The 72,089-nt window shown below is 26.2% G+C and overlaps 4 protein-coding genes across 4 annotated transcripts; 3 read left to right on the top strand and 1 right to left on the bottom strand.

Moving 5' to 3' along the window:
* The first annotated feature begins 12,018 nt into the window (after nucleotides 1–12,018).
* LOC129613976 (uncharacterized) lies at nucleotides 12,019–14,464 on the top strand. Its single transcript, XM_055528334.1, has one exon. It carries the CDS (start codon nucleotides 12,814–12,816, stop codon nucleotides 13,540–13,542), a length of 729 nt encoding a protein of 242 aa, XP_055384309.1. The 5' UTR covers nucleotides 12,019–12,813; the 3' UTR covers nucleotides 13,543–14,464.
* A 16,856-nt stretch (nucleotides 14,465–31,320) lies between these two features.
* On the top strand, nucleotides 31,321–32,445 carry LOC129613999 (uncharacterized). The gene has a single exon (XM_055528365.1). It carries the CDS (start codon nucleotides 31,406–31,408, stop codon nucleotides 32,069–32,071), a length of 666 nt encoding a protein of 221 aa, XP_055384340.1. The 5' UTR covers nucleotides 31,321–31,405; the 3' UTR covers nucleotides 32,072–32,445.
* Nucleotides 32,446–43,006: 10,561 nt separating this feature from the next.
* On the bottom strand, nucleotides 43,007–44,944 carry LOC129613995 (uncharacterized). Its single transcript, XM_055528360.1, has 5 exons — nucleotides 44,608–44,944; nucleotides 44,215–44,549; nucleotides 43,896–44,159; nucleotides 43,684–43,833; nucleotides 43,007–43,624 (listed from the first exon to the last, which is right to left on the bottom strand). The coding sequence occupies exons 1-5, from the start codon at nucleotides 44,851–44,853 to the stop codon at nucleotides 43,300–43,302; spliced, it is 1,320 nt and encodes a 439-aa protein (XP_055384335.1). The 5' UTR covers nucleotides 44,854–44,944; the 3' UTR covers nucleotides 43,007–43,299.
* Nucleotides 44,945–45,728: 784 nt separating this feature from the next.
* Nucleotides 45,729–48,788, top strand: LOC129613946 (retinoblastoma family protein-like). The gene has a single exon (XM_055528296.1). The coding sequence runs from the start codon at nucleotides 45,826–45,828 to the stop codon at nucleotides 48,466–48,468; it is 2,643 nt and encodes an 880-aa protein (XP_055384271.1). The 5' UTR covers nucleotides 45,729–45,825; the 3' UTR covers nucleotides 48,469–48,788.
* The last annotated feature ends 23,301 nt before the right edge of the window (nucleotides 48,789–72,089 follow it).

The raw sequence follows: 72,089 nt of genomic DNA, 5'->3' as shown, positions 1-72,089 counted from the left end.
ATTCAATACTATAGAGAGTAAAATTTAATTTATAAGGTCTTCATTTTTCATTTTATCTTCAATTGAATTCATCATATTATTATATTTGAAAGATATTTTAGTTTATTATGATTTTTCTATTAGTGAAATGCGACGTGAAATGCATTGGGAAATTTTCACAAAGCACATTCTATATAATATACTTATAAAATATTTTAAGGGAATTTTTGTTTTACTTTATTGTAAATCTTGTTGCCAGTATAACATTTATTTATATATTTTTTGCATGTTTATAACAATAAAAGAAAATACTAGAATTCTATTATTATGGAAAAACTTTGTAATCAAAATGAACTTTTATAATTAAATTAAATTTATCATTGTACAGTTTGCACATTATTCTTAATATTTAGATTTTAAAAAATTTTATTTTAAGTAAATTGAAAAAAAATTTTTGAAATTGTGATAAACTTAAAAAGAATATTCGAAATTTAATTAAGTGTATGCATAGCTTAGCTAGTAATTAAAAAAATTTCAAAATGAATTTTTGAGAAAGTTCTCCTTAAAGTAGGCAATTTTCAACTGGAATGAAAATTAAACTAAAATAATGAAATTTTATAAATTAAATTTTGGAAAAACCTTAATTAAATACTTTTATATTCTACAGCATTCAGAAAAGGTTTAGACTTTATACATGGATATAAAGTCTTTACATATAAATATATGTATATATAATATACTTTATTGTAGTAACTAATTGAATAAAATTCCGAATAAATTTTTTCTGAAATAAGAACTTTGGGATAAATTAATTAAAGTTATTATAATAAAAAAAAAAAATCTCATGTGGTCAGCACATAACCGACCGCATTGTGTATTGTCTAGTTAAATGAAAGTGTTACAGAATATTATAAAAATGTCTGTTAAATACTTCTTTCCAATTTTTAGGACGTTAGTAAGCTTATAGTTAACATACTTAGAAAAATGTAAATTTGGCTCTTAGTAGAGTTTCGCTTTGTGCTACCCGAATTCCTTGAAATGCTCGCCAGTTAGTTTCGGTAACAACCAGAACTCAAATATCAAATTTCAAGAAATTCCATCAATTTGTTCTGTGGATATGGTGAAAAATGTAAAATCGGCCCGCAAATCAGTTCTCGAGCCCTGATCTTTCCAAAAAAGTTATATGTTCATTGCTTTAATATGAGGAATTCATATATTAAATTTCAATGAAATCGGTTGATTATTTCTCTTTGTATACACAAAAGTGTATGTTTGGCCCGTAGTAAACGTCTAGTTGCCGATGCCTGATCTTTCCAAAAAATTTACATGTTCATTGTTTTAATACGGGGAATTCATATATTAAATTTCAATGAAATCGGTTGATTATTTCTCTTTATATACACAAAAATGTATATTTGGCCCGTAGTAAACGCCCAGTTGCTGATGCCTGATTTCTTCCAAAAGTTATGAATTTTTGCGTATGTTCGAGCAAAGCTTATATATGAAATTTTAAGTAAATCGGTTAAATACTTTCTTCAAAATGGTGAAAAATGTAAAATCGGCCCGCAAATCCGTTTTCGAGCCCTGATCTTTCCAAAAAATTTATATGTTCATTGTTTTAATACGAGGAGTTCATATATTAAATTTCAATGAAATCGGTTGATTATTTCTCTTTATATACACAAAAATGTATATTTGGCCCGTAGTAAACGTCTAGTTGCCGATGCCTGATTTCTTCCAAAACATACGAATTTTTGCGGATGGTCGAGCTGAGCTTATGTATAAAATTTCAAGTAAATCGGTTGAATACTTTCTTTAAAATGGTCAAAAATGTAAAACAGGCCCGCTAAAAAGTCCAGTTCCCGAGGCCTGATATATCCCAAAAGTTGATCGATCCGTGCCATGGTAGAAATAAACTCACATATAAAATTTCATCAAAATCGGTTCAGCCGATCTTGAGATACACGCGTGCACACACAGACCGACAGACGGACAGACCGACAGACCGACAGACCGACAGACCGACAGACCGACAGACCGACAGACCGACAGACCGACAGACCGACAGGTTGCTAAAAATAGTTTATTTACACTTCCCTACTATGGAGAAGTACGTTCCCACCGAAAACTCGATATGCAAAATTTGTTGCCATCACATAACCTACCTATTGTTTACACAATACGGTCGGTAACAAAACAAAAAAAAAAATAGAATAGGTATGTGTTTTTTCCATTTCAAATTATAATTTACTCGAATTTGCAAAAACTTATGACTAAAAATTTTTTCAAAACTGCAACAACTCAAAAATTCTTTAATTTTTACAATTAAATTTTTTTTAAACAAAATATCCCAAAAAGTGTTATTGGGATATTTTTGTGGGTCTTTTTGAACCTTGTCGGTTCCAGTCCAAGTCCTGGCGATAGTACTGGCGAGTTTTTTTAGAATGTGTCCGTTTCTAGCCTGTTATTGTCCAGAAATCTTCGTTGCTTATATATTTTGGCCAGATTTTTATGTTAGCCAAGTTTTGCTGTCATACAATAAAGCCGATTCAACACAGGACCGAAATATTCATATCTTGTGCGGTCGCTCTGGATATCTTGCGATAGGAGTTTGCCAACCGTTTCTCTAGTTTTCTTCAGTCTGTTGTGTACAACTTCCTTGACCCCGCCATCATGTGTTATAATGTGTTGACGAACTCTATTTATTTGGCTATTGAGTTTCAGACTGACTGTGTTAGTATGGGGTGGACTTTCAGACAGGCTGTGTTAGAATTTCTAGATCCACATGGCTGATATTAAAAAAACTGAAAAAAAAAGTCATAATGATCGTTACTAATGCATATTGAAACTTAAGTATGATATTTACGTCATGATATTTGTATGACTTGTATGACGTTCCGGGAAATTCCCATCCAGCATTATTCTCGTTACCTATGAGTACGAGTATAGACACCATAAAAAATTATTATATTTAACTAGAAAATGAAAATTTTGAGATATAACATTTTCATTGCAATTATTGGATATATTTATTTACCTTACTGTTTATATTATCGAATTCTATGTATATTAGAATTCTATGTATATATATGATTATGTAAAGTTACAATGTACAATATATACATATTTTTTATAGTTTAATATAAGAATGTAGCAGATATGTAAATGAAAAGTTTGGCAAAACATTAAGAAAAGTTTTCCATGATGAAACAAAGTTCAAGCAAAAAATAATAATAAAAACAATAAAATCTGTACAACATTTATAAATAATTGTATTTGCACACCTATATACATGTATGTATGAACATGGAATATACACATATGGTATATGTATATAATATTAAAAACTTTATATTGGGCTATAAACTTATAATAAAAGGTCAGATATAACTGTAAAAAAAAAGGGATCTCAAAAACTTTGGACTGGTAAGTACTTATGACATGGGGTCAAAGCACACAAAAAAAAAAGTTTAAAAAATTTAAGCAAAATAAAAAAAAAAATTTTTTTATAACACTTTGGATATCTTACGCTTAGTTAATAGTTGTGTAAATTTTTACCAATTTTTCTTGTAAATTTTTTAATGTTTTCAACCTTTTTTTTTCTTTCTTCGATTCTATAAAGAAAATTGGAGAAATTTTGAAATTTCTTGGAATTTACTTTGATAGTTGGAATATTTATTTCTTTATGAATAAAATATAAATTTTAAATACTTAACTTAGCTCCTATACATACATAGGTCACCATGCCATTTTTAGTCTTTTATCCTAGAATTTAAATCGTAGATACCTATACCTTTTTGAACTGAAATTTCATTCTGTTGATTTCATTTCAAAAGAAATTAAAAATATTAAGGTATTGAGGAATATCAGATTCCAGTAAGGTCCTTTTCTATTCTATAAAATTTATTATGAAAAGTGTAAAATTTTGAGAAAAATATTTTATTCAATTAAAAATAATGTAAGGATGTTAAACTATGGATTTGAAACTATGAAAAAGAGATGTGAGTATAAATAAAATTAGCAAGAAACTATAAAATCTAGACAGACTTACATACGTTCATGTTTTATATGCATGTAAATGTAATTTGTATGTGGGCTCGTTGTAAAACGAGTCATTTTTGTAATGGTTTTATTTTGACTATACATTTTATGTACAGAGTGCTCCGGTTCCGATGGAAACGCTGTCTCGGGGTGATTCCTTGGAGTCTTTTAGGAAAGAAATGGTACGGTCGAGTGGAAGGAGAGGAGAAGAGGAAATTCGGACGTCTAAGGATAGTTTTGGAGGGTTAAGAAATCTGATTGAAAAATTTTTCTTTCTGAAGTCACAAAAAAAAATGTCTGTCCCACCCATATGATTTTTTTCCTAAGAAACTTTAAGGAGTAACCTTCCAAAGAGCTTTAACACGATATCCGGACTACCCTGTATGTAGGTTAGAACTCTGTATCAGAATTGAATTCAAAATCTGAATTTAAGAAAATTTTGGAATAATAAGGAACTTATAATTTAGAAATAATATTTGAGATTTAGAGGGTAATAAATTTTCTATATTTAGACTATATTTTCACCTCGGGTAAAAAATATAAAGTCCAAATGATGTAGAATTATTTAAAATTCAAAATATATTATTGACTCTGTAAAGATTGCTTAACCTCGAATGTACATTATTCTTAGATAATGATGGAGTTAAAATTTATGTATAAATATAAATTTTATTTAAATAAAATTCAGTTCTCATTAGCATAGAATTTTTAATTTTGAATTTTAATTGACATATACATATTTAAAAATTGAAAAATTCCTAAAATCAATTTCTTGGGGTTTCTTAATTGCTTGAAGTAAATATTTGAAATTTTTTTAATTTTACGTTTCAGTCCATATTATAATTCATGGCCAAGGCCCAATATTAGGCTCAAATTCATGGATTCAATAAAGAGGTACGTTTAACTAGTCTTATATATTAAATGATTAATTTTTTCGCCATGCCCAGTCGAGACCGATAAAAGAAAATTTTTATAAAAATTATTTAGAAAATTAATTATTTCAAAAAAGAAAAATTAAAATAATGGACAGATGAAAAAAATGATTGCCTAGAAAATCCAAAACTGAGTATTAACAATATACATATGTTGAAGAATTATGAAATTGACGAATAAGCCTATATCGTGTGGAATATTCTCATTACAACCGAGGAAACAAAAACCTAAATTTGGAAAAGCTCTTTAAAAGCAATCAATACGCAAATAAATTCAACTAAAAGCATTACTGTTACACTGAAGTCAAATTTAAAGTTTCCCTATTTTACCAAATTTCAAGCTATCAATGAGTAACACGTAAGTTTCACAATGAGTCAAAGTTAATGGTATACAAAAATGTTCAATATGAGTTGAGAACAGAATGAAACTAATTAGTAATCATCACTTTCACATGATGTTCTTAACGTAAATATAATTTTCGCTCAAATTTTTACAAAAATTAGTAAACGTACAAATTAAGCATTTCAAAGTTAAAACTAAAACTTAATTAGTATGTTTATGTTGCTTTCGGACTTATATATGCTTTTGTATGCTTATATAGCTTTCGGACTTTCTTGTAAAATAACTATATAAGTTTATGAATGTGTGCAAATATATGTGTTTTGCTTCTATATAAGAATTATTTTATATATACATAAGTATATATGTATTTATGTATATACATAATAAAAATATACGATATCATAATACAAATATGAAAACAAAGAATAAATACAACCGTCACTCAATATGTAATTTGTTTCCATTTGCACAAAACTTCTTTGTTTACCTTTGTATTCGAATATTTAACATTCATATCTGTACTATTCATATATATATATACAATATAACAATATATTTATATATATTATATATATATATATAAATGGTATATTTGTATAAATCATTCCTTGCCTCAAAGGAAATAGATATTGTTATACATATAGTTAACTTGAACTATATATAGAAATAGAATAAAAAGTAAGAAAAAGGAGACAAGGTATAACAAGGACATGAAATTTGAAGGTATTCAATTCCGTTTTGGGAAAAAGAAAATCACTTTATTATAGCTATAATATATAAATATATATTTATATATATATATATATATGTCACCACATATATTTATATATATGATTTATATCTATAGTTGTATAAATGTACATAATATTTATGAATACATACATCTGGTCCGGTCATAAGTAACTTGAGTAATATGCTTAATATTACATAGCTTTCTAATATTTTCTTTTTATTATGCTCATTTATTAAAATGATAATGATATTTGAGCGGAGCATATATTTATAGTACTGCTATATATAAATTGTTATACTATATATAATTGTTATATCATTTATATTATAATTAAGCTATAGAATAGTATATATAGCAATTATGTGTAATGTGAGTTGGTAATTAATGAAAATTTTATTGTAATACAATTCAATCAGGGTCAAAGTTAATAAGAAATTTTTGTACACACATATATACAATCATAAACTTATATAATATAAATTGCATAAAATCATGGAGATTTTAATATATTAATGTTTTTTTTTTGTTTTTCAAAGTAGTTTATTATCAAACATATGGTAAAGAGTTCCAGGAAGTTATTATTTGTAAGTTATTTTGCATATAGATAGAATTTTCTTGTAGTATATCGTTTGTCAAGCTATAGATCGTATTTGAGCTCAAAATTTGAGCTTCATCGTATTTGAGCTCAAAATTTTATATAAAATTATACTTTCACATTCAACACCTTGCGTACATACTTTCAAATTCAATTTTACTGAAAAATTTCATGAAAATACTTAATACCTTTAAGTAAGGTTGAATTTTATTTCGACTGATCTAGATGACATTTTTGATTTCCGGGTAAGAGTTTGATTTATACGCACATATATATATATCTGTAATTTGTTAAAATTAATTAAAATATTTTATAGGAGTTGCAAAATTATTCACGAGTAGTTGGGAATGTTTTGAAAATAAACAATTTTTTTTTTTTGTATGGAGATTCTGTAATATAGGAGTGAAAGAAATATAGGAATATGAAAATACCGAACCATCAGAATGCATGTGCGCAATTGTTGCTCTCAGCCACTCTTTTTTATAGAAAGACATAACTATTAGGTAGGTTGTATAAAAATCACCATATATTTTGTTCAATATTTTAATATAAAGATCTTTAGCTGTTTAATTTTTATGATAAAATAGTCGTAATTGCAATAATTAATATATTTTAATTTTTAAACTACATGTTAATTTGCCGTAAGAAAAATTAAAACTCAAAATTCGGGAAAAAATTTTTACACATGTTTTTAATTTACATTTCGAACAAAATTTATAAATCGATAATTACTGTCTTTAATTTAGAATTGAATATTAATAGATTTTTAATTTAAGATATAAAATCTTGCTAAATCTAGAAAGTGCGAAAATTAAAGAAGCATGAACTCAACAAATGATACTGACGTAAAAAAAACAACTTTAGTGATGTGAACTTATTTCCTTCTTATAATAGGTATTCATTAAATCTTAATAATAAAATTATTTTATGTGGTCAAAACATTTTATGTTATTTTATTATGTACTTATTATACAGGGTGTTTCGTCTCGCCAAAGTGCACTGCTATATACCACTGTATAGGCACTCATAAGTAAAGAAAACTTTTGTAAAGGGACGATGTTCACAGCTCAATAGGAGCTACAGGGGATTAAAGTCAATCTCCACTGATTTCTTTACTTACTCTAAATTTTAAATATAACTCCGTGCCTGCGTGTAAGACAGGCGCATTATATACTCTGTATACAATGGTATGTGTTTAATTAAAATTAATTAAAATATATTTTATTCATTAGTAAGTATGACTCTAAATTTTTACAATCATCAGTTTAGCATCGAAATAACCGAAAGTTAAAAAATCCATAATATGCCACAAATTTATATGTAAAAGTTTTCAACTGATATATTTTTATATATAAAAAAAAATAATCTATATACATATAATAAATAAATTCAATAATATTGCGATGAGAAGAGAAAATAAGAAATAAAAATAGTATGACACAATTTTCATCATCATCATATCCGATTTTAATAAATATTTAATTAAATATTTATTAAATAATTCTATTATTTATTTTAACTACATAACATACATATGTACATGTGTATAACAATAATAATATATTTATATTAAATCAATATATATATAAAAATATTTACATCAGAATAATCACATGATGTATATATCGATGTTGAAGTGCAAAAATATGCTAAGGAACAAATTTTCCAATAGTATTTCGAACGGTCGTCCTATTTGTGTGATATAGATTTCAATGCGGTATAAGTATTAGTTTGCTGAAACGAAGGCTAAGTGCTTTCTTAGAATGGTAATGTTACAAAAAGTGATATATTGATAAAACACGAATATGATGAATATATCAATAGATTATAATTAAATATATTAGCAATCTTAACACTATTAAACATTTTATGCTCAGTGCACGATCTCATGTGCAAAAATTCAAATTTTGTTAAAAAAACTTAATTATATAAGAATAAATAAAGTTGGGTCAAACCAATGGTTTGTATTGTAGCACTTTTCCCTTCAACAAGTGAAAATACTGCTTTTAAAAACAATCTATGTATATCCACCACACTATTAAAATTATTTTCATTCATAAACGAAACTATTTCTAGGATTGCATATATTTCGGATGAACGATTTATGCAGTCTTTGAAATAGATAAAAATTAATATAAAGAGGGGTTAACATAATGCTCGATTTTAAGGGTTAATTGTGTGAGTTAAGAAAAATAATTATATTTTTTAATGTCATGGAATTTACCGCTAGCTTTTTGCGTTTATAGAAATTTGAAAAAGCTTGCGGTTGCGGAAATATAAGGTGTCAAAAATTCAAATTTTACGAATTTCAAGAGACGATAACTTGAGAGGGGGTGGAGATGGAAAAAAATTTTCTTCAAACGAAATGAACTATTTGTTAATGTCTAAAAGCCCCTTAAATTTCAAGCTTCTGCAGGCTGGGGTATAGGAGAAAAACGACATCAAAAATTTGGAAAAAAAGGACTTTAGATAACGGTAAATTTGAACGGCCATTTTGTTTTTCTAAAGTTTAGCTGTAGTATACCGCGCTAGGGAAAGTAAGCCGCTGCCTTTCTGAGTTTGCAAAATTTCAAAAATGCTTATGGTTTCATTGCAACAAATAGTTAAAATGGGCCATTTTTGTGGCTTTGGGGAAGTATAACTTCTAGAGGGGGGGAGATAGGTAAAAATTTTGTTCTACGAAAATAAGTTTCTAGTAAAGATCTATGCACATATTAAATTTCAGCTTTCTATCTTTAAGAATGTAGAAGTTTTGTAAACAGACACACGGACAGACGGACGGACGGACGGACGGACGGACTGTCGGACGGACGGACGGACGGACGGACAGAGTGAAACTAATAAGCACTTTTTTTCAAAAATTTTTTGGAAAAGTGCTAAAAATTTAAAAATATAGCGTTACCCTAATTAACTGGCTTCTTTCGTCTTTTCCTCCCCTTTAAAATTTTAAATTTGCTAATTAGCATGACTTTGCGCTTCACCATCGATATATGATATACATATATATACGCTTGCATAAACTTATTTGGACGAAATAAAAGTGCATTCATTTTTAATGAGTTAATTTAGAAAAAAAAATCTCCCTTAATTCAGAAAACATCAAAGTTCTAATAAAATGTGCCTAGGAAATGGCGATTTTTTTACGAGTAAGGTATTTGTTACAGTTATATGGTTAATTGACATTAGTTTCAACGTCTAAATTTTAGCTATATTTTCTGCTGATAATCTTCTGATCAATCCATGACATGAGATAATATCGTAGTTGACGAACACAATAAATTCTTTTCATAGTTTGGAAAGTGGACAGTAGGAGACAATATATGTATATGGAACAACTATTTTGACAGATGAAGAAAGTGATTTCACATTAACTTTTGTTTATTTTTGTTTTAATAAAAATAAACAAAAGTTATATATATACATATATTTATATATTATATATATTTATATTTATATATTATATATATATATATATATTATATATACATATATATATATATATATATATATATATATATATATATATATATATATAAATATACATATATATATATATACATATATATATATATTTTCATGATTAATATTTTGTATATTGATTTTAACAATTGAACAGGGAAGTAAAATATATTTTTGCTATTTATTTAATTAATTTATTCGGAATTTAATTTTGTTGTTAATTAGTCAATATTTTTGAGCTAACTCAAACTCATGCCATAAAAAATATACCACCTACACCACGGTGGCTACACAAAAGAGTATGTAATTTGATATTTTTTATTATACTTTGTAATATGTATAACTGTTTCTATATTATAAAATAGAAATTTGTTAGGAATGCTGTTAATGACAAAATAAACTTTTTTTTTTGAATATGTTATGATAATTAAAATATGTTTATTATATTGTACAAGTGTCTATACAAATATATATGTGTGTATGTATATAGAAAGCAGAAGTATTTGTTTACAACTTCATAAAAAAAAAAATATTAAATTTTATCATACAAAACTTTTTTTTAATACGGGCACATGCATAAAAGAACAAACAATAACCGTACAATATTTTTCAACAAAAAAAATATTTCAAAATGAAGTTTAAAACACTTATTCGTACATATGTAGAACATTTATATAAAAATAACACATATTCATACATATGTATGTATAACACGCACTTGTATAATAATCAATTTTATTATCACCGGCATTCTATTCACTCGACTTTGACTATAAATAATTTCTTTCTCTTATTTTTATATAAATAAAAATAATGATTTTTTTTTCCTCTTTTGCTTTTATTATATTGTGGTTGTCTAATCTTTTTTAATCAGTACAGATTAACGTTATATGTGGTTTAACCTCGAAATGATAAAAAAAAAAAACTTTTTCATTTAATATACAAGCAAGTATATTATTATGTCACTTATATAACAGTTACAAGATTATTATTAAAATAATTTAAGTCATATATGATAATGATAAATAAAAAGTTACCTACCATATATAGGTATAATATTATATAACGCATGCTATGCATATATTATATCTGTTATACATATCTTATATATAATATTATAATTATAAAATATTCAATATATTATTACAAATGTAAACAAAATTCATTTGTTTATAATAGAAAACTTACTCAATACTGCTATTTTTATAAATATTATATATACGTATACATATGTGTGTATGCAATCATATTCATAAATAGCCATATTCATGTAGATATGTGTTATATCATAGGTACGAGTATATATCAGTTTTGGATTTTTTTGTTTTTATAATCATTGACTTTGCATACTCGTATTATCAGCGTATACCATTTTTATATAAGTACTGATTTCAAATGAAATGTGTTATACTGTGAAAATTTCTATATATTTTATACATATATAAAAATACTATATTTTTAACATTGTTATATACTTGTGGATTTTTCATTTTCATCTCTTTTCTTTTTATACATTTAGGTTCTTTTTTCAGTATATCATATTGCTTTATATATATATAAATATATATTTATATATATATATATATATATATATATATATATATATATATATATATATATATATATATATATATATATATATATATAGTGTATATGAGTTTGTAATGATAATGTACCCGCAAAAAAGAAATTTTTATTTTAGTTTTTTCCTTTTCTTTTATCAAAAATAAAAATAGAAAAAGAAAACACAGAAAACTTAAAATGCTATACAGTTTTTACAATATTAACTACAACAAGTATAACAAAAACAGGAACAAGAACAAGCACAACAACGGTAAATATAATATTATCTTACTGAATCATTCAGCAGTCTGTTATAATCATTTGAACTGTTCACATCAAAAAAAAAAAAAATTAAAAAATTCTTGTTATCAAAAAAAAATAAAAAAAGTGAAAGAGAGAAAAGGAAAATTTCGGGTCAAAAATTCAAAAAAAAATATTGAAAGTAAAATTTTGTTTATTTAAAAAGGGTGATAAAAAATTAAAAAAAAATTTATTAATTAAATTTTAAAAAAACTTTGATAAGGAAAAATTAAAAATCATAAAATTTAAAATAATTTCTTTAATTTTTATTCAAATTAAAAAAAGGAATTTTATTAAAAATTTCAAATATTTCAAGAATTTCTAAAAGAAAAACAGAAGAAATTATAAAAATAGAAAAAAAGTAAGAGTAAAAGAAAAGGAAAAGTGAAAAATTGTAGAACACCATAAAAACGGTTTCTTGTTTTCTATATATATACAATAGAAAAGCGGCAAATTAATTTTTATGTCCTTCAATTGTTGATGATTGTTGTGCTATAACAATTGAGTCCTTGCAGAGATAAAATTATAAATACAAAATTTTTATTTGGTATCACACATATACTAACATATATATATTTTCATATATATACACCTATTAATATATTGAGTGTTTACATACATATAGGTTGATTTTATATCGAACAAAGAAAGGAAAAAAAAGTTACATAAGTGATTTTTTTTAATATTCTAATAAAGGAAGAAGGATATTTACTTCATACAGTGTTCGAGTAATACCATTAATAAATTATTGAAAAATAAAAATAATTTATTATTTTCAATACTCTTATAATCAATTATAACTATAAATATTTACATACATATATAACATATAATAAAAAAAAAAAAGGAAATAATAATAATTGCGATTATGTCATCATCAACAAGTAATAATATTAAAATACGTCTTGCAACAAAAGATGATCATGATCTAATATTAGATTGTTTTCGTAAATGGTATTGGCCAGAAGAGCCATTATCAGTTGGTTTTCAAATAAAAACACCATCATTTGTTGAAGAGGAAACATTTTCATCGATACCAGAAAAAGGATTAAGTTTAATAGCATTTGAAACAAAAAATAATGAAAATAATTTAAATGATGATAATGGTGCTGGAGGAGGTAATAATCAAACAAATGATGATAGTAATAATGAAATACCAATTGGATTTTTAGTTAATGGTTTAAGTTATCCAAATTTAGGTTTGGAATTACATAATAAATTTAAAGATTTAGGTTGTAAACGTATGATGGCATTATTAAATTTAATTGATGTTATTGATAAAAAAGAGGATATATTTAAAAAATTTTCAACTGAAAAAACATTTAATTTAATAAGTGTTGCTGTATCACCAGAATATCGTGGTAAAAATATTGGTTATCGTTTATTTGAGAGAGCATTTCAAATGGCAAAAACATTAGGTTTTAAAATTGCAAATGTTGATTGTTCAAGTTATTATTCAGCAAAAATTGCTGAAAAATGTAAAATGCAATTAATTGCTGAAATAGCATATACAGAACATAAAGATTCTGATGGTAATCAAATATTTAAACCACCACCACCACATACACATATGAAAAGATATGCAAAAATATTGTAAATTCTATATGTAATATTAATGTATAAATAACTGTACTACATTATATACATAATAATAATAAAAAAAAAATTAGAAATATTAAAAAAAAAAAATAAAAATAATTGCACTTAAAAAAATATTGTAATTTTAAATTGTATATGGGGTTGTTTTGTGTGTGTAATAATATTTAAAATTTAAATAAATTATTTAAAATATCTATACGTAATATAAAAAAATAAATGTATAATAAAATTTCCGGAAATAGAATTTCTTCATAAAATATATGATATACAATGCACTATTGATTTACTCTACATAATGATATAATATACCCCTATAATGTTATACAAATATAATATATGTTTTAAATGATAAGTGATTAAATTTTTAAAATTAGCAAAGAAATCAATCAATAAATTAAATACACAATGAAAAATAAAAATAAATCAGAGTTTAAATAACAATTTAATTATTTAAATGTACCTAACTTACTATATAACAGAAATTCTTAAAAAAAAACAAATCTGATATAAAGTACATAAACTCATATAATATATACTCATATGAGTACTCATAAAATTAAAAATACTTGTGAAATTTTAAATAATTTCAATCAAATTTCGAATAGAAATTTTCAATAGAATCTTAAAATTGGTGTTAAAGTGGTAAAATGTACAGTACTGAGCACAAGTATAAGTACACAGTGAATTAATTTCATATAAAATAAATTAGTATATATATATATATATATATATATATGAGTGTTATTAACATAAAATGATATATAATGATATATATATATTATGTAGATAGAATGTGTAAATGTCTCATTTTTACTTCCAGTTCCAGAATATTATATTATGATATATTAATTATATATTTTTGTGAATATATTAATTAAAAATGAATTTACTTTACAAATGGGAATAAAAAAAAAATTATATACACGTACAGAAATGTAAAATATGTATATATATATATATATATATATATATATATATACATATTATATACATAGAAGTATTCAACCATATTCAAGTTTAATGGAAAATTTTTATTATATCGTATATGAAATTTAATTTGCAGCTTGTACGCCACATTATCTTAATTATATCTACAAACCTAATATATGAAATGAGTTTATATTTAAATTAATTTGCTGTTTTTGTTTGAGTTCGTATGGTATTTTAATGGTTTGTATAGGGTTTGAGTTAAAATATTTATTTTAATTAAGTTTTCTTTCTCATGTTCGCTTTTAATTATTATGATCTAAGCATATACATATATTTTATGTATATATAGAATTGCAGATGTTAATTTAGAATTTTAATTTTAAATTTTTACATACAATGTATAATTTTAATTTAAAATTATTTATTATATTTATTATTTAGAAAATGTACTCACTATATCATACGAGTGATATTCACCTAAAATATATTAGTATGAGTATAAAATTTTCAAAATCAAATAAATTTTATTCATTCTCTTTAAATTTTGCGAATGTTAGCGATTTTTAAATTATTTTCTCGCAGAAATTACCCAACAATTTTCAAATTTCACTATAGGGATTTTGTTGAACGGAAACTTAATTTCGTACAAAATCTCTTCTTTAATGATTTTATTTAAAAGCTAGTATAATGTCGATTGTGTAAAGTCCACTTTTTATGGGCAATTTCAATTTCTAGACACTCTAATACGCTCAAATATATCAATAATTTTCTATGAGTTGGCAAAATATAGATGATCTTTTTAAAAATATACTTTAATAGGCCCATAAATTCATACTTCTCATATACCTTATTAGTTTCAAAAAGAAAAATTAAAACTGTTATACATATATAAAATTAAAAACTGCCAAATTCGATTAGTTTTGCTTGTATCAACAGAATTATTTGATTTATGATTAATTACTAAAAATTATTCAAAAAATATTTATAAATTTTATATGAAATTAATTCCTGAAATGATCATAAATGTTCTACACATAATTATTAGGTAATCCTCAAAATTTAAAAAAATGTTTTTATAAGTAGTTGATAGTATTAATAGAAAATGTTAATAGTGTATGTATATGTTTATTATTAGATTCTACATATATAGTTTTCTATATATTTACTGTCTTATTGAAATACTCTTCTACAAACAAACAGAAACACAAAATATTTTTTAAATTTTAAATATTAAGAGAAGAAAATTCTTTAAAAAACAATAAAAGAAAATTTAAAAATCTTAATTGATTTAACTAAAAATTTTTTGTTAGTGAAAATTATTATTATTGTAGTGATATTATAAAAAAAAATTAAATGATATCCAATTATGGTGGTTCAATGTATTAATGATGATACAAAATAAATTGAATATAGAATAGCTATATACAAAAAAAAAAAAACAAAAAATAATGTTCAAAACAGCGTTTCAATTAAAAAAGTTTCTTGTTGTAAATGATATACAAAGCATAATATGACTATCTTTTATTGTAAACCAAAAACACAAAAAAAAAAAAATATTTTAATATTATAAAAATAAAGATAATTTGAACATTTAACTGTTGGATTGTTAATTTGCATGCTCATACAAGTATTAAATGCATTAAGATCTCATGGGTTTGAATTCATTTCATTTGATTTATTGATTGCAAACACAGATTCTGTACTCTTATATGAAATTATAAGCCCAAAAATACCTACAAAATTTCGAAAAAAACTCAACCACTTTACAGGCACTTAACACATCAGCCATTTAATTTTATTTCAAATTCTATAGGTAAAATGAGGATATCGTATAAGCCTAAAATAAATAATATTTTAGGTAGAAAGGCAAAAATTGATACACAATTAGATCAGTCGAATGGCCCTCTCCGCTTAAAAGTTATGCTCTCAAAAAATTCTAAAAATGCCATCTTTTGATTATTTTTCATATAAAAACTACAAAATAGCGATTTCAATTTTGTACTGCGAAAAGCGTAAGCAAACATTTTAATGACAAAATGACTAAAATTACAGAAGTCAATTGAATTTTTAATTTTACCAAAACTGCGGAGTTTCTGTTTTCTCAAAATTTCTATAAAATTAAAAAAACTGTTACCATTAAAAAATTTTGTTATCATAACAAATTCGAATGTTTTTTCTAAAACTTTTTTTTATAATCCTAAAAGTATGCAATAATTGTTAAATGAGTAAAATTATTTTCGGTATAACTGACTAAGTGTTAATGAGAGTAATTTTATTTACATAAAAGATTGTTTTTTAACCAAAAAAAATATTTTAATTTGTTTAAGAAAAATTGGGTGGTTTAAAAACCATTTGTCCAAGTCATTTATTTAAGGTTTCTGAAAGAGCATATAAGTGCAAATTTTTATATTAATGAGAAAGATTTCTTACATGCTTGATTTTAATAGTTAATTTAACAATGATTTTTAAAATTTTACGTTATTACGTTATTTATACGATAAAAAAATTATTTAATTTTAGAAGAATCTTATTTACCACTTCCATGTTTTTGAGCCTTTTCTGCTCAATCAAAATTAGGCAACATAAATATGTTAATAGACTATTATAGTATTTAATTGGTTTTCTTATTATGTGTACATACTTATGTATAATACACAATATAAATATAAGGATTCATTGTATATAGGTGTTAGTTTAAACTATGAATATTATTTCGTAAATAGAAAATAAATTATTATTTTGTAAGTTTTCTAAATTAATTTCTTTTGTATTACACATTTATAGAAAGAAAACTCTTTAGAAAATATTTTACAAAGATTTGACATTAAGTCTGAATAATAAATTACGAGTGTAATCATGTGATAACCATATAGAGGTTAAAGTTCAATATAATTCAATTTTCTAAATATACGAAAGTAAGTATGAACAAATATATTCTATATTATATATATATATATTTGGTTTTATTGAAATAAAATTTTGAAAATAAATAACTGGAAGGGAGAAAATATTTCTTTTTTTTTTTTTAATTAATGCCAGACCATAAGCCTGAGGCTTGAATATTTAATGAGCTATAAATTACTATGAACGTAAATAATAAATAAAAATTTTTTTTTTTTGTTTTGGTTATTGTGTTACACTCAAAAATCGATTTTTGTTAATCAATTTAATAATTAAAATATCTATTTATATATATATTATGTATTTGTATATAAGTAAGTGTTTAAGTAATAACATTTGTGAAAATTATTAGCAAATATTGGGTGTGATAATAAATTATAATTGGAAAAATTTTGAATTTTATGGTAGACAAGGATGTAAATTTTCCATAAATTATAATTCTAAGTATAATTTTCTAACTGTTATAATATCATAATTAATAAATATAATGTTGTAATTTGTTATGTAATCATGTAATTATATTCCATTAATTTTTCTTCAATTTGATTTTTATATATTTTAAAAAGATTAATTATAGTTATTCAATCAAAATGAGAATTTTGTATTCCAAGAAGAGCAAAAAATTTATTGGAAGAAAATTGTTTATTTTGTTATAAGACAAATTGAGAGGAGAACCATGTATTTAATTCTCACAAAATTTTTACAAATAAAAATTTAACTAAGGTTAGCTTAGAGTAGATACCGGTGCACCCACAAAACTCCTCACCCTCTCAAAAACTGGGCAGAGCTTTTTGAAAACTGGCCAAGGTCCCTGGCATTCACATTCGCCAGGTACGTATTCTGTAAAAAGAAAAATGACTCATTTCCGCCTATTCGTCCGCTAGAGCCGGACATGAGCAAACGAGATGGGCCACCATTTCCCCCTTCCTCCTCCTAGTCACAGCAACTCCGGCGCATAACCTAAAAAAAATTGTTTAATTAAAGTTATTTGTTTCGTCTGTCAGTGAGTCTGTCTAATAAACCTTTATACACTGTTTCAGATAATAAGGTAAAATTTTATGTTCAAGATAAGAACCTTTTTGAATAGGTTTTCCTATAAGGAAATTGTCACCTACTACCATCCTTTTAAAAATAGCAATACTTTAAATTTCGATACTTCAGTTTGAATACTTAATTGAACATCAAATCCTGAATTGAAGTAAAATAAATGCTTAAAGTTCTCATCCTAAATTATATGCAATATTTATGATTTAAATTAATATATTATTGAGAATAATTTGAGTGGAAAATATTCAAGTGTTCATTCATTCGTTAGTAACGCAAATGTGCAATTTTACATATCGGTTCATTCCGAATTTATTAAACATTTCAAAATAATTGAATATTTTATTTTCTTTTTTTTTGTATTGAAATTTTTAATTAAATTAACTATATTTAATTTAAAATATTATTCCAAATATATTTTTTCCAAAATCTGTTTATAATGAAATTTTAATAAAACTATATAAAATGGCTTTCGATGTGATTCAATTTGTTACCTTTTTTATATAAAAGTTATTAAATGGAAATTAAAAATCTTAAATGATTGATTCTCATATCCTGTGTCACATATACTTGAATGGTTCATCTTCAAATATATTGTATAGTCGTTTATGCATAAATAACTAACACACATGTTTTTGCATATTTAAATCGAGTTATATAATATGAATACATAACGATACAAATAAATGGACATACATATAAGTTAAATGTAAGTATGACAACTCTTGTATGTCTTAAATTCAATTATCCTTTAATAAAGGAATCTTTATATTATTTTATACTGAATACTATATAAATTATATTTTAATTGAATTGAAAATATTTTTCGGAGTCCTTTTTTTTTTTTGCTTGTTGTTTTTGAAATGCTTTTCTTTCATTAAAATTTTATGATTTTTAATATATGTATTTGCCAAAAATGATCAAAAAATATAATTTATTGAAAATTAAATGACAATATAATTTTCTGGAAAATTAAAATCAATTTTCCATAAAATATTTGTTGAATTTTATGAAAGAAAATTAATTTTACAGCAAATTAATTCTTGAAGCTCATGAAAATTTTTGATTTAACCTTGAATAGAATATTATAATAATAGTTTAAATGTACACATATATGAGTGTATATTTACAAGGGTGACCAATGTAATACATGTTAATCATATAGGGTTAAGTGTGTTTCTTTAAACTAATTAGAACAAGCTGCAAAATATGTTTGAAATCTCATATAAAACCAATAGTTTTTTTTCAATATCCTTATTTCTATGTTTATATTGCATACATTACGGATGAATACAAAAATTAAAAAACGTATTTACAATAACTGATTGGAATAATTTTTTACTTTTAAAGAAATTCGGAGAAGTTTACTACTTCAAAGAAATAAATTGCCGCAAATTAATTAAAAGGCTATTGCCTGAGAAGGAGAAGGAGAGCAAAATTTTAACAAAATTATTAATTTAAACAGCCATTTTGTTATAGAACAGCTTAATTTTGTAATTTTATGAAAAAAGAAGCAGTGAAGCCTTTTAATTTTAAAAATGAACAGAAATTTTACAAATAGATTCAAGGACGGGCCAATAGAAGTTAGATAATTTATTTGCAATATATCCCGAAAAATTTTAAAATAATTTTTTATAAACAAATGTTTTTGTGAATGTATTACAAATTATGTACAAATTTGTATAACAAATTAAAATTTTTTTTTTGTTTTAAAAATATTATAAATTATAAATGAAATGCGGTTAAAAAATAAAATCAACTTCAAATGAAACCACAACAGAAAAATTAAAAAAGTAAAAAATCTAGATTACAATCATAAAAACAAAATTTTTATATTTTAAAAATAATTTTTTTTAAGAGCCAAAAATTTAGTAGGTATTCAAATTTTGGTTTTATGATTTTTTTAATGTAGTAAAAAATTTTGGCACAATAAAATGAAAGCTGCGATTTAGAGTAAAATTTAAAATTTTCCAAGAAATTTTACTCACAAATTTTGTCGCCAAACGCCAAAAATTATATGGAAATTACTTTTGCTTTCTGATTTTCTCAAATTACATAAATAAGAAATTATGCATGGGTTTAACAACGTATACCGTAAATATATCAATAAAAAATTTCATAAATTTAATTTAATGTTGGTCCTATTCTAGGTATTTTTCATATTCTTGATAAAAATTTTTTATGTTTTTGCATGATGTTGTAGAAATATGGGACAACTTTTCTTAAAAATTATTTATTGAGTTTTTAGAAATATTGAGTTCAAAATTGTACATACATATATATATATATAGCTAAAAGTTGGAGAAAAAGTTTATGTAAAATTGATTTTTTTGTTTTTTATTTCTGGTACTTTTCCAATACTTCATATTGCACATAATAAAAACGAATTGAACTTTTTGTTGTTTAAATTTTTGTTCTACAATTTAATAAAAATAGAATAAATATGCCGTAAAAATTGAGAATTATGTGACCATATTGTTGACGTAATCTAATCTTGATTGTAAAAAAAATATGAATAATATGTTTACTTTTTCATGAATTTCTTAAGTACCTGTACGAAAAATCTAATAATTCATGTATTTATGAATTACATGATTACTGATAATATCCTACAGTAAGGTGCTTCCAAGTCTAATGAAATTATAATAACGCACAAAAATAAAGAATAAATTAGGGTTTGTATAGATCACAGACTGTAACAGCAGCGTGACAATGCACTTCCAGCAATTTTTGTGATACTCTATTAAATACAGATGTGACGTTTAGAGAACTAGAGTCCAGGAGACATATATAAAATAATTTATAAATAAATTGGAGTATCTGGAGATGGTAATTGCTAAACAGTCTTCTGCAGCTAAGACAAAGTCACACATGCACTCCATTCTACTTCGAATGAAAGCTTCATAAATTATGTTGGGTTTACAATGTTTATATAAAGTGCAACAAAGTTATGATCTAAGAGTGCAAAAGTACTATGCTCTCCCTCAAAAAACATTATAATAAATTTCGAATTGTTTAATTAACTGTACAGTTTCAATCGTTACTTGGGTGCTTCTTTAGTTTTTTACTCTTCTCCTAATAATATGCAACAAGAAGAATTTTTATCAATTTTAGAATACCAAAAATTGGATTCCATTTTGAAGACAACAGTTTTTTAATGGTTTAAAAGAAATTTGCAAACTTACAAACCTTAATTCAATTCAATTCCATTTTTTGTTAAAAGAATAAGTAAAATATTCGAAAATAAGTTTGCAATTAAAATATTATTAATGACAAATCGTAAATTACGTATTAACGAAATGAAAATAAAATTTTTTTATATTTGTATGAATTAAAAAATTCTTGTTATCTTTTAATGATATTATAATAAATTTTTGGAAATTAAATCTGTTATATATGTCACAATTTGTGTGTGCGGGTATTGTACGTAATTTTCTCTTTAAATTTTGTAATTATTGTTTAAGCTTCCGTATATTTCAATGTTTCAGACTATAAAAAAAAAAATTTACATAAAAAAATAAAAAGGATTGAAGTTTCGTTATACCCGTACGAACGTATATTCGAAGAATATACTAAATTTGCCATACCGTTTGTAACACTAAGAAACAAAGATATGAGATACAGACTCTAGTATAAGTTTTGATCAGTGTCGAATTTTGAGTTCCAAGGATAACTCAAAAGGGCTAATAAAATTTTCACAAATAATTTATTATAATAAATGCCAGAGCCCTATTTGAATTGGAGCGCTATATGAGTTACTGGTTTGTATAGCTGCCATACAACTTCAAAATTTATTTGGCTATATTTCAGAAATTATACAAGCTATGGCACTGAAATTTCGTACATGCGAATATGTTAGTAGAACTAATTGTGTTTGATTAAAATCGTTGAAATTGCTTGGCTCCTTCTGGTAGCAGCCATACAACTTGAAAATTTATTTGGCTGTATCTTAAGAACAGATCAACTTAAAGTACTAAAATTGTGCAAAAAAAAATGTGGTAATAATTACAGCTATTAGTGTTTAAATTTGTTTAGATGTTATGAACGCTTGTGATAGGTACCATACAACTCCAAAGCTATTTGGCCAGCGCATAGTTTTGAAAATTTGGTAGCTGCTATACAACTTCTTAAGCTGTTTGCTCATAGTACAGAAAACTATTGAAGCTACAAAACTGAAATTTTGAGTAAACGATTTTGATGATGTGGCGGTAATTTTCTGGAAAACTCTTTTAGATTGTATGATTTTAAATGGTAACTTACATATTTTTATAAAATAGCACTAGACATAAAATCATTTATTCGCATGGATATCATAGAGTTGACACGGCCAACTATATCCTATTCTCATTATTTATGATGGTTAAGAATAATGAAAAAATTTATTTAAATATTATATATATTAAGAAATTGTAAGAATATAATTAAATTTTAAATCATTAACATAAATTGTATAAAATCTTTTAATTAAAATTAAATTCATAATAAAAATATTATCTTAAAAAAATTCTTGGAATTAAAAATTAAAATATTTTTGTAATTGAAAGTTGATATTTTTCTTTTTTAATTGTTCTTACTAAAAAAAGAATATCCTGGCAATAGGATGTGCATGTACAAATGTATGTACATATATTAAATTACATATTTTCCGATTTCTTTTTAAATCCTTTAAAATATTTTAATAACAATTTATTGTTTTTGAATTATTTGCAAATTCAATAGGATTGTACCCAAATATATAAAAATATTATTATTTTTCCTCAGGAAATCGAAAGCAAAAAAAAATTAAATTGCCTAGATTCGCTATATATGGTTGATCTTTTTCTTTGTTTTAGGATGAAAGCAAAATACAAAAAATACAAGTAAGTTTACAAATAAACAAAATATTTTATTATATATATATATATATATACACATATTTATTTAGTGATTTTTTTTAATAAAAAAAAAATTTTTCGGGAAAAAAAATTTTCAATTTTCTGTAAAAAATCAACGTTTGTTTTTCCTCAACATTTTATAAATACAAAGTGTTTTGAGATTTGGGAATATAAAGGAATGGTGAGAGTAAGTATGTATATAAAAAATGATTGTGTATACGTTATAAGTCCAGTTTAAAAATATTGACATAAAGGCACATTTGCTAAAAAAATGAAAATAAGAAATTTAATAATTTTAATTTTATTTGTTCAAATATTCTAATAAAAAGATGAGTGAATTTAGATAGAAAATTAAATTCTAAATCTCACCTTTAAGTTCAGCTTATATTCTGAATCTCACTTTTTTGAGTCGCTCATTTCGTAACTTTTCAAATTGGATTATTATACCCGTACGAATGTATGTTCGAAGGGTATACCGTTTGTAACGCTAAGAAATAATGGTCTGAGATAACTGAGATAAACTCAAGTGCATGTTTTTGATCAGCGTCGAATTCTGAGTCGATTTAGCATTGTCTGTCCGTCCGTTCCAACGATAACTCAAAAACTAATTGAGATAATTTCACCAAATTTTCACAAATGGTTCACTATAGTAAATTTCATAAATAATTTAGGACGGTACTCACAAGGTGGCAGATTTAAAAGATCATGCCAGTTTAGATCACGTAATGCAGATATACTAAAGTTTTTCTGAACCGCCTCAATTCTCTTTATGTGTACAAAATTATAGGGTGCCTAAACCTAACTTGCAGATTCCAAGTTTGAACAAACTATTGATACATACAAAAATCTCCAAATATATGTATTATCGAATTCCCGATTCCAACTTTTTACAAAAGCGAGCATTGAGTTGGCCCTATTGATTATTGAATTCAAATGAGTCCCAAAAGGCGACTTTCCGTTAAAGACAATGCCGAGGTCTTTGAAAATTGTCAACTCTTCCTATAAGCTCATCGTTAATAATATGCTTCACAATAAAAGGAATAGATCTGCGAATGTAATTAACAACCGCACATTTTTATTAACATTAAGAAATAAATTGTTGTATATTAGGAAGTTTCTCATTTTTGGGCGATATATTACAAAAATGTTAAAATATCGACAAAATTTCTCAATTTTTTAAACAAAATGACTAAATTATTGACATAACATATACTCACTGTTTTTAAACAAAGAGAGACACGTAACTAGTAAAATATTCTTCTCACTTGAAAATTTTGTATTTTACGTCAATGCATTCGTTCTTATTCACTGTTTCCATGCTCAGTAAGTAAAAAAAAATGAGATACAAAGAATAAGATCTTTAATTAAACTTTTTATTTAATATCACAGTGTTGTCTCTTTTAAATATTTCATAAAATTTTAATTTAATCGGAATAAATTTCTTGTTTCTTGTACATTCAATTATTCAATTAAAATTCATAGTTAAAACTATACTACCATACACCTACTTTCATCTATATATAAATACATGCGATATGAATACATGTGTGATAAATATGTTGAAATCAGATTGGAGGATTAAAACGTGTAGTTCTACAAATATAATTAAATTAAAAAACAGCTTCTTTCATGATATGAACTATACATAAAATTTGTAAGTATTCTTCCTTAATTTTTATTACAGAAATTTCATCTTTGATGCGAAGGAAATCACAGTAAATATTATAATTAATGCTATTTTGCACCTGGAAAATAAAATTAATTTTGATTTTAAATTTTAAGTGATTAAAATTTCAATAAAATTTTATAATGGAATGAATGTGAAAGTATTAATTATTTTGAGATAATTTAAATTTGATTTTATTAAATATTTTAATTAAAATTTTTAATTTTTTAGAAAGCGTTTCAAAAATTATTGGTTTTCATTAAAAAACGTCATCTGTGCACAAGAGACAACGTGTATTATTAAGAATTCAGTTGCAATCCGATCAATAGGCGGAGGTAAATACGATGTAAGTATCGCAGATGAACTAAAAGAGTTCTAAGACTTAAATATGCTGTACATATACGTGTCTACTGTGTATATGTATTTTAAAATTTTCGCATAAGAAACCAAAAATATGCTAAATTTTTAAAATTTTTGAATGTTATTATATTGTATGTATATAAATACATTGAGCATGTGTGTATTTATACATATTGAATATTAAGAAGTGCCTAGAATATATAAAATATTTAGAATAAATTCAATATTTCTGTTAATGCAAAAGAAAACCAAAAAAATAAAAAAATAAATATGTTTACATCGGTTTTGATCCCTTAAAACAAGGAACATTCACCATAGGGAAATAAGTAGGAAAACATAAAAAAAAAGAAGCAAAATGGAAATTGAATCAGTATGAAAGAAAACGAATTAAAGGAAATGAAAAGGAAATCCTAAACATTTTCTTTAATGTCTTATGTATTAAATATTTTTTTTTCTTACATTTTAAATTCACATATATGTATATGTATATATATATATGTATATTTAACACAATTATACTTTTATTAAATTGTGTTTCATTTACAATATTATATAACAATCTTATTTCGTATATACATATATAAAAGGAAGGAAATTATTAATAAAAAATTTAGTAATACAAATTTGTTAAAAAGTTAAAAATCTTTACTATTTTTGAGGGTTATTTTGTATGGATTTGTAATATAGAAAGTGGTTAAAAGACATTTTATATACGAAAAAAAAAAATTGAATTATCTTAAGTGAAAAAGTGTTTTAAAATATCAGTGCAACAGGGGATTTTATTTTTAAATGAAGAAAGGATCTTCTATTAAATATGAATGTATAAAATTGTTTGAAATCAAACAATTTTGAATAATCGAATTAAGAAAAAAAAAGTACATAAGTTAGTTCTCTGAATTATAGAGAAAATTAAGAAGAAAATTAGAGTGAGGAGAAACTGGTTGAGTGCAGACTTTGTAAATACTGTGAATGAATGATTCTGGGAAATAAATAATTCATTTAAAAATATTTTAACTTTAAACATTGATAAAGTTACTAAAATAGTTCATAGATTAAATTTGAGCGCAGTAGCTTGAACATATACTGGGTTATATGTAATTATTCTCGATTTAATTTGAGTATTTATAAATCAAGAAATTTTGTAGCAGTTATCATAAGTACCAATATGTGATCTCGATTCTCGACAATACATATAACAAGAACAAAAGCCCTGTTACTAATTTCCGTTTGTGCAGTACTGTTGCCTACAATAGTTTCTTAAGCACAATTAAATAAATTTTGAAGCTTAATTAACTTAAAATTTAACATTAAGTAAGAAAATATCTACATTTCCGTTTATACAGATCATTATTTCTAAATTTTATAAACGAAATCGTAAATTTTTCTAATACCTTAGGAAAATAGCTCGTAAAGGCATAAATCCAGGGGCCTTACCATATGTAATTCGATTTTCATATTTTGAAAAATGGTACTCAATCAATTTGTATGGTACTATACCTTTCTATTTCTGCAAATACGGAAATTGAATTACATATAGTAAGGTCCCAGGTATACAAATTCTTATATATATATAAAATATATACAACCGTTTAAAAATAAAGAGAGAATAAAAAATGTTTTATTTTCAATTGCAAAAAATATCAATTAAAAAAATATAATTAAAATAAAATTAAAATTATAAAATCCATAAAGAAAATTACCCGTAAAAATAATTACAAAGAAAAAAGGTTATAAACTTGCAAGGTAAGTCGTCAAAATTATATTGAAAAATTTTAAATGTTTTAAAGGTGATTTTAAAGGTAATTTAATAAGATTAAGTACACATACATATTATGTTTAATAAACAAAATTAAAAAAGGATTTTTATATACAAATGATTGTTGCATATCCTAAGTCGTTTCAAATATTTTAATTTTTGCTTTATATTTAAAATTTTGATATTAATAATTAAAAGATGGGTGAAAATGTTTAACTATAAAAAATGTAAAATTTTATTAACACTAATTTTGTAATTAAATCGTGAAATTTTTGTCTTCAATTAAAAAATTTAAACAACCTTAAATTTTAAGATTGAATCGTTGAAAAATTCTTAATATAGAATTACATTTCGCGGTTAGATGGTTTTACAATTATTTTTTTTATTAGAAACGATAAAACCGAAAAGGGGGTAAAAACTTATTTAGCAATTTCAATAATTAAAAATATTGTTCAAGTACTTTTGCTTACCATTGTAACCAACAAAAAATTTGTAAATTTTTACCCTCAAGGTAAATTTAATCCACAGACTTATATAATTAAAATATTCCTTAACTAATTATTAATTAAAATTCAATGTAATTTTCATTTATTTCCCACAAATAATAAGAATTCGTAATGAATTTTATACAATTTAAATATAATTGGGAAAGCTTTCTTTCAAGGATCATAACTTCCTTATTGATTTAAAAAAAAAAAATATTTGTTTAAAGTCAAAAATTCAATTTCAATTAAATTTTTAGTAGATTAAATTATTTTAAAATTCCAATTGCAATTAAATAGTAGCAACCATTTTGTGTGAATAAAACTGCACAATTTTTCAAATTTAGTACTACACCTGAAAATTTGTATTATGTGTGTACTAACATCAGTGCTTATTAAAAAAAAATTCAACACAATAAAATAATAGCAGATAAGTGTGAACATCAATCCATGCGACATATACCTACATTTGTGTATATGAAAAGCATAAAGCAATTAAATTGCGTTTAAATTAAAATGAGTGTATAACAATAAAATTGAAAAAAAAAAGGAATGCTGTGACATACACAATATTATTCTACATGCATATATAAAATAATTTTTTTTTATCACAACTCCATTTTTATTTTAATTGATATTTTTTAAGCTTCTTAACGGTTCTATGCACATTAATTATAACGGTGTATAATATCCTTCTTTTGGAAGGAAAAAATTGTATACTTATAGAACTTTTTGCTTTAAAATTTCAACAGGTTTGAAAGCATTTATAGAATAATTTTATAGACGGTGCACATTATAGTAAAACGAGGAGTTAAAGGTAATTGCTTCAATTTCATTATATATACAATTATGTGGTATACCCGCGAAAATTATATTGAAGAGTTCTAAAACATTTGTTCAGGAAAATTCTTAGGAACCTACTAATGACACACGTCCTTTACAGAAAAAAGTTCATATTTCGTCAACTACGTACCGAGTTATATCCGAGAGTTACAGAATTTAATTTATTTCCCTTTAGAATTTTTACTCTATACGTCATGACGCAGTGCTGCAGTTTTGTGAAATAATTATCTCTCTTTATTTATTTTACGATATTATATTTTTCATTATATTGTGTATATTGTAAGAATCAATAAAAAAGATCGCTAAAAGCAATTACACATTTACAATAAACTATAATCGTTAATTAGTTCATCAAATGTTTACTGAATTCTTTGGTTTCGCTGAAGCAAAAAATTCTTCAAAGGTATTTTTTTATTTCAATACAGCACACATACGCCATCTATATAATGAAGATGAAATAATATGTGTACATCTTATTTAAGTGAGTTAATCTGGTGATTAACTTCATTATGTCAAAACAAAAAGGAAAAAAATTTTTTACTTTTTAATTTTTAATTTTGTGGATGGTACTTATTAATATTTCCTTAAGTTCTTAAAATTTCTTTATAATATACTTAAAGAATTTTGTACTTGAGTCTTCTTATATGTATATATGTATAAACATAAATGTGTATGTATGTTTGTATAATAATATAAATTTTTTTCTTTATATATTTTTTTTTTCGTAATTTTTAATTGAATGGTTTCCTGGAAAATAATAATAATCTCGGTAAAGGAGATTTTGTACTTCTTGTACTTTTTAAAGAATTCTAAATTAAAAATGAAATAAAATGAAAAAGAAATTTTAAACGCATCATAATAAAAACCTCCATATAAATCTTGTATTAAATATAAACTTTAATTAAAGAGTTTGACATGATTTTCCAAGAGGATTTACAATATTTTTACGATATAAGAACCATTTAAATACCATTTTAAATTTTGGAAAGCCTCAAAGATTTTTAAATATTAAGAAATTATAAATAATTAATTTTTCTTTTATATTACACTCAATTCTCTTTCTTCTCAGTTTTTAAAATGTAAGGGGAGTAAAAGTGTAAGTGAATATTAAACTTATAACATGTACTTACGAAACTAAAGATTATTTAATTTTCCAGCATAAACATTATTTTTATAGATCCAAAAACATTATTTTCCTGACCACCATCAATATTGTTTTGGAAAGCAACACATTTTCCAACAATCAAATCTTCTTGCATAGTTTTAGGAGATGAGCAATAATTAGAAGATGCATAATATGTAAATATAATAGTGTAGCAATGACGTGGTTCATTTATTCGCAATAAACATGATGTTCGAGTGCTTCTGAAGAAATGTGATAGAATGGGCTCATTTGCATGTCCTTGATTTCTAGAACAGTAGGTTTTCTAATAAAATTTCTGTCAAAAATAAAGAGGAACTGCTAAGCGCATTTTTTTAATTTATTTAAATTGTGCTAAATTTTTAATGAAACTTCTAATTTCGATGCTTGAAATTTTAGTTTTTGAAAAAGTTTCGTGTATTTTTTCTTCATTTTTCCAAAACATTTATTTGAAATTACTACAAAATATAATCAAATATAATAAAAATGTTAATCTCTTATATCCAGGAATCCCTTATTTATATTAGAATAAAGTAATTATGTATTATTGTTGACTTTTAATTAATTAATTAAATAATATCAGACATAAATTTATTTCCTTATCACATTAAATCGACATTCCGTAATCGATATAACCGCGATTGTCAATATTTTTGTCTGTTTTACATGTTCAGATATATATATATGTACATGTTATGCATATATATTTATATATAATATTTAATTTTGATAACAAAATTTAATAACATCGCATATTCATAATATTCATATTGGTTGAAATTTTATAATTAAAATTGTTTACAGTTTATAATCTCTTATATTGAAAATATGTTATTAATAAATTCGAAATCAATTTGTTATATTTAGTTTATAATAATTTCTTCATATAATACAGGATAAAAATCAACATTTCTTCCGCAAAGGGAATTATCAAGAAGTAAGGAAAGTAGGTATAACACAAGTATTATGACAGGTCACAATAAACAAATGTTAAATGTGACAGTTTGACATTTTAAAATTATTTAAATTTGAAAAATTATTTGTTTTAAAACACAAATAAAATACGTAAGTTGCTGACGACACTGACATTCAATTTTTAACTCTGAATGCCTATGTTTACACGACTACTATTCTAGTCGGAAATGAAACGCATGTCAACCATTGATTTTAAAGTCGACGTGTAAACGCATGAAATTTTAAACAATTATTGTCAAATTCTTTCAATATCCTATAAACGGCAGTTGCTTTAAAAAACCATATGTACGAACGTATAATACATATATTTTTTATACATATATATGTATATAATAAAATTTCAATATTTTTTATTTTTATTTAATTTTGAGGGCATTAGTCCACTAACATATATAATTTTTTGTTGTTTTATTTAAAGCTTTATTGTTGTTTATTAATCTTACTAATCTTGAAACAAATAAAAATCATATGCATACACACACATAACACTGTTAAAGAACTGACATAAATCGCTCATAATCATGTAATTTTGAATACAAAATAATTGTAATAATATTTTCATACGAGTAGTAAAATAAAATGTCATCTCTTACGTTTTGTGGATTAAGCGTTCAAGTGCAAAATTATTTATTAATAATTTTTAATTATTGAATTAATTATTGATAAAATATAAAAATAAAAACAGAAATAAACAGATAGTATAATTTATTTATTTAAAAAAAAAAAGTTTTCTTTAAATTTTTATTTTTATATAAAATAATCAAATAGTTTTTCTAATATTTCATTAATAATTAAATTGTTTTCTAATACGGTCACATAATATTTTTAATATTATAGTTTTTTTGTTAAAATATTTCGCATTTTAATAAAATATAATTAAAATAAAATAATGTCAAATCGAAATTTTTTAATACGTTCAGCAACACGTTTCGATTACGGTCTAATACGTTATGGTTTAAAAAATTATTTTTGGACATCGGAACCATTATCAACTGGTTGGAAAGATCAAAAAGTACCATCACTATTAGAATTTCGATGGACAATGACAAATGTTATGAATGGTTTAAATACAATATCATTTGATCCAAATCATTATTATAATTTTATTGGTTTTACTGTTAATAATAGATGGAGTCGTAAAGATACAATGGAAACATTAAAATTAGCAAAAGAATCAAATGATCAACGTTTATTTGCAATTATAGGATTACAAAAATTAGCAGAAGATGAAACTGATTTATATAATAAATATAATGTTAATGAAATTTTCTCATTGGGTAATATTGGTGTTCATCCTGAATATTTTGGTAAATCATTGGGCTATCAAATGGTTTTATATTCATTGAATCGTGCAAAACGTATTGGTTTTGAATTAGCTATGGTAAATGCAACAAATGATTATGGTAAAAGAATATGTGAAAAAGCTGAAATGGAAGAAATTGCTAAAATACAATATTCAAGTATTATTGATGAAGATAGTGAAGATAAAAAGAAAATATTTAATTCTAGTTTAGATGATAAAAAAGTTTCTGTATTTATAAAAAAATTTAAATAAATTTATGGAATATATAGGGTAATGAGAAGTGTTATAATAAATAGTTTTTTTTGTTTAAATCAAATGAATATTGTGAAGGATTTTTTGTCCAATTCTACGCAGATTTCCATGAATTAATGCAAAGTGCTTGTATAAATTAAATCAAGTGTAATTTAATTCTGAGATTGGTCTATGAAAACATTATTCACTTTATTTATTTTTTCACAATCCCTATAATGTCGACTCATCTTGTCAAATGTATTTTTTATATTATTCTTAAAAGATTCCTCAATTCAATTTATAATAAAAATAATTCTCAAATGTAAACTAAATTATATATGTATGTGTATATATATTTGTATATAAATTAAAATAAAATATAAAAATTAAAATTATTTCTTAATAAAGGGCGAAAAAGGATTATTGATTTGGTATTATAAAGTCTGTATACCAGATATACTCTTAACATTATTTACGTATAATCTATATTTTTTATATGTACATAATTTGTTTATTTACAATTCTTAAATTTATTTATAATTTAAATTTATATATTTGACACAAATTATACATAATATTTTATAGTCTATATGTGTCTATATATAGTATATATGTATAAATTAAAATAAAATAAAAAATGATAGACAGTTTTGAAATATTCATCGATTATAAAATTAAAAAGAATATCACTGATTATAGGGATGATTGAAATTGATTACTGTTATTGTGAAAGGTTATACCTACTATATACTTTAAATTAATAAATAGAATAGTTATAAAATGATTACATAAGAGACATTTTTTAGTTGGAATAAACATCTATATGGGTTGTATGTATGAGGCATTTTTAAAATTAATTTTCCCTAAAAATTAAGGTAATTTCATTAATATGTCAAGTGCAATCTAACGTGTCTTGAAAATATTAATTCAAATTTTAATTATTAGCAATATGTGGCAGGTACTGCAGATTCACCGCACATCAATTAGCACAAATATGCCATTTTTCTACCACTACCCCGTGATTACTAGCTCGTCATTGAGCGTACGATTACAGTTGGCCTATCTAAACCACCCGGTTCTTTTTAGGTTTTGTTTAGGCTGCAGTGAAGGCGTACATATATGAGTAAAACAATAAAAGTACTTTCTGCTGCTATATCTAAATACACGCGATATGGGATATTCAAAATCAAAATTCGTTCCTGTGTTTAAAATAGTAAAATCATAGTCAAACGAATCAATTACATAATGTCTTCTGAAAGTAACCGTTATTCTAAACTCGTTTTTTTAAATTAATTGTTTTAAAAAAAATATAATTGAATTAAAAATTAGTTTTCGAGTTTAGTACCTTTTGCTATAATGCTTCTTTTGTTAATTTTTCTTGTCATCCTAAAGGTATGCAAAAAAATCTATACATTAATGACAGTGAATTAATAACTACAATATTCCAATGCCAATGTAATTTTAATAAATTTTTTTTTGGAACATTTTTTCTAGAGAAAGTTCTATTTCATATAAATTACTGGATTGATCCAAATTTGCTAATATTTTCTATAAATTTTCCATAGTTAATATTTCCCATTTCCATAGTTAATTTAAATTGGAATTTTTATATAACTATTTTCATACACATATTTATATGTGTACAAACATGTGTGCATATACAGTTATTGACATAGTATATGTATAATGACGGCGTAGATTTTTACGGGACAGATTAATATTTTAATAATTCATTCAAATAATTTCTTTACCCCGGCTTTAGTCACTCAAAAATTTTCAGTTATTACACAATAAATTGCGAAGCTTTAAATTTTTTCTACTTATTTTTTATTATAATAGTAATTAAATAATTTTACTGTTATATAAATACTATGTTTTATGATTAAAGCTTATCCTTACGCTATAAAATGTACCATCATAATCACATATTCGTATCCATAGATAAGATTTTATTTCTGGTTTATGTTTATTTAAAGTATATACATACTGTAATAACAAATTGTTCACAAATTAGATATTTTTATATTCGTTCATATATACATATTTATATGAGCCTATGTCAAGTACAAACATAAAAGTAACGATTTAATTACAATAAAAATTTTTAAAGCTATAAAAGAAAAGCTAAGTATCGCCACGCTTATTCATAAATTATTTAAAGGGAATTTATGCCGTTCGTGAATTAAGCAAAATAAAAAACATACACTTGTATATATATTTATGGGATTTTTGGAATAAGATGAATAAATTGCAAAGATTGTTAAAATTAAATTATCAGGTTTAGAACAAGGATTTAGCACTTACAATAACAGAGCAAAGGTAAATTATATTTTAATCACTATAAATTTATTATAAGTTTGTTGACAACACTATTATCTTATTAAAACACTATTATAATTTCTGATAAAGGGAAGGATATGATTTTCTGAGTAAGTGAATTATGGATTTACTAGTAATTATGCGTTCCAATCAGTAGATCACAAAATCTTATAATTCTTGACCTGTTTCTATTATAGTCGGCAAAATATTGAAAAATATCAAAAAGTATAATTGAATCTGGTAAAATAGAATATCATCTACTTTCCGATAAACATGTTGTACAATTGAACAATGAACTTTTTTATTAATGTATTAACCGTAATTATACCAATAGTCTATACAATTACTTCAAAAAGCACTCTAATTGTAAAATTTACTTATTAATTCACAATAGTGAATTAAATAATTTTTTACAATTAATAATTTTATAATTTTAATTATTTTATTATACGACAATACTCATTAAACAATAATATATATACATATAATTTTACGACTATGTATCAGGTCTGGATTTCGGGAACAGGGCACGGGGAACAACTTTTTAGAAAACTAATTAATTATAGTAGTTAACGCTGTTAGTATCCTTAAATTTATTTTCCTATATTTTAATGAAGTAAAATTTTTCTTTGAATATGAAACGAATTCATGGGTTCGATCCTGTGACATACTCCTAATTCAACTTTCCAGATATTAAATTTATATAAAACATATTTCCAAAAAATCCAATATAGTATCCTCGATTTTATATAGTTACAGTCTTTAACTAATTCAATAAAATTTTTTATTTAAATTATACAAAATTTCCACATTTTCAATAACCTTTAATGAAAAGCAATAATCGTAATGAAAATTCTATTATAATAATTTCATACGTAATAAGAATTATAAATTTACTAACATACATTTTATGTACATACATTTGTACATATACATTCATACAATCAATATTTTATATACGATTTTATTTGAATCATATTTACATTTTATTTGCTTACGTACATATATATATATATATACACTTGTTCGTTTTTAAATATCGCATTCAATAAATAAATCACATAAATTGTAAAACTCATATTTTTTTTTTTAATTGTGAATGAGCAAAGAAAATTTTATTTCAATCATAAAAAAATTACATAAAAATCACGTGTGCATACACAAAATATGAGCTAAGAATTTATGAGAGAGAGAAAAAAAATTATATTTTTTTATAATATTCGGATTAAAAGCAGTCTTTAATATTCGATATTGTAAATGTAAGTATGTATATACAAATTATATTTCATATGGTTTACTTTTCGAACTATTTCTACAAAATTTAAAAAGTAATATAACTAACAACCCAAGGAACTCTTATAAATACTTTGGAGAAGTGTATATGTATGTACATGTAATATATATACAAAAAGGAATATTATGCAAGATCATAGAAGGTTTATTAGGAATTTTCGATGATTTAGTTTTAACTTATAGGTCTCATGAAGCACGTAAATAACAACATGCAAAGCAAAGCTAGCATGTTCGACAAATTTCTATTTTAAACAAAAAACACGTTCGGAATTCGCTGTTGTACTCAAAAAAATTATTTTTAAAGCTTTTTTATAATTACTGCAAAATTTCCAAATCTATGATTACATGAAAACAAAATTTAAGATTTTAGTTGGAATTTCAATTGTAATATTTTAATTCAGACACAATGTTAACGAAAATCTTCTAATAACAACTTTCAGTCTATACGTGGTTGACATTTTACAATTGGATTTTATTTGATTTTTGACCATTGCGGCGACAGTACTTGTCGATTACTTTTGGAATTATTTTATGTAACCAGATATGTTGCAATCGACGCCAGTTTTCGTTAGTTACCTCAATAACAAATTCATATTACAAGTGACAGCTATGCCTGAAGGAGACCCAAACACAAGTGATTAGGAAGTATATTAACAATTGCTGACAATAATGAATTATATTATCGTTAGAACCGGTGATAATTTGAAAACTTTTAATAACTATAACTGTACTATAGCTGTTATAACTTTCTCTTTAGCTTTTGTTTTACTCGTATATCGTTAATGAACGTTTTTTATTTTATGAAAATTTTAAATACACACACATACATTTGCATTATAGTTCTTATTTACTCTTTATTTATAATAGAGTGGAGGATACCAAATTTCATTCCATTAAGAATTTTTCTTCGTAGCATAATTTTTTTTTTATGTTTTTCTCTTTCTCTTTTTCTTTTATAAAGATTATTAATCTTTTCACCCAAATCAGAGTTGATTGTGAGAAGTGCATGCATTTTATATAGTCCCTTTGTTTTGTTTTGTAACAGTTAAAAGCAGATTAAGTGTAGAATGAAAAGAGTAAAAAATATTAAATCTCTGTTTGTGATGATGCATTTTTGTTTTATAATTGCTTTTCTTCCTATTCATGTACATACATATATATATATATATACAAGTCTGTGGCATGATTGAAAACACGTAATCGTTAAATGAAAAATATTTTATTAAGTTACTATCAATATCCTAAATTTGTGAATTATTTAATTTATTAGATCAATTGAGTATAAAAATAATATTTACTTTCTTTTTGAGTATATTAATAGTCTGAAACTAGTTTGTCCTTTTGCTGTGTAAAAATCATACAAATAAAAGTTGAAGCTAATCAATAAATTTATATTTAAGATTTTAAGTTTAGTTTTCATATGAAAATTTTTAGCCATCTACTCCCCTCAATTACTGTTTTATGTATAGACTGTTTCATCAATATACAAGTGTTATATTTGCAATATATCTGATGGTTTGTTATACATATATCTTAAAAAATACGCTTTATTTCAAGTAAACTCATTGCTATATCATTTTATAATATCATGTTTCAATGAAAAGGATTACTAGGATATAGCATAGATTTGTTTATACTGCAGCGAATTCGATTTGAGAAAGACTAATCCATGGAAAGAAAAGCTTATACAATTTAGAATAAACAAGCATTAAAAGTTTTATGACATAATAATATCTAGATAACTACGACGTTACTTTAATAATTGTTATATGAACAAATTCAGCTTAGGCCATTAAATTTTCCTTTTGAATCATTTTTGTGAAAACTACGATTCGAAACATCAAATCAACATTACAAAGCGTAAAATTTTCAGGAAATAGAAGGAAAATTCAATGTTGCAGCCAAAACGACAGCACCAGGTGAAATATTGTGCCAGATTGTCCGACAGTGGATATTTTCTATAATTTACTTTTTGTATATCATATGGTTCATACAGATTGCATATTGAGATTTCGTAACTTAATAGTAACAATGTACAAACTTTCACATATATATATATATATATAAATTAGTAAGTTTAAAATTTTAAACCTTTTTTTTCTTTCTTTGTATAACAATTTTGTTTTAAAATGTAAACACAAATAATTTATTTTATAGAATTTAGTTATAAAAAAATCTCGGAGTAACTAACATGTTACTATCGCCTTTATATATAACGTATATATAGATAAAAGAAAAAGTAACTATTATAAAAGAATTAAATTGAGAATTAAAATAATTGAGAAAGGTAAAATTTTTTATGTTTGTTATCGCAATTCTGTTATATTTTATTAATTCCATTTTAATGAGTAATTTACGTTGTAATTATTGTTATGTGTGTACACTGTCATTATTTACGTATAATACTCGTATGATAATAACACATATATATGCATATATAGATATCAATATATGTGTTATACATATATCAATTTTAAGTGAAATTTAGAAATTTAATTATTAAAATTGTTAAGAAAATGTGTAATAAATTAAATTAAAATTTTTTTTATTTTGGATTTGTTATTAAAAATTTAAATTGTAGAAAATGCGGAATACCAAAATATAACTATAATTTTGTAGACTGGATGATGTTATCCTCAATTGATAGTTTTCAAAAATTTTTAGAAAATATAATATTATTTCCAAATTAGATTTAATTTTTTAAAAAGTTACATTGATTTGGAAATATTTAAAAAAAAATTAAAACAAGAATTCAAATTTTTATATTTATTTTTTCTAAAGTAATAACAATTGCGGTTTATCATAGTTTTCTAAAACTTTTTTTTTAAAATTCCAAACTAATTTAAAAAATTTTATACTTAAATAATTTATAGGTATTGTTTGTTAGAAATAATAATAATAATATTGTTGTTGTCATTAGCAAATATTATTATAATTTAATTATTGTCATTAGCATTATATTGTTATATTTGTGTTTATGTAAGTAACAGCTCTGTGGTTACAGAGAGAAACTTACTGTATAATCAAAAACAAGTTTTGAAGCTCTTTATTACAATATTGAAAATTTTAATTTGTGATATGAGATTTGATTTTTATGGTTACTATCTTAGATATAAGAACTATACAATTTTGTTTTAGAATTAAACCTAAACTTTAAAATAAAGTTTTTCCGACTTCGGTAGTTTTTCTCTAAGATCACGGAATTTGTAAGATTTATATGAAAATTAAGGATTAAAGAAAATCCTAATGTAAAATTTTTCATTATAATATGTATAACAGAATTTTTGTTACTGTTCTAAAAAAAAATTTGTTATACAAATCGAAAATCTAAAATTATCCAGTTTGCTGGTAACATATAATAGGTAGAATAATTAATACCTACAACAATATTCTTACATACATACGTAGTGTATATCCATCCATACATAAAAGTGCGAGTATAACGCTTGTTTTTTTTTTCTGCTATCAAATATTAAAATCTCACTATGTGTATTTCATTGTGCAAATAACTGATAACAATTATTTTAATTATTATTAATTTATAAGTATGTACGAGTACATTTTATATAAATGAATAAATTATGTAAACATTATAAAAATTATTTTTTATTGTTATTCAAAGCTTTTGCAATCTATATGATAAAAAATAATATGAAAAATATGAATAAATTGTGAAAATTTTTAAATGATCCTATTATGGTAATTACGAATTTTAGTTTTTTGATCATCAACTATAAATTTTTCATATATTAGATCGTATGTCATCCTTTTCCTCATGTTTTCATATGGTAATGATATGTCAACGTCAAATTTACTTAGTTTAGTTTGTCATTTCACTGTTAACGGAAAAATATACTGCTGCTCGAATATGGTTTCCATCTTGTCAAATATGAAAATAAAATTACTTTAATTTAGCCATTGATTCAATTTTTTTTGACTTGTAATTACGTTCAACTTATTACTTATGCCAACCATTTGTTGTCGATTGCAGTATTGGAAATCAATATTAAGCCGGTAAATGATATAATATTCCCGCTGAAATTTTCAAATCAAAAAGTAGCTAAACATTTAAGTTTTCTAAAGTACCGACGTTTTCTAAAGTACCCACATTTTTCCATGTTTTTATTTTTCAGGTTTAATTTGTAATATTTTGTAGCCGAACTTCGTATTTATACGGAAAATACATGACATACAATATTTATGTTTGTTTCATATAACTGCACATAGATTTTTGATTTTTTTTCGGCAATTAAATAGTCAAAATTTTAATATCATACTTTTAGTAGGTTTTTAGAAGGTAAATTCTAATAATATTATTGGTTGGTAAAATAAGTAATATTTTAGGTGTGAACAGAACTGCACAGAATAGACAAAACAATGCACAAAATTAGAAATCTAGTATGTACATATATTAACCGAGTATATATAATAATGAGAAACATATTTGGGTACCTTAGGTTTTACATTTTTAATTAATAAATTTTTTTATATTTCAAAATAAAATTCAGTAGAAAGCAGAAATAGTTAATGAATTTTTTAATTCTACCTTTGTATATGTATTTAAGAGTAAATATGTGAAAAAAACTGTAAAGGAAATGTAAATTAAAAATCAAATTAAAATTTTATCAGATTGTATAATTATTGTATATTTATAGGCGTAACTCTTTAAGAAGTTCTAAAATATATATAACATACTTTGATATAATTTAAATCGTATAACACTATTAAAATGTAATACATAAATATATTCGAACAGTTCAATGCTAATATTAAACAGTTTTAAATTTTAAAAATAAAATATTAAAATAATTAATTGTTTTCATTTGAAATTAGGTTAAAATTTATTACTTGATCTTTTGAACAAATTTTTGTATTTGATTCATAAAAATTAATTTTTCTCGCGGAACATTGCAGTTTATCAACTTACCTGTATTATATGAAGTGTTATACAGGTGACTTACTATATACTCGTATACAAGCGTATAATATGCATACATGTATTAAAATGCTTACTATCTTAAATTAATAACAAAAAAAAAATTATTTACGATTCATTGACATTTTTTGTTATTGAAATCTTTATCTACTCCAAATTGAACAGAAATTCGAGTATGTATAAAAAAACACTTGTATTATATTAGAAGAATATGCGCATGCTAACTGTATTTAAACAATTTTTTATTTATATAATTATGTATGTATATATATATATATATATATATGTATTATATAGCTATTAACATTTTTATTATTATTTTGATTATTCTTTTTTTAATTTCTATATTGTAGGTGTAAAGAACGAGAAGAAGGAGGCAAGAAGAATAACAAAATACTTCCATATTATGTACTTGTAGTAAAACAATATTGAAAAAATATACTTGAAATTAACAAACCCTCTTGGGCCCCCTATCGTACCAAAAAGCTTTTTTAAAAATTTTAATTTTTGATTTTGCCTTTCATTTCTCAAGTTTATCAGAATATTTATTATACAAGTAAACAAAAAATAAAAAAATAGAATTATGGAAAAGAATTTAAGTAAAAAAATCAGTTACAAATTAATCAACTTCGAATATAGAACTGATATGATGAATACACCCGAATATTCACATTTTCCAACAAGTTATCCACGTCGTTTACCATGTGAACATTGGAAAAGATTTCCAATAAATCCTGTTAATGATATTGTTGGTGTTACTTCAGCTAAAAATTTATCAACACAAGATTTATTTTGTGAACCATGTCAAACACAACGTCACCAGCAACAAATCGAACAATATCAAGAAATGCAAGAGAAAAAACAAACACCAACAATTATAAATGAAACTGAAATTATTGTACAAGAAAGGAATTTAATGTTTCAACATGACGCTCATATATATCGTTTTATGAATCGTCAACCCAGTATTTCCAAAACATTAAATAAATAATAAAGAGGATTTACGAGTATAACTTAATTATAATTGATAAAATAATTGATTAAAAGAGTTTGATAATGAAAATGCATAATATTTCGAAATATTAACGAAACTATAGAAAACATTTTTGAATGTTGAAATCTGAACAAAATAATTTTTTTTTTTGATAAAAGTTTACTAAAAATGGTAGAATTACATATATAGACTATATTATTTGTTCTATTGCTTAAAATTTGAAAATATTTTACAATTTTAATGAATTTATTTGCATTATGTACCTTAATATAAGTAGATGTACTTATAAAACAAAATTTTATTTATCTTATATATTTTCGAGTAACTTTATAGTGTAAAATATTTTTACATTTATAATAAAAAACATAAAATAAAGTGAAATATCAAACAGTTTTTTAATTATTTCATGGTTATTACATATCTCATGTATTTATGCAATGTAAGGCTTTGACTAATGCCTGTTATTCAGGGTACAAGTCTGATGTCTGTTATTCTAATAGTAACTAATTTTTTAAAAAATAAAGTGAAAATTCAATTTATATTCCTGTGTAAATTTTTGTAGTAGTAGTGTGATAACTGATTGCCTTTGAAAGTGATTCAAAAAATGTAATTGAAATGTGAATTAAATAATTAAAATCAATAACTTTCAAGCTGCATTACAGAATTTGACATCGCTCTAAATATATTATTCAGTGGTGTAAATCTAATTAAGGTTGATTTATATAATAAACGAGAATAGAGCGAGCATATATTATGTACTAGCACTATCGATTTTTTTCAGATGGTGCTAAGTTAACAACTCATTTAGCTATAAATCCTCTGAATTACCCCAGTGCGCCAAGAATGAATTAAAGAAGAGGTATATATCAGGATTTTTAAATAAAGAACTATCAATGAATCATATAGATTTGAGCTTTTCTAACAAATAGAATGCGCCTTTTGATGAACCTTTCAGTATTTGGAAAAAAGCAGTTTAGATTTCATATTTATTAGTTACAAAGACTCAAAATCTCTTTTTATTACATCTTCAAATTTTAAAATATTGAAAATTAAAATTTTTATTTAAGAAAAAAAGAGTATTAAATAACAATTGTTTTATAAATATAGAATTTAGTTTACATTTCAATTTATTAAACAAATATTTTTATTTTTAAAAAAATTTGATAATTATTGTTTTATTGAAAGCTTCTCCTACTTTCTGATAGCCTTTAAGTTATTTAAACAAAAAAAATTATTTGTATTTATATATATGAAATACATATATATATGTACATATGTTGTATATATAAAGTTACATAAAACATTTATTATATGAGAGAAATTCGTATCTTTGTTTAATTTAATTGCATCTTTCGAATATTTCGGTATTCTTAAAGATGCACACGAAAAAATAGAATACAATGTAAGTTTTTATATATTTGTTGGAGTTGCATAGGTGAAAAAAAAACATTCGAATTTGAAACTGGGAACTCTTTAGGGATACCTTCAAATTTTCATTATAAATTCCAAACAAAAATTCGGAATGCAAAGCAGATGTTTCTTGGGTCATCTTAAATTGTATGAATGATGGTTATAAAAGACATTTATTTTCTTTGTTATTTTCAAACATTTTGCTAGTTTTTTTATTTTTAAGTTAAGCTTAAGAACTATACAATTTGAAAAAAAAAAATGTTTAAAATAAAAATGCTAGATATCGGTTACTTAAGGCTAAGACTCATTTTGTGTGTCATCTTTTTCTCTATCGATGGTTGCCGTTAATTCAATGAAATTTTTTTGGAAAGCCTTGTCATCATTTATTTCTATCGATGAAACAAATGCATCAGGTTCTAAATCGAGTTCACATGTTTTTATTGGATATTGGAGATGACAATTAAGACATTCTGCTAAAAGGCCACCTTCATTGGTATTATTTAAAAATGTTACGTTAGTTTTAAAATTATTGCGACATTCTAAATTAGGACATCGGTATGCTTTATCAGATAGTTCAGTAAAATTTTCACTTTCACCGTTGTCATGATCTTGATCTCCAGTACTAAAATTTTATTTAATATTTGGAATTGAATTTATTATATTAATTACATTTCGTTTTACCTTGTATCTAAAATATTTGCTAAGGCTTCTTCGATAGAATCAACTTTATCCGTAATATCAATTTTATTTTCTGTATTTACTTTATCATTTTTAATTTCAAGAGGGTCCTTGTTTTCAACAACTTGCAGGTTTGGTTTTTTTTTATGAGTTCTATAAAGCATATATACATGATTAAAGATTTATTAAAGCACTATTTCTTAAATTTTTCTTACTCTAAGTGCACCTTCATTTCTTCTCTATTAAGTTTAACTTTGAAACATATTTGGCATACTTTTCTTGTATTTTCGCCATGAAATTTTAACATATGTCGTGAGCAACTGGACCGGGTCGAAAATATTTTCGGACACAACATGCATGGTGCATACTGAATCCCAGAATGAGTTGTTTTTAAATGTCTTTTTCTAGCTTTTTTTGTTCCAAAAGTTTGCTTACAAAAGCAACATTCAATAATTTCAGGAAAATCGGGAGTAAAGGGTCTGGAAATAAAAATGTTAATTTCGAGTTATATGAAGAGAATTCTTTTAAAATTACCTTTTTGTTTCTTCACTTTGATTTGTTTTTTCATATGACTCTCTACTTCCGGCAGCATTTGATTCATTTTCGTATTGATCTAAAGTTTCAACAACCTCGTAAGCTTGTACATTATCTTCTAAATATTCGACCTCGAAATTATCACCATATTCATCAATTTCCTCAGAATAATAATTTTGCCCATCATAATCTAAGTAATAATATTTCATTATTTGTCGTAATTCTTTATACAAGTAATCTATCTTATGACACTGAATTTGAAAGGCATATAATTCTCCAATTCTAACAATACATTTTCGGCAAATTTGTTGGGGCATGTCTCTGTCTCTAAAAGTCTAAAACATAATTATATAGACATGAGTACGCATATGTTTCGATAAGTAAACAGCTTACACTTATAGGGAGACCTATCACATTTTTTAAAATAAATGAAATTGATTGTTTATTGCTAAATTGAGTTCCAATGGTATCAGCCATATCAACTTGTATAAAGGAATCTAAATTATCTTGATCTTCGCTTTCGAACATACATAATCGGCACATCTTTTTAAAGTTAACAATATCCCTAGATATACCAGCGACAGACGCGTATTTAAGCAACCTTTCAAAGTAACCACTGTTGTTAGGGTATCCACTCATTGTAATTTAAAATCCTTCATAAAATTTAATACTTTAATTTAGATAATTTAAAACTTTTGAAAAAATAAGAAGCCTTAAGTTAAAAATTTTCTTTTTATGCCAATATTGTTTTTACACGTCAAATTTTAAATGTCAGTTTTTTGGTCAATTAAATGTCAATTTCCTTCATTCACAATAGTGTAGCATTTTATTGAAAAGTCAAAGCAATTAAAAGTCAAAAAAATTAAAAAGTGTTTATTTTGACTAAATAAGTATCAATGTTTAGAAGTGTATTAAAGTTATAGAAAATAAAAGTTGACTTCCTCTTGCCTCCCTTACAGAATCACGTTTCAATACACAGAGCTAAAGCTAAATAAAGTAGTTGTGATAATAAAAACGAGTACTTTATGTCAAAACTAAAAAATGACAAATGTGATCAAAATACAAATAGACAAATAGCTACACCAAACTTGTATTAAATTTTTAATTGAACATTTTATTAAAAACGGACTTAAAGCATTTTGTTTAAAATTAAAACGACGAATTTACCAAATAATTATATATAAATATTAAAAGTAATTCACGAAAAGCTTAAAATTTTGTTTGTATTTTAGATGGTGGATTCTAGATTCTGTTACAAACTGATTTTCAACAGTATTAGATCAATGGCAGTATAAATTGAAGACAGTAAATTTCATCTTCATTTTTAATCGCCATTCATATAAAAATGTAAAATTTTATATAAAAACTTGTAAACAAACATTTAGTTGCGTGAAAAATTAATATAGTAACAAAATGTGACGGGCGCTGCTGTATAAAAGAGGAAAATAAATGTCAAAATGCACTTTTATATTGAAATGTACATTACTTTTGGAAAGTACTAAATATTTTTAGCGGGTGGAAGTTGTCAAATTAGCATTAGAGAATTTTTTATCGACAAAGATTTTGTAAAAAATAATTAAAATCAATATCGTGCATGTATAATTTATCAAAATGACTACTGATAAAAAAGACATAGAGAAAATTTCTCAAAAATATGTTAACATATGTAGAGAATTAAATATGGACAAAGAAACTGAACAAAAATCGTGGAGGACATTTCAAGAAGTTATCAAGACAAATAATTTGGAAGGAGAATCAAGTCACTGGCTTTGTTGTGCTCTATATGCTGCTTGTCGGGACTCTTTTACACCCACTGTTGGATCTGCTGGGTCAGTAATTAAAGGAAATTGTGTTTCCTTGACGAAGTTATTAAGGAGTTGTCAAATCAGTATTAGTGAATTTCTAACAAAGATACGAAAGTGGATTGAATTTACAAAATTATCCCAAAGTTTCATAAATCAAATTGAAAGATTGGAAAGAAGTTTTGGAATTTCATGTGTTCTCTATCATAAGTATAATGAGACGTTTCAAAAAATGTTTATTTTGCCAGAAAACGACAAGAAGACGAAGAAATCAAAGCCAGGAACAATTTCATCTTCCATGCTTTATGAATTTTGTTGGTGTTTATTTTTAAGTGCCAAAAGTGAGGATCCAAATCATACACTTGATATAGTAACATCGTTTCATTTATTACTTTGTGGAATGGATCTGATATATTTGTGCATATTAAGGGAGAAACGAACTGAGCTGATTAATGGAAATTTTGCCGAAACTATCAAATCAAAATTTGCTGACGTTGAAAAAGAGTTTCGAGTTTTACATGAGCTTTGCCAAATGCATGATGCACAATACATAGAGGCGAAGGATATTAAAATGTATTCATTTAAAACAATTATAGAAAAATTTTTGAAAAACAAAATACTGCAAGGAACTGACAAAAATTTTTTGGATATTTTGACAATGCAAAACTTTGAATATAATTACAAATCAATTAATAACTCGTACGAACAATATGTTTTAAGTATTGGAGAAATTGATGAAAGAATTTTGCTTAATAATATTAATGTTAAACAATCCAATACAGATATCGATTTCGAGAAAAGCATTAAATCATTGATTCCATGTACACCTTTAACTCGCAGGCATCATTTACCTAACAAAGAAACATCTGAACCAATTTTCAACGCTACACAAAACGTTAAAAAATTAAAAGCTCTGGGTGATCGTCATTTTTCAATAGAATTTCTAAAGTATCTAAATCAAGCTGGAATATGTACAACAAAAATAGAGGAAAGAATATCTGTGATGTGCAACACTTTTTGTGAAAAATACCCATCGAAATATGAGGACTTAAATAAATTTAATTTAGCGAAAAATATTTACTATAATTTGTTGGAGAAAATTACCAGAGCTGAATTAAGAAACAAGCCAACTTTAAAGTTACAAATTTTGTTAGATAACGAAATATTGCATACAACTTTGATTGCATGCTGTGTTGAAATTGTTATTGCTGCTTACAATTCCGATGTAAAATTCCCTTGGATATTAAAGTGTTTTGATATTCAGGCATTTAATTTTTATAAAATTATAGAAATTGTTGTTACAAGGCATGAAGATATTCTTACCCGATCTCTTATAATACATTTAAATACAATTGAAGAGAAATGCTTAGATTATTTATCTTGGAAAGGAGTATCACCATTATGGGTCCATATTAAACAATTGAATGGTTCCATTCCGCCATGGTCTAATGTAGATAATCGTATTAATGTTCATAGTGTTAATTTAGAGAATGTTAATAACCGACAAGTTATTCTTTCACCAATTAATTCTGCATACGAATGTTTCAACCAAGTAGCAACGGGTTCCGATTGTGCTCGTAGAGATTTATTTAATGTTGGTAAGGCAGCTGCTGCAGAAGTAACAAAAACTAATGAAAAAATACAGCACAATACCCAAAATAAACTGCAACAGCAGGAAGATACTCCAAAAAAGGGAATCAATTCAGTAAAGTTATTTTTACGAAAATTTTATAAATTAGCTTATATGAGAATTCATGAATTATGTAAAGAATTAGATTTACAGGACGATATTATTTTAAATCAAATTTGGACTATATTTGAATATTCCATTGTAAACAAAACGGAATTAATGCGTGATAGACATCTTGATCAATTAATAATGTGTGCAATTTATGTTTTTATTAAAGTAAAAGAAGTATCAGGCAAAACTTTTACAGATATTATGAAATATTATAGAAATCAACCACAAGCTGCAAGTAATATATATAGAGAAGTTTTAATTAAACCAGCAATTGAAAAACCAAATGGTGAAAAAGAGCCAGCATTTTATAATGATATTATAAGTTTTTATAATGCTGTTTATGTTCCAATGATGCAATCTTATGTATTAGGATTTGGTGAAAATACACAACGTGGTGTTAATTTATTATTGTCACCACATCCTCCAGAAAAAATGATGTCTCCTAGAAAATTGACTGCAAATCATCATTTGTATATTAAAACATTAGAAAAGGCAAATATATCACAATCACCAGTTAAATATACATTCAATATATATAAAAGTCCAGCAAAAGAACTTGAAAAAATTAATCAACATATTAAAGCAGGAAGACGTAATTTACCATTTGACAATGATGAAGTTTTAATAAAAAAGAGACGTAATGAAAATACATATGTAACAAAAAAAATTCAAGATTTTATAAAAGAAAGACAGGCCGATGATAAAAATTAATACAAAATTTAATATATTTTAAAATCACATGCATATTAATGTCTATTTAAGCAAAGAAAAAAAAAATTATAATTTTATTCATTTTAATTTTTCTTAAAATGATTTTTTGTTTTTTCTTCTAATAGAAATAATTATAAATTATTTTATATTATTTATGAAATTTTTTTTAGATTAAGTTTAATAACTACATATGTATGCACGTATGTATGATTTTATTATGTATATGATGAGAAAAAAAAAATGTTAAATATGTGTTTACACATAATATACATAAGTATAAATATTTATACATATATAAATGCGCAATTATATGTTTAGTTTATGCTATTTTTTTTTAGTATTGCATAAAACTATAATAATTTTTGGAAATTATACCTGTATAGGATGATATATAAGAGTGATAATTAATTTTTAAATACATTTTTTAAATATATATTTGAGATAAAATATTATTTGAATTTTTTTTTATTAATTTTAGAATTTAGACCACAATGTTTATAATAAAAGGATTCAATGTTCAATTAACTGTGTTTCTGATTTTAAATAAATTTACAGAATTTAAAATAATTTACAGAATTTTTCGGCCCTATGGCTTTTGAGCTGTATATTTCTTAACACTATTATTAGTTGATTATTTTTTAAAATTTTCAAATATTAACTAGAAATATGAATATATAGTTGGTTGGCTTAACTTCGAAGAACCGAAAATTAAGTATTAATCTTAAATATGTGATATTCGCCAAAAAATTCGATTTAATAGCATTAAGAAAGAAAGAAGTGGAGCAAGAGGTTTTTACAAGGTTTTTCTGGCTAGACTTTCAAATGCATCAATCATATAACATTTTTGATTTTATTAAATTTGTTTTAAATCATAGTACTAAAATAATTCGGATAAAACTGGAATGTTTTATATTATTATTTTTAAATTACCATTCAAAAGAAAATATTAATTTTGATATTTAAATTCTCTTTATTTAATATTTCGGATAATTTATCAAATTACAAATGAATTGCTTTTATTTTCCTCATACTTTTATATAAAATAAAGCCTAAATCACGGAATGAAATAGAAAACAAACAAAATATTAGGTAAAATAAACTTATTTAATCAACCATAATTTGTTTTATATACAAGTAGTACATTTTATTAAAATCAATCTCTCAGAACGAATCATAAATTTTATTGTATTATTGTATTATATACATATATATATATATCTCAGAATGTTAAATAAATATATGCCTATAATAGATTTATATTATAATATTGTTCGTCTAGACATTTTGAAGGTCTTACATATTAATTGATTATTATGATTTTTCAAATATTAAAAAGCACCATCAGATATTATAAAAACTTATGACTTTAAAAGCATGAACCAAAAAAAAAAACAAAACAAGAAAATTTCGAATTCGATCAATAGATTATCAAAGTGTGACAAATTATATTGAAGTGCTGTTTTTGTTGGTAATAGCTTTTCATAATAAAAATTAACAATAGGTAAGACGAAACCGTAGATTTATACATACTTGTAAGGATTTATGATAGTGTAAATATAAAAAAATTCTAGTAATTTTGTTATATTTTTAATATTTATTTTTGAACGGTATTATAAATTTGTAATTTATTTCGTAAATCTAAGGAAGATTTGTCCCGTTTAGATATATTATTTACATACACACATATTATACTAGTTCGAATAATTAAATTATAGCATAAACCATATACATGTTTATTAGAATGAGGCGTGTAAGAAAATCGGCTTTTCGTATTTGAAGAATCTCAATGCATATTTGAATGTACAATGAAATTTTAAGTTAATTATAATTAACATACAATGTTTTTTGTAAATATGAATTAATAATATTTGTTTTTTAAGTTAGATGGTTATGAATAGAAAAAATTTATTATTGCCTTGCAAAAATTAGATTGTATTTAGGGTTCGTAGAAATTATAAAATATTACGTGTTGTTTTCTAAAAAAAATTTTAAAATCAAAAAAAAATTTCTTTTAATTCCCAAAAAGATACTTTATGCTGATATGTATTTCAAGAGCAAGATAAGTATTTATATCCAAGTTAATTTGGCTCGCAGATACGAGAAAGAAAGGCTGGAAAAGCTGAAGGCCTGCGGATCGGTTGTTGTGGCCGACCATCCCCAAAAGAGGGAAAGGTCGGAAAGCAACACCCCTGATGCAGGGCCCTCAAAGAAGAGGTCGATGAAGGGAAATGTTGAGGAAAAGGTCCCTGGGAACATTCCTCAACAAAACCCGAAAATGACTTCTTATCGGGATGCAGTAGCACAGGTCAAGGTGGCCATCACTCATAGACTGCATCCAGAGGAAAGGCTATCCGAAGTCCAGATGGGGAAAATCAAAGTAGCCATCATGGATGAAATGGATAGGGTTGTGGACTCTCATCCACAATTCACTGCAGCGTTGCAAAGGGACGGATGGATATCCGTAACATGCAACAATCAAAACACCAGGGAGTGGATAACCAGTGTCTGCAGGAAAATAAAGCCTTGGGACGGTTGCGATGTCGTGGTACTGGATGGCGACAGCATGCCCAAACAGCATGTCTGCGTCACCTACGTACCAAAGGACGAGACAACCGTCAGTCTCTCCAGGGACAAATTTCTAAGTAGGATAGGGAAGCAAAATCCCAGCCTCAAGATAGGTTCCTGGAGGGTGCTGAGGATGGATAAGGAAAAGGACGGGGGCTGCTCCATCACCTTTTCCGTGGATGATTCCGGATTGGAAGATCTACGGAAAGCGGAGTTCCGACTTTTCCTGAATTTCTTCCGTGTTACCGTTCGGGTTAAAGGAAGAAAATCCTCTCAAGGTGCTGGCGGCAGGGCAGGACAAAATAAAAAACCAGTGCCCACCGCAACAACGACGAGCACTTCAGGCCAACCAAAAGAGCCAAAACTCATTGGAAAGTCTGAAGTCGCTCCGAAAATGGCGGCAAGGGAAACGGAAGGACCATCGACCAGCACGCCAAATACAAGCGTCCCGGGGGAACCAAAAGGGCTCAAGCCCATTGGGAAGCCCGGAAATGCTTCGGTATTTGCTGTTGGAGGGGCTAGCGTGGCACCTGGGGCGGCAAAAGAGGCTGTGGCAGGGCAGGCGCCCACCAAGATGGGTAAAAAGGGCGACAATGGGAGGTAAGGCTCATGTAAAGCCTTTGTCTAAAGGGCCAAAGCCCATAGACAAGAGCCGGAGGAAATAATATGGCTGTGAGGTGCATCCAAATAAATCTACAGCATGCTAGGGCATCTACTGATGTTCTGACTCATAGATTTATGAAGGATCACCTCGATATCGCCCTTATCCAAGAGCCTTACATAGTGAAGGATCAGGTTAAGGGCCTAACAGGTGAGCTATTGTATGATAATACAATTGGGGGCAGGCCTAGGGCTTGCATCTTGTTTAGTAAAAAGCTAACGTATTTTCCCATTCCAGATTACTGTTCTAAGGATCAGGTAGCTGCGTTGGTGAAGGTGAAGTCCTGCGGGGGCTGGACAGAGTTCATTGTGTGCTCATCCTACCTCCCGGGGGACTGTGCCCACCCGGACGAGCAACTGAAGGATCTAGTGGACTTTTGTGGAAGGAGGAACTTCCAACTTATAATAGGAAGTGATGCCAATGCCCACCACACCGTCTGGGGAAGCAGCAATATAAACAAAAGAGGTGAGTGCCTACTTGAATTTATATATAGCAATAAATTAATGATTATGAATGAAGGCAATAGGCCGACATTCATAAATGCAATTAGGGAAGAGGTCCTTGACATCACCCTTTGCACTGAATTTATCGGCAGTAGGGTTGGTGGATGGCATGTCTCAAATGAGACATCCATGTCCGATCATAGGCAGATTAGGTTTGATATCATGGTCTCCGGAGGCCTGGCAGAAGAAATTTATCGGGTGCCCCAATCCACAGATTGGAGTCAATTCGAAACGCTCCTCATGGATGGGATTAGATCCGTTCCTGCTTCTGTCAGAACGGTGATGGATATCGAACTGGCCAGCGAGGCCCTGACGGCGGCTATTACTAATGCCTATCACGGGAGCTGCCGTGCTAAGCCGAGGCGGAGCAATAGGAAGTGCCCGTGGTGGAATGAGGAGCTTTCAAGGCTTAGACAAAAGACCAGGAAGCTATTCAATAAGGCCAAAGCGTCAGGTTCGTGGGAAGAGTATAAGGACTCACTCACAAAATACAATAAGGAAATTAGGAAAGCGAAGAGAATCTCGTGGAGAGCGTTCTGCAAGGGCATTGATGAACTCCCCAGCAGTGCGCGTCTTCACAGGGTGCTTTCCAAAAAGTATGCTAGCAGGTTGGGCCTAATGGAACGTCCTGATGGCTCCATGACTGAGAACGGAAGGCAGACGTTGGAGCTTATGGCGTCAACGCACTTTCCTGACTCGGAGATTCTTCGGAATCACTCAAATGCAGTCATCGAACCGGGGGCACCCTGGCCCAGGAGGGATGACTGGCAACGATCCCGTCTAGTCTTCACGATGGGCAGGATTAGATGGGCTGTTTTCTCTTTCAGGCCCTTCAAATCTCCAGGTGATGACGGGATATATCCTGCATTTTTGCAGAGGGGTTTCCAACATATCGCTAGAGCACTGTTGGGAATTTTTCGCGCCAGCTATGCGTGGGGTTACATCCCTCAGGCATGGAGGGTGGCTAAAGTGACGTATATTCCGAAGGTGGGTAAGCGACCAAGCAACCACCCAAGGTCTTTCCGTCCAATCAGCCTTACTTCTTTTCTATTGAAAGCAATGGAAAAAGTGATTGATAGATTTATACGGGACGGTGCACTGGGAAGCAATCCCTTGCATGAATCTCAATACGCCTATCAGTCGGGAAGGTCTACTGTACTCGCTCTGCAGAGTCTGGTGGGGGTCCTTGAAAACTCACTGGAGGTGCGGGAGGTAGCAGTTGGCTGCTTCCTTGATATAGAGGGAGCTTTTGACAACACCCCATATCATGTCATCTGTGAGTCGTTGCACAAACGAGGGATTGATGCGACGACTAGCAGATGGGTCAATCGGATGCTACAGGATAGGATTATTAAGTCCACCATAGCTGAAGATATACTCTTCATCTCCGCTGCAAAAGGATGTCCGCAGGGCGGGGTTCTTTCGCCCCTCCTGTGGTCCATTGTAGTGGATGATCTAATAGCTGCTCTCAGGGGCTCCGGGGCGCGTGTCTGGGGATACGCTGACGATGTGGCCTTCGTCGTGCGGGGAAAATTTGAGAGCACTATTTCTGATCTTCTACAGCAAAATTTACGTGTTGTGGAAAGGTGGTGCAAAGGCGTTGAGTTAAATATAAATCCAAGCAAGAGCACTTTGGTCGCCTTCACCAGACGCAGAAGCAGGGACAGGTTAACGAGCCCAATTCTGTTTGGTGAACGTATTAGTTACTCGAGGGAGGTGAAGTATCTGGGGGTAACCCTGGATGATCGTCTCTCTTGGAATACCCATATCGATAGAGTTATCGGGAGAGCTACGGCGGCCTTGTGGACGTGTAGGAGTTTCATCGGGGGGACCTGGGGAATTGGTCCCAGAATAGCACTGTGGCTATATACGGCCCTTGCTAGGCCCATCGTCACCTATGCGTCGATTGTATGGTGCCGTAAGGCTCAGCAGGCGGGTGTGCGGGCCAAGCTGGAAAAGCTACAGAGGCTGGCCTGCCTGGGAGTGACCGGGGCGATGCGGACGGCTCCCACCGCTGCATTGGAGGTGATGATCGGATTGCCGCCACTGCACCTCCATATATTGAAGGAAGCTCGGCTGGTGACTTACCGACTTCTCTCTGGCGAGGACGGGGCAGGGCTAAAGTTGGCCCACAGAACTCACAGAGACTTCATTGAGGGCGATCCGATTCTAAGGATAACCATGTCAGATACCTGTCTGCCGCGGTACAACTTCGACCACAAGTACAGGGTTCTGTTTCCTGATCGATGGACGTGGGATCGGGGTGGTCCGGTACTTAGGTCGGGTTCGAGCGTGTGGTATGCGGACGGGTCCAAAACGGAGTCGGGGGTGGGCTCGGGCGTATACGGTGTCCGCCCGGACACGCGTGTATATGCAACCCTTGACCCGTATTGCACAGTGTTCCAGGCCGAAATACATGCAATAGAAATCTGTCTGAGAATCAATTTGGAAAGGGGGTATAGAAACCGCACCATCTATGTGTTCTCAGACAGCAGGGCTGCACTGCTGGCGCTCCGTTCAGCTCAGGTTACATCCAAGCTGGTCTGGAGCTGCCTTGCTGCACTTATGGAATTGGCATCGGAAAACAGAGTGATGCTCATTTGGGTGCCGGGCCATAGTGGCCATGCGGGCAACGAAGTTGCCGATGAGTTGGCGCGGAGGGGATCTGGGGCTGCCTTTGTGCAGCCGCTGCCTTTCTGTGGTCTGCCTTCTTCCGCCGTGGGGGCCAGGCTTGCCTGCCTACTCGCGGCGGAATGCAGTCGTCACTGGCGGGACACGAAGGGGTGCCGTCATGCGAAGGTGTTTGTTCCGGCGTGCTCCGGCGGATTCGCTGCGGAGTTGCTGGGGATGAGCAGGAGCCGGGTTCGCACTATTGCGAATTTCTTCACGGGGCACTGCCCGGTGAAATACCACCTGCACAGGCTGGGGAAGTCGGGCTCCCCCCTGTGCAGATTTTGTGGGGGTGGCGATGAGACCGCCGTGCACATTCTCTGCGACTGTCCGGCACTGGCTGTTCGGCGCCGCAATTGTCTTGGACATGGGTCCCTAAGTGTTCGGGAACTATTGTCCAACTCCCTTAGGGATATCGCCGGCTTTGTGATTGGGACGGGGATATTATAGACGGGAGAGTGGGGTGGCTACAATAAGTCAAAAATGGCTGCGGTGGCTTGGGGGGATGCTCCTGTCCCACTCGGTTCCCTTAGAATCTACGATCTACGATCTTGGTTCGAGTCCAGTTCAACGAGAACATTTTTTTAATTTTTCTGCCTTGACTCATTCCTTTACCAGTCCCATCTGCTTTTCAGTTGTGTGAAGTAATTTTTATTGCTTATTGTATGTACACGCTTGAAATAAAAATTTGTAGCTTTAATTATAAAAAAAAATTGAAAAAAAAAATTATGACCTACCAATCGAAGGTTGCTTTCTTCCAAAAGCAAATCGTATTTCTTTTTGCTGAAATTTTCAACTTTTGATCTAAAAAAAGAAAAGCACATTTAAATTATTAAATTAAAAGAAAATGGAAGTATAATTATTTATTATAATTCCTTTTTGAAATGTGGTACAAGTTATACATACATACATACATACATATATATATATAATAATAAAAAAAGGTAAAATATGAAAAATTAAATAAAAATAAAAATAAAAAAGAAAAAAACACTGCTATCCTTCCTCCTCCTCCTTTCATATTTTGGTGTTATTGAAATTCTTCTTATTCATTTTTATTTATGTGCATAAATACGAGTATGTATACTTAGTTAACGTGGATATAACAGTATGTATATAGCAACATTTACAAACTTACAAATAATAATATTAAAAAATATCACGTCAGAGAACATTTTATATGTATATATGTAGGTACTCAATTGAAAGTTATCGATGCGTATAACTTTTCTGAAACAATAAGCAACAAAGAAAAAAATATAAGCAGAAAAAATTTTCAAGTTAACGACATAAAAAGGCAAACATTACACCATCGTCATCATCATTACCAACTAAAATCCGAAAAAAAAAGAAAAAGAAAGTAAACAAGAACAATAAAACAAATGTATGGATGCAGGAGCGAAACAAAAAGAAAAAAATATGCTTGTTGTTACAATTCTAAAGGACTAAAACTGCCTACTAAAAATTTAGCCGGATTTTGTAATTTTTTTTCTTTCTCTTCTAGTTTTTTTGTACCTTAATATCAATCTTTTAGAAAAGAAAAGGAAAAACTTTGAAGCAGAAAAGTGTGGAAATTAAATTAAAGCTGAAAAACAAGAAGAAAAAAATCAGAATAATAAGAAAACATGGACAAAAATATGTGCTCCTTATTAAAGCCATCGTCCATTTTTAGTTTATATACGAATAATTGGAAGACCTGTGTTATGGTTGTGTTGTGTACATTAAAAGTATGTATGTATATTGTTATAAATCTCTTGATTTTCATTATTATTAAAGTATAACTGATATAATTCAGAAAAATCTGCATATTCAAGGTTTTTAAATAATAAAAATTGAAATATGAAATTTTTTTTAATGAAAATATAAGCGTGTATGCATATAGTTTATAAAATTATATCGAAATTTATTTTAAAATTTATGAAGTTTTTCATGATTTATTTGAATAATAGAATCAAAAACAGCATATTAATAATAAGGGCGTTTTCAGAAACGCAGATCTAATGTCAATAATTTGACTTATTCAATCATGAATTTGTTATAATATGAAAAATGTTATTTGAATGTCAATCAATCAATCTATCGATTGGATGGAATTTAAAATTGAAGTGCTTGTAGTTAATTTTGGTTTTTCATTTAAAACCCGCGCCCCTATGCAGATGCAATCAACGTTACAATAAAAGTAATCGTGTCTTGTTGCAGAATTAATTAATTTATTATTACTAATGAATCTAAATTATGTTTTTGTTTTTACTATAATTCTTCGGACTTTAATAGTAACATCTTAATTCAGACAATTTTTTAAGTATACGTTAAATCTACATATACAAATATGTACTTTTTCATTTTTTTTTTTTTGTAAGTCATTATAAACATACATATGTATATAAACATTGCATTTATATATTATTATATAATATGAAAGCTCAAAAGTCCAGGCTTATTTCACTTTTTTATGGTCATACTTTACTTTATTACTTTGTTTTATCCTTTTGATAAACAGATTCCGTTTTATTTTTCTTCAGTTGTTTTCTTTCTCATTCTATTTACACTTATAGTATATACGAGTATGTATGTATATACCAAAATATATACACATACACTTTCTATATTGTAATAAAACATTTTCAAAATATTTTGTTGAAAAAGCAAAACCCTATCAACACCATTGTACTCAACAATGAAAAAATCCTTAAGTGTACTATAGTTCTCTCTCAAATGTAATTGTGTAAACATCTTGTATAATACAATTATTTTTAAAAATATTAAACCATAAAAATTTAATTACATAAAGATTTTCAGTTTGAATTTAGTATATTATTATGGGTATAATTTATATAAATGTGTTAAATTTAAAAATCTTGTTGTAGTGCTATATGTAATTCAAGCAAAGAAATATCGCTCCTATACCTTAATGTGAATGCAAAGTGACTATTTGATTCTTTTGGCAGTGGGTGCTATTTTAATAACTTAAGAAAATGATTAGATTGCAGGTTAGTTTCCATTTATTAGGTAAACCTATTAATCGGAGTCGCTTTATATAAATTAAAGAACGATTAGTTTAACTTACTTTAATCGAATTCGCTGAAAGTGTTGATTGAATTTCATTTTGAATTTATTTTTATGAGCTGAATATTCTCCCATATTTGAATTTGCCTCTCATTATCAAACCAGAATTTGGACGAATATTATATTCATTTAAAAATCGTTCTAAAAATTTAAATTTTCCTTGATTATTCGTTATATTATTATTCCTTACATTATTCGTGAAAAGTGTTTCTAAAACAGCTCATTAAGAACAACAAGTATTAAATATTATGTGATAAATTTTGTTATGAGTCAAAATAATTTTTGACATTTAATTATTTGACATTCAATTATTTGACAATTTTGACAGTTTAAATACTTTTCTGCGTAACTGTTAATTTCTATTTGTGTATAAATTTCTTTTATATATTTTGTATACAAATATGTACTTACTTTATATATACTTATGTTGTATATACATAAAGTAGATATATATAAATCATAATATACTTAAATGAATGAAAATATAAATTCATAAATTTTAAGAATCTTTTTCAGATTGTTGTAATAGTCGTTGAGAGTTCTGAAACATGAAAAAATAAACTATCACTGCAGATTTTCTTTAACATCTTTCTGTTTGTAACAATAAGGCATCACACTGTCCATACATATATATATTCTTTTGTTATATATATATAATGTAGTTTATATTATATAATTACATTAATTTCGTGAAGATTTTTACTGTACATTATGTTCACGTGCGATGCGATATTTCTTATGATTTAAGATTTTTTCCTCGCTTATATAAAAAAAAAACTTTAATATAAAAAATATAATTTGAGCTAGAAAAACAGTAAAACTGAACAAGAAACAGAAAAGCAAAAAAAGAAAAAAATTCAACACAACAAACAACTGCAGAAAAAAAAAGGTATAACGGGATAAAGTTCCTTTGTCCTTTTTCTTAGAAGACAATAAAGCAAATAAGAAAAAAAAAGTAAATAATAATTCATGGAAGCATATTTGGAATATGAAATTTTGGATATGAAAGTTTTCTTGTAATTCAAAACACAAAAAGAAAAAAAAAATAAAAGGAAAATTTTCTTAAACTTCCCAGAACTCTTTAATATTTTAAGAGAAGATAAACGCCCGCTTTTAATGAAATTTTTTGATTTAAGTAAAAAAGTTTATATAACCTTAAAAATATGTATAGGTATATACACTTAACGGTAATGAAATTTATTTTTAGATTCTAAGAATGCATTTTGAAAAAATATTTTTATATTATTTTTTTTTCTCTTATGTATAAATGAATACAGGATGTTATTGTAGTTTTTTTTTTATTTATTGTTACATTATACAAACTTATTATTATTTAATTCAGTAAAATTCAAGGTCACTGATCCTTATTATATATGTATTTATAAAATTAATTCATGTATACATATATGAATATGTGCATATATGAATTTATTGTTGTTTTATGATTATAAATAAATTATAATATTTTTGGAGTCACACATACATACATAAATTTTAAATTTACGTTCCATGTTCGTACCTATTACATTTTATAACAATGCTGTAATTGTTTTACAAAATATATTATAGCAATTTTATTTTGGCTTAAATTATATTTAAGTACAATAATTTAAGAATAAAGCAAGGAAAAAACACAGGTCAGGTTTTATCCTAAATATTCAATTAAGTATATTGTTTCCATTAAAAAAAGTGTGGGTGGCTGACATAAAAATATTTTGGAAGGTAAAAACTAATTTCTGTTTTTGAAAAATAAAAAAAATATGATATTGAAAATTAAAGTTCAATTTTTAGTATTTTGTAGGAACACAAAGTATAACGATAATATTTTGGTTTTCCAAATTGTTTCAACAGAAAAAACCTACACGAACTTTGTTAAGAATGGATATTCACTGCTCAAAAGAATGTTGTCTGTTAAATGGGTCATATTTGATGTCATTTTGATTTACGGGTGAAATTCAAAAACTGTTATATTAAAAGGCGCTGTAAATTTCAATGTCTTAAATTTCTGACAGTTTTTTTTTTTGATTTTTTTTGCATTTTAATAAAATATTTTAATGAAAACATAAAATAGTAATAATTTTGAATACATATCTGATTTATTCGATATAACATTCGAAATATATTCGAAATTTTACATTCGAAAGTTAAATAACAATTTTTAAATTTTTCATAAAAGGTTATCTAATAAATATGTACAGTGTATACTATGTACATATATATATGTATACTATGTATACATAATATGTACAGTGTGATTGACATTTATGCGTAATAATTTTTTGTGTAGAATTAATTCAGGGTTCAAAGTAAATAAGAATAATTGCTTTTCATTAAAAAAAAAATATTGTAAATTTCAATGATTTTAAGGTTAAATTGCAAATGGTGTTGTCCTTTTAACTAACTTTTGATATTTATTTAATATTAAAATTTCAAATCAATTTTTACTTAAAAGCAGAAAGGTATACATATATATAGGTTATGTATGTACAAATATCTATTAAAAGTTAGTCATCCAAAATATTTCCAATTACAGTATGGAAAAGCAATAATTTTTTTTTCTTTTTTTTTCAGAAAATTTGTTAATTACATTTTTTTTTGTGTTATTTTTTTTAACAAGAAATTTTCCTTTTCCTTTTAACATTTTTTGAGCAAGAATTTCCCATATTTACACACAAAATATCATATTAAAGAACATATATGTATGAAACACTCGTCATAATTTATCCAAACCGTATATTAAGGCTAACCTTATACTTTGTAAATATATACGTAGTTATAAAAATCTCATGTGGTCAGCACATAACTGAATGTAATTGACAATACATAACATAAGTGAAAATATTAGAAAAGCTTATGAAAATACGCTTTTAACATTCCTCGGAAAAGGTAACTTCAACGTTCCTGTTAACTGTTACCTCTCGGCTGTCAACGATCATCTGTCAACTGTCACCTGTCAACGGTCATTTGTCACCTGTCAACTGTTATATGTCAGCTGTCACCTGTCCCCTGTCATTTGTCACCTGTCAACTGTAATTTTTCACCTGTCACATACATACACATGCCGACAGACAGGCCAACATATCTCTAAAAATAGTTTATTTTCTCCACATTGGAAATTTGGTGTCATCACAGCACTTCCCATATTGTTTGCAATGATGTCGGTAATTAATTCATGAATAATAGATATTCTATTATTCCTTTTTATCGATATTGATGTTTCTTTATGACTTTGAAATTTCCTAATAATTTATGAGCCTAAAATATGTAAGAAGTGTAAAACAAGAACTTAAAAATAAAAAAAATTAAAGTTAACAAGAAAAATAAATTTTGTACATTAAACTATTGGAAGTTAAGTGAGAAATGAGATGAAAATAGAAAATATCAAAATAATAAACTTAGAAGAAAAAATAATTCACAATTTATACCATTCTATAATAGGATATTTGAAATTTTTATATTAAAATTTTTAGTATTATTCCAAATAGTGTTTTATTTCTGAAGTAAATATGTATATGAAATTCTATGTATATGTTTACATAATTTTGAGATTAAGGTGAATTAGATGCTTCACTCTTTCAGTGGTAACTATGTAGAAGTTCGTAATGTGAAAATGTGTGTCTGCCTGTCAATATTAGTTTCTAACATTTTTATTCTTCTAAATGAATGCTATCTCGTAGGAATTAGAGTGAATAATGTAGAGGTAATTGAAATTCTTCATTCTTCACAAGTGTTAAATTTTTCAATTAAGGTATTGTCATTTAAAGTTGATGGAATATTTTTCAATGCTGAAATTTGTAAAAAATTCGACTCTAAGCTTGGTTACAAGAAAAATGTTGAATAAGAGGATTATTGTTACCAGTTTTTATTTACAAAACGAAAAAACTTTTTCATAACCATTGATAGAAAAATATAAAAGTTTCCGTTTTTTTTTCTCTTTTTTTTTATTGTTAACGTTTTTTGATGCTCTCAACTTTAAAAATCAATCTTTTGAATATTTTAAAAGTTTTGAAGTACAAAGGTCTTCCGAAACAAGCAAAAATAAAAACAAAAATTATAGAATGTCAAAAAAAGAAAACAAAAGTAAAGAGAATGGCAGTTACCATATTGTCCTCTGACACATTCTAAGACTGTTTATTGCAATAAAATGTAGAAAACAACAACTGAAAGAGAAGGAGAACGAAAAAAAAAAAACAGAATTGTAACGCTAACAAAAAGCATTCTAAAAAACAAAAGAAACATTAAAGAAATCCAATAAAAAAAGTTTTACAGTCTTTTGTTTTCAGTTCCATTCTGTTTAAGTTTCCCTTTAACAGAAAACAACAACAATAAAAGAGAAGAAAAAAATCCTATACAATTTTATATTTTTTGTAATGTTATTCTCGATTCAACGAACGAAGGGACTGAGAAAATATTCAAAAACGTAAGGAAACCGTTGCTGTAATTTTTCTCGATTAAAGTGAGAATTTGTATTGCATGTCTCTTCGGTTTTAGGAAGAAGCTTTATTCGATTCAATACCATTCTTTCATCTCATTGAACAAAATCATTTTTAAAGTTTTTTGTATTCCGCAAAAATTTGACAATTTTGACAGTAAATTTTTTTGACCTGTATAAAAATTGCGGCACGTAAATATTTTTTCATTGCATACTTTTCAAGTGCTCATAGCATAATTTGATATTTTTGACAATTTGTACATAATACAAAAATATTATTCAAGAATCTTCTCCACTTGCAATATTTGTCAAAAGTGATTGATAAGAGTAATATAACTCTATAAATATGGCAACTCCCACATGAATTGCTTCAATTTTATGCCTTTTTTTCGTCTTAGCTATTGTAATGATAATATTGAAAAAAATGAAAGAAATGTTTTTTTTTAAGTTCTTAAGAACGTGTAACACAACATGTCGCTTGCAATGTTGAAATGACATTTGCAAACGTTTAGATGGAATCCTTTTTGAAAAGTTAATCGACAAGACTGTTTAGTTTTCCAATCGTTGTAAAAGCTGAGTCTTAAAATTTAATTATTATTTTTTACTATCAACTGTAATTGACAGTTTTTCCGAAATGAAGTTTTAATCAAATTATAATATTCTCTAAAATCTGTTACCTAATTTTCTCTCAGTGAAATCGAGAACGTATACCTGCCATTAAAATAATATTTTTTTTTTTAGTTAAAGTTTACCAAAGTATGAATATTTTTTGTGTATAAAAAGACTTTATGCACGACTTTATACATACATAATTATAGTTTCATAATTTGCAATGACTTTGGTTTTGTTTTGTTCAAGTGCGTGGTATTTCACATGAATACGAATTAATTTTTAAAGCAACAGGAAGCTTTAATATATACAAGTACACTTAGTGTGCATTCATATTTTGAATTTTTTTTTTGTTTTGTGTTTTAAACAATAATTATTGTTCTGTATAAGAAAGTCCCCAACCTTCAAATATCAATAGGAGGTCAACTAAATATTAAATTGTAAATCCCAATAGTCTTTGTGTAATTCGTGTACTAAACTCTCTTTAATATATACGTGTACAGCAAGGATAATGTAAATATGTACAAATTATTAAATATATATTTGGTTAGTGGGGGGTTTTTATATATATTTATATGTAGATTTTTTACAAATGATATATATTTACCATAAACGACATGTTGTAGGAACAGATATATGTATATCTGTATACATATTCATACGGTCGATAATGCAATGATTTGCCCACTGAGAATTATAATCTAAATTATTTGATGATAAGGCAAAAGTATTCATCATTTTCAGTCTGATATTTAAAATTCATTCCTGTATAATTGACACACATATTAACTACATTACTTATATATAGTATAGTATCGTGCATATCTACACATAGGCTATTATATAAATAAATAATTATATTTTATTACTTAATATGGTTTTTATATTAACCATGTTGTTATAGGATTAAATATAATAAAAGTGTAAATTTTTATTACCATAATAAAAAAAATTAGTTTTTCCTTTCTTTTTTTTTTTTTGAATTTATTTTCTTAATAAAAATGAGTTCTTGATATACGAGTAATATTCTTTTATAAAGCTGAAAACTTTCAATATGTTTATTTGATTTAGTTACACACACAATTAAAATTTTATGTTGGTATATATTTTTTCTCGGGAAATCTTATTAGATATTTCAAGTGGCATATTGCTTATATATTTCCGATTACTTTCCTATAAGAAGTTAGCTGTATACTTCTAATATATAGTTCACTATATAGACATTTGTTTGACTGATAGAAGATGTGGACAAATGCAATTACCTGGGAGGCATAATTAGTACGAATGCAGGCACACAACTTGATATTGAAGACAAGCCGAATAAGGCTAGGGCAGCATTTGCAAATGGAAAATTTGGAAATTTTCGCAAATATCGAGATGAACTAAAATTAGAGTCTTCAATGTTTCTGTTAAGCCTATCATGCTATATGTCAGTGAAATTTGGCTAGGCAATGAGAAAAACATAGAAAAATTGTAGGTTTCCATGAATCAATGCCAAATTTACTTGTATAATTGTTCTCCTAATTAAACGATAAACTCAATATATTTTAAAAATTTTAAAATGTATAAGAATGCAATTTTACTACAACAACTTTTTTCTATCTCCATCTTTTTTTCAGTTTTCGCCTCTCAAAATTCTTTTTTTGTGCCATAATCTACAAGTCAAAACCAAATGTAAGTATAATCAAATGGTATAATATAAAGGAGTAATAGACTTATGTAACTTGATCATAACTAATTTTTTTGAAATAGTAGTTTTTTTTTTTAGTTTTTGCTATTGCTCCGAAATTTATGCAACAAAATTGGATGTTCAGTACAATTTCTATATAACGAATCACTCATATAACAAAATATTCCATATCTAACGAGCAGTTATATACTGTGTTGTCAGTAAATATAAAATTTAATTAATCTTTTTAGTAACATTTTATAGTAAAATTTGTCAAGGCTGGAAATGCAGAGAGACCAATATTTTTTCCCAGCTCAGGCAATTTTTCGCGATTCACAAGTTGAAAAATAATACATGTGCCCTTCTCAATTTCAAAACACAATATCATAATATAATATGCAATAGCCTCCAAAATATAATAATAAAGTAAATATTATGAGATACGAGTATTTCAAAATTAAAAAAAATTCCACCAGATGTCGCATTTAACAAGTTTTCCAGTTTTATTGTATATACATATAAAATTTTCTCAGGGATAGCAGATTTGGAATTTTTCTGTTATAAATACAAGTGTTTTTTTTTGTGTTTGACAGTCTCCTACTCTGATCCAAGTTCTATCGTATTTGGATTTAGGTGGTTCATTAAATTTAAGTTTTATTATATTATTATAAAAATACATTACTGCAACACAATTTCTTATTCCATAATGCTCCAAAATTATGAATTAAAATTTAGCAATTATCCTGCAACTTTTGAAATCATTCATTTCTTACGGAATGTCTGAAATTTCTTAATTTATTAGAACGTTATTTTTTGTATTATACATGTTTTCCATATAATTTCACTGTTTCTGCACAAGTGCAACACAGTATAGTATTACTTAACATAATATATTATGCATATAATATATTATGCATATAATTTAATTACTTTGTATATAAACTAATGATTTGCATAGTATATATATTATTTTTCAAAAGATAAGTACAGTAGAACTTCTTTATATATGGTACTCTATAAATTTTGAAAAAAAAATAGAGTTGAAGGGTTAGGAGTACGAGATAGAGAAGTTTGACTGTATATATGTGTATTAATTTTCTTATTAATTAAAGTAGAAGAAAAAAATTGTAATAATTTTTTGTTATACTTGTATATCAAAGCTTATATTCGAAGAATTCTGCCTGTGTATTTTTATAAGGTTTTTCTCTTGTTTAACTAAAACTTTTCCTTCCTTGTATACATACTTGTATAATTCTTTATTTAATTTTCTTATTAAAATAAAAAATAAGAAATTATAAAGTCAAAGCAAAATTTTTCAAGACATTATATTTGAAAATTTATTAAAAATAATTTTTTTTTTTTTCAAAAATTAAAATCAAAAGAAATTGCCTTGTATAAGAGTTAGTATACAATAATTACAAATACCATTACATGTTATTAAGTGTGTTTATATATATATATGAAATGAAAATATATGAACATTTATTATATGTATATGTAGGTATGTATTACATAAATTTAAGCCAGTGTTTCGTTTATGTAAGTATGTAATTAAATTTATTTATTGAAAATTGTATACAAGTATATAATAAAGTCAAATAAAATTTTTTTTACTTTTGAAAAATAAAAGGATAAGAAAATTAAAAGAACCGCTTGAAGCAGGATTCATTATTTTTTACTAGAAAAGAAATTTTCATTTATTTTTTTTTTAAAAAATAACTTTAAAATGTAATTATGTAACACACATACTATGATATATAACGTATATATACTTATGGTACAAACGGGGATTGAAAATTTATTACAATCATTAAATTTTATTCGTATTATTTTTGTATCGATTGAAGTGAAATTTTCCTTTTATATTTTGGAAATGGTTTTTTTTTTTTTTAATTTTTTAAATTTCACTTTAAAAGTGTATTATTATCCTTAAAGGGATATAATATTTTATCCTTTCTATTGTCGGAAAAAAAATATTTTTTTCTTTTTGGTTTTTATTTTGTTTTCGGTTTTTCCCCTACAACCTATATATTTTTCTTTTAATCTATATTAAAGTGAAATTTCGAATATAATAAAATCAAAGTTATTTTTACTTAGTTTTCGGTTTTTTATTCTCGTGAATATATATATATATATATATAAATATATATTATATATATAAATACATATTGATGGTTTTCTAATAAAAAAAAAAACAAGAAACCAGATGATAAGAAAGATAAGTAACAAATCATATAGGAAAGAGACGAAAGAATAAAAGAGACAAAAAAAAAGTTCAGTTTTTTTTTTCTATTTTTCGTTTTTGTTTTTTTTTTGCCAACGATTCAAATAGATATTAATCGAAAATTCTCAATCAAATATCAAAGTATAAATAAATGTAATCATTCAGAACACACAAAACAAGAAAAATCTTTCTAATGTAAAAAACAACAAAATTAAGAAAAAAAAAATGAAAAAGGAAAACAACCGAAGCTCTTAAAGGATAACAATAAAAAGAAAGAAAAATCAACTCATTTTGGAATAAAGTTTATATTATTTCTATATCAAAATAAAATAATATAAAAAAAATAAGGGGAATTTTAAAGTTGGTCCAGTTCATCATGAGATAAATTTTATTTTTATAATTTATTTTTGAAATTAAATAGAAAATAGTCAATTCGAATTGCCAGTACTGCTGTTTTATGCCGTTTGTCTCTCAAGTTATTACTTGATTATATTAAGTGATTTAACATAGTACCACATCGGGGAAGTAAATTCATCGGAATCATTCGGGACCTGTAAATGTCTTGATTACAAAATATCTATAAATTATCGTGCGGATAATTGCCTATATTTTATGAAAAATTTTTAAAAAATTTTTAAATTTTTTATATTAGATCATAATTTTATTATAAATTTTGCTGAATTATTTAATTAACTAATTAATGGAAAATAAATTGTTAAGATATTGAATTTTGTAATAAAAAATATTCATAAATGTGATAGATTCCTAGAAAAATAGACCAGTATTGTCTGTAGTCAGCGTATACTCTACATTTTAAACTTTTTGTACTTAATATGAAAAACCTTGAATTATTTAATATAAAAAACCTGTACATTTTTTACTAGGATCTTATAAGGAGTGGGAATGAAACGGTGAATAACTAAGACAACCCCATAATACTGTAACGCTTTTAGAAAATACAATTTAGAATGAACTGTAAGCTACATTTTAAAATAGAACAAATGCATATCCACTGTAAATAGTTTAGTTGTCGTTTGTTCTAAGGAGCAGTTGTTACCAGTACAATACTAGGGCTTCAACGTACAGGCAACACACATATTTTATTGTCAGTCTCACAAACGAATTTAAAATTTTGTTTATAGCATTTTTCTATATTTTTATGTATGTATACCTATTTTTATTTTATATACATAGATAAATGAATTGTATATATATATATATATATCAATATTTTTTTTTTATTTTTGAAAAAATTATATAAAAGAAAAAACATTAGACGAACAATCAACTAAATGAGAAATGAGTTGATGGGTTAGTAAGCATTTTCACAATGATATACAATTTTTGTTTTTTTTTTGCTTCTTCTTTAAAGGGCGTCCTCATTAACAGAAGATAGCAATTATGATTGAAAGTTTCTGTTTTACAAAATCAAACCAAATCAAACCAAACCAGAAAAAAAAGTCAAAGCAATAAAATACATCTATAATATTTTCTAGTTAAGTTGATTTTTGGTTATCTTTACAAAAATTCTTCCATTGTTTGCTACAAATTTACTTTTACAATTATTGACTTGAACGTTTCAATGAGCAATTCCAGTATAATATACAAGGGAAGGGAGTAACTAATGATTACTGTATATATTTATAAATTAGGGTAGTATAGGGTATAGCTGTATTTAAAATATACAGGATAATGTAAAGAAAATGATGTGATTTGGATACGTAATATCATTAACTATAAGCATATACCAATATTACCAGTAGCTATCTATATATATATGTTCTAATTTTTATCGAAATCAGATCGTAAATAGTTAACAAAATTGAGTGGAACGAATCACTTTAATAATTTTTTTTTCTTTTCAAAAATAATAACTTGTCATTAAATCCTTTTAAATCTACTGGTATATAATTATTAAATTAAAGTAATTCTATAGACATATTCCTATATCATATACATGTAATATATACGATACATATCTAAGTATATGTATATAGAAGTGAAAGGATGTGTTTCTGCCTATATGTCTTTATACACATGAAATTATGAAAAGTTGTTTAGAAAACTTCCTTCGTAAAGGTACCTGGATAAGAAAAAAAAATTTGTGGATTCGGAAATCACAGCGAAAAATTGATTTTTCTAACGTTTTTAAAATTTACTCAAGAAAACTAAAAGCATAGTGTTTTTATGAAAACTAAAATTGAAAGTCGACAAGCAGGGTATTGAAAGAAGGGTATTGCTTGAAGGGTCTCGACGGGATCGAAAATTTTTGTTCCAGGAGATTTAAGAAAAAATTTCCTTCCTTTCATTTGAGTTGAACTATTTGAAGAGAAATTGCTTTTGCTCATACAATTATTGCTGTGTTAGAATTATTCTTAGATCTGTTATACTGAACTGCTAGTCTGTATTAAAGTTGAGTCGTAAATGTTTTAAACTGTTATGGAATCAATTTACAAACAAATTATAAAACGAAATTAAAATTATTGTATTATGAAATTTAGGTGACATACGCGTGTGCATTGAATTATTAGAAACAACAGAAAGCATTTCTGAGAATAAGAAAATGACCTCTTGAAAATCGCCATAATACTTCCTCACATTAATAGCTTTCCGGACGTACAGCATTAATTCGAATATTTCAATATTTCTCAAATAAATTAGAGTTTCAGAATTATTTGGTTACTACGTAGTACCTTAGTTTTTGAATACTTTTCGTTACTCATGTGCTTTTAGCTCATTTAACTCCATCATTTACTAATATAAACCAAAAGTGTTAAATTTTATTTAAATATGAGCTAGGTAAATGTTATGCGATTTAATATAATTATAGTAAGGTATTGAACTTACTAATGTGTGGGACTACAGTTCATAATATTATTTGTTATATAAACCGTTATTATAGAAAAAATGATTATTAGCCATAAATGTGCACTTGGAAAATATATAAGAACTGGTATTTAGCTGCCTACATATGCTTATATACAAATTATAATATAGATATACCTATAAATTATTGTCTTCTAATCATTTAGATTGTACGTACAAGCAAAGATTTACAGGAAAAACTTAGTTTGTACGTTTGTATATGAAATCTGTTGGCTCTTAAGAGTTCATTCAGTGTTTATTCCGTGTATACATCAAGATTTATGTATCGGTTTGATATCCTTTTCTTTTTTATTATATTATTTTCTGTTTTTTTTTTTTCAACTTGATTCTTGTCATTAATGAAGATTATTTTTTCTTATTGTTTTTTTATTTGTTTGCTCTTCTTATATAATATTTTAAGGTGGGCCCATATATTGATTGCCATTTGCCATATCCAAATCCAGACATTGTAATTTAAAGAGTACAAACATAGCAAAAAATGATAAGAAAAACAGCAAAAACCAACAAACTTTTATTTTTTTTTTATTTTTTTCCATCTATATTGAAAAGTAAATAAAACAAGTGAGAATATAACGGTAATTTTTTTCCCTTGATTTTATTTTTGTTTTCTAACACTCTCTTAAAGCAATCAGGATTTGAACAGGATGACTGATTTTATATTGAAAATATAAATGTGTATGTATATATACACTTATCTATATTATGCATTGGAGGTATTACTACAAAACATGATAACTGTAATTGGTCTATTTTTATATTATCTTGAATTTTAATATCGTTTTATTTTATTTAAATTTTTCCCCCTTTTTTCGTTCTTGATGATTAATTGCACTTTGGGTTATTTTACTTTATTTCCGGCCAGCTTTTTTCATTTGATTCTGACTCCTTAAATGTAGTTCGTCACTTCGTGTTAAGGGATTCCCATTGCTACCTATTATTCGGCTTCTGTAACGTGCTACTTCTGCTTTCTTTCTTTTGTTATTGTTTTAGGCCAGAATATTTCACACATTATTCTTAGGCAGCTGTAGATATATGCCTGTGCCTAATTGATAAATGTAAGCTGTAGATATATGCCTGTGCCTAAGTCCGCCAGCCATGTTTCAAAGCCGTACAGTAGAACTGAATTCACACAGGTATGTAGGTCACTGCCGGCAAAGGATATCCTTGCATTCGAAAATCTTTGGTGTATGCGTTGTTTCATTTTTCCATCGCCTGTCCCGATGCTGCCCAGGCATGGGGACCGTCTTCAATTGGTTGTTGCCTAGTTCAAGGGACGTATTATTCATTGTGCTCAATTTTAGGTCTTTATTTTTCTTGGTGCCAATCTTGAGGCCAACTCTCGCAGCTCCCTTTTTAGGATGTTTATTTTGATTCCCTTTCGATACACTTCTTTTATTTGTTTATTACTTACCATAATAACTTTTTTCATCACCTAATGCAGTACTACTATGAAGAGGAACGATGATAAAGGACACCCGAAGTTATTTAAATAACAACGGGTGTCAGTCGGATATCCTGAAACTCGTATTCTCGTACATAGCTTTAATTATGTGTGCACAATTTTTTTGGGGCTTCCTGTTAATGAAACGCATTTCAGATGGCTTCATTAACCTTATCGAATGCTCGCCCGAAGTCTATGAAGGTGCAGTAGAAGGGACTATTTCACTCATTATATTGTTCTATGGAATTATGAGTGTATTAGAGTGGTTTATTCAGTTCGCACTCTTTCGGAATGCAACCTCTTTTTCTGTGAGTACTTTGCCTATTTTTAATTCGATTCTGTACATGACAGTAAGCGCCAGCACCTTATGTATCGTGTTTAGAAAAAGACACCCTCCAATTTGTGCATTCTTCAAGATTGCCTTTCTTTTGCACTTTTATAAGTATTCCTTCTTTCATAATTTTTAATTTATTTATAATTTAATGTAAAATTTAGATTTCTTTAGATTTGAAATATCAGCGTGGTTTCCTAGAGAATTTGGCATTAATAAAAATGCATTTAAATTTGGTATAGAAATTTTTGGCCAAATGTATTTATCACGTTTCGTTACTACAATACGTATAAGTATAATAATATATTTTTTTTATTTATAGTGCTCAACGTTCTTGCATGATTGAGTCTTAGAATTATTTGGTTGCTATATTGGTTTTTCTTTTATTAGGTTTTCTATACAATATAAACGATGACAATGATATTTTTTCTGTTATCATAAGTTTCTCTCATATATATTGTTCAATACAAGTTATATGGTGCTTGGATGGAAGTGCAATTACAGCTCTTTGCAATTATATTTTTCAATGATAAAATACTTCACTCTTGCATAATATTTATGTAT

This window comes from Condylostylus longicornis, unplaced genomic scaffold (genome assembly GCF_029603195.1).
Source record: "Condylostylus longicornis isolate FDR11 unplaced genomic scaffold, ASM2960319v2 ptg000098l, whole genome shotgun sequence".
Lineage (NCBI taxonomy): Eukaryota > Metazoa > Arthropoda > Insecta > Diptera > Dolichopodidae > Condylostylus > Condylostylus longicornis.
This window is presented reverse-complemented; position numbering and strand designations above follow the sequence as displayed.

Excerpts from the sequence above, each read along its gene's own strand:
- LOC129613976 (XM_055528334.1), top strand. The coding sequence starts at position 12,814 with ATGTCATCATCAACAAGTAATAATATTAAAATACGTCTTGCAACAAAA.
- LOC129613999 (XM_055528365.1), top strand. The coding sequence starts at position 31,406 with ATGTCAAATCGAAATTTTTTAATACGTTCAGCAACACGTTTCGATTAC.
- LOC129613995 (XM_055528360.1), bottom strand. The coding sequence starts at position 44,853 with ATGAGTGGATACCCTAACAACAGTGGTTACTTTGAAAGGTTGCTTAAA. Across the intron at positions 44,160-44,214 it reads CAAAGTGAAGAAACAAAAAG|ACCCTTTACTCCCGATTTTC; the intron begins GTAATTTTAAAA and ends TTTTATTTCCAG. Across the intron at positions 43,834-43,895 it reads GAAATGAAGGTGCACTTAGA|AACTCATAAAAAAAAACCAA; the intron begins GTAAGAAAAATT and ends TATGCTTTATAG.
- LOC129613946 (XM_055528296.1), top strand. The coding sequence starts at position 45,826 with ATGACTACTGATAAAAAAGACATAGAGAAAATTTCTCAAAAATATGTT.